Below are 72,089 nucleotides of genomic sequence, written 5' to 3' on the forward strand. Positions count from 1 at the left end.
AATTACTTAAAAAACATATAAAGCGACTGCAAAGAGAGAAAACAGTTACTGTTGAGAAGAAAGTTTATGAAACATTACGAAACGTATTTACACCACAACAAATATACAAGATTATAAATCCGCAGAAAAAAAAAGTGAAATGGGGAATAGAAGACATCGCTTCAGCCATTGCATTGAGAAGTGTGAGCCCGAAAGCTTATAGATATCTTAAAAAAAATAACTATCCTCTACCCGGGTTATCTACGCTTCGTAATTGGGCATCTCGTTTAGATTTGGCCGAAGGTGTTTTAATAGAAATTTTGGCTCTCATGAAACGCAAAGCAGATTCCCTTTTAGATTTTGAAAAAATTGTTGTTGTCTGTTTTGATGAAATATATATATCACACAAAGTTGAGATTGACAGAAAAACTGAGCAAGCAGTTGGTCCTCACAAAACATGTCAAATTGGCATTGCTCGTGGTTTATTTAGTAAATGGAAGTAGCCAATTTATTACAGTTACGATCAAGCTCTCAATTCGTCTATCATTAATGAAGTCATTACAAAATTATACGATGCGGGTTATACTGTAGTCGCAGTAACCACGGATCTAGGCCCATCTAACAGCAAAACATGGAAAGATATGAATGTCGGAATCGATAAAGAATAAAAATGTAATTTTACACATCAAAGTAACGATAATCTTAAAGTATTTGTTTTTGCTGATGGACCTAATTGGCTCAAACTTATTAGAAATCATTACTTTGACAGAGGATTTTTGATAAACGATAAACATATCAGCAAAACATGTATAGAAAGAATGCTGTCAATAAATTGCAAGGATTTAAAAGTTATGTTTAAAGTAACTGAAGCTGATCTTAATGTTGCTAGTCAAGCAAGACAAAAAGTGTCAACGGCTGCAAAACTTTTTTCTCAAACAACAGCTCGAGCTATAGGATGGTGTGGAGACTGTGGAGAGCAAGGTTTTCTTTACAAAGAAGAAGCTTGGAAAGAAACTGCTGAACTTGTTCAACTTGTCAACGATTGGTTTGATTTATTCAATAGCAAAAGTACATATATGAAAGAGATCCTAAGAAGAAACCTTATGGACTTAATTTAGACTATCAAAATAACTTATTGAATGCAATGACTAATTTTATGTATGAAATGAGAGTTGGTGGTCACAAGAATTTGTTACCTTTTCAAAAAGGTGTAATATTAAATAATACCTCTCTTCAAGAGTTCCTACCTTATCTTCAACAAAAATATAGAAGAAATGACTTCAACTTAACTTACATTTTGACAAACAGACTTACGCAAGATTGTTTAGAAAATTTATTTTCTTTTCTTCGGGCAATGGGAGCAGCAAATGATCAACCTTTTGCATTAAACCTTCGATACAGATTACGTTGGTATCTATTAGGCAAGCATGCATTTGACATGCTTTCTAATGCTGTAAATACTGAAGTTGATGGAGATGAAAGCAATTTGATTAATTTTAACGACACAGAAGATTCATTAATAGCAGCAGCTTTTGATGTAGGCCAAAAAGAGTATCCTAATCCAGCGGTTGATGAAGAATTAATTAATACATTTCAGAATGAAAAGTTTATAAATAATGATGTAAATGAGTTTCAGAGCGATATGGGTATGTACAAACAGATGAATTGAAACTAATAATCTGCGATTACTAATGCGTATTAATAATATAATTATACAAATTTAGTGGTTTTTTTTCTAACAATGAATTTTAAAATAGTTTACTTTATTCTGTAACTTAGTATATAATGAAGAGCTTGTATTTAGTATTGTATATAGTCAAAATGTTACTATAAAAAAAGAAAAAAGGTACTTGAAAATATTTCAAATTTTTTTTATTTTTTTGTGTATATTTGTAATTTTGGTACATTTCTTAAATAATAAACTTAGGTATTCAATTCTCATAATAAATAAAGGAAACATCCGTATCTTTTTGTGATCGCAATATGTAAGTATGAAACTTTATTACTGGTTTCGTCATTTAAACAAAAGGAATTAATAAATAAATTAAAAAAATTTATTTATTTTTTTTTACCTTTAACCCATTCCTGAAATTTCTAATAAAAATATATAAATATCACAAAAAATATATATGACCATAAAATTATTTATTTTTTTATATTTAATTTGAATGTTTTTTTCCCATTTTATTTCTACACTTTTTTGTGATTATATAAAACTCGAAATTCAACAAGGTGCACGCGATTTACAAACTTTATAAAATTATTTATTTATTATGAGAAACGTTTGATATATATTTCTTTTGACGTTAATATTTTTATAAGTATTGGAACGTTTTTTTTTCAGGATGTTTTCGATACTCATATATTTTTTAAATTTTAATATTATTGTTTTTCTGGTATTCTTTATTTTTAGATATTCCAGAAAATGAAGAAACCCTTATACAAGAAATTATTGAAACTGAAGGTTTAAAATATATTGCTGGTTACGTTGCTCGTAAATTTAAAATAAAATATCCTTTCTTAGGTGATGAGACAAGAAGATTAGAACTCAATAATGACCATTTTGATTGGATTCAATTCCTTTCTAATGGTTATCTCACTTATCCTAGTGATGACTTAATTAATGTAGCGAACATTATGGAAAAACAGTTTGTTCTTTTTCATGGCGAGTTCGGCTTAAGTAAAGAAACATTTATATTTCAAAAAGTCACTAACTTAGTCAAACAACAAATAAATGATAGAATTATTGTACCTGAAGAAGTAATATTGTGCCTGGTTCGTACACGTACTTACATTAGATTAAGAGAAATTAACAAAAAAATGATCTCTGATATTAATAATAACCATAAGAAAAAGAAAGTCCTAAAATTTATACATTAATATTTTGTAACATTTTTTCTAATAAATTTTATAAAAAAACATTTAGTAAATTTACTTTTATTTATTTATCTATACTTTTTTTCAAAATGCCTAAATGGCTTCATAATGTTCATTATTATTAACTAACAATTTGAATCATTTTTACTTAATAAACTGATAATGATATTTTTCAATTAAATTAATTTATTAATTATCCTTTCATCATTAAAATTAATTCCACGTTTGATATACCGCGAACTTAGGAGCAAAATGTTGATTGGCTAATATACCAATATGGCTGGTCGTTTGTTCCACAACACTGATTCGCTAACCACATTAGCGTGCGCAAGAGCACACCTTGTTTCCTTCCACCATGGTAGAAACGTCATCAAGTGACAGAAATAATGATGAACTTGAAAAAAAAAATATATATATATATATATATATATTGAAGACAAAATGTTAAATAAAAGAAGAAAAGTGTCCAGAGTACAAAATTATGTTGAAACAGTAGTGCCAGGGTTAACAAGTCAAGATTTCAAAGCTCATTTCAGGTATCAATAATATAAATAATGTCTTCTTAAAAATATTTCTCTATCAAAAAGTTTATGGTAAACAGTTTAGTACAGATTTGAATACAGAATGCAATATCTAACTGATAAACAATAACTAATGCATGATTTAGGATGCTTCCTGGAACCTTCGAGTATCTTCTGTCTATTATTGAGCCAATACTACTAAAAGAGAAAACAGAGGGAGCACCTATGATTTCTCCACGCAAACAGTGTTTGTTGGCGTTGTGGCGATTAGCTACTCCAGATTCTTTAAGGTAATAAATAAATTAACAGTTTTGTTGAACATGGTCAGTGATATCAGTCAACACAAACATCAATCTTTCTTTGTTTGACATGTTGGCAATATAAACAAAGATGCTTATGTTGATTTGTGTCATTAAGACTCCTGGGCTCTCGCCGTCATCATGTGAGATCGTGACGTCAGGGACGAGAAATAACACGCTGAAAATTCTTGCGTGCCATTTCCAAATAAAAAGATAACATAATAGTTCAGATCACTTCAGCACACACCAAAAATACTCCCGAGAACTATCCCTTTCCATTGACAGTTAAAAAACAGCCATAAAATGAATGTAATATGAGTGCTTATGCGCCGGCGCACGGTTTCGTATTACATTTATTTTACCGTTGTTTATTAACTATGAAGAGAAAGGGATAGTTCTCGGAGTATTTTTAAAGTGTGCTGAAGTAATTTGAAGTATGTTATTTTATTTGGAAATGGCACGCAAGAATTCTCAGCGTGTCATTTCCACCTTTGACGTCATGATCTCACATGACGGCGGCGAAACCCTAGGAGCCTTAACTAGAAAACAACTGTTATATATTTTTGTTTTAATTTTCAGGTCGATTTCCGATCGATTTAATGTCAGTAGAAGTACTGCATTATATATAACAAGACGTGTTATAAATGCACTTATTGAGCTGGCACCTACTGTAATTAAATTGCCTACAAATAAACGAGTTGGTCAAGTGTGGGCAGGATTTAAAGCTACTAGTTGATTCCCTAAAGTCATTGGTGCTATTGATGGCACGCACATCAATATTCCAGCTCCTAAAGATGATCCAGCAGCATATGTCAATCGCAAAAGTCATCACTCAATTCAACTTCAGGTAATATTTTCTACTTCAATAATTTTAGCGGGAATTCCAATGTTAATGCTCTTTATGCCAATTTTATGTAATCTATATTGGTTTGTATGTCTTTTGTTGCAGGCTATTTGTGACCACACTTGCCAATTTATCCATTGTTATGTTGGACATGTGGGGTCGATACATGATCAACGAGTGTTTCGTCTGTCGGAAGTACAATCCTATCTTGGAGATGTGTCAAAGTTTCCACAAGATTGTCACTTAGTTGGTGATCTAGCCTATAAATTGCATGAAAATTTGCTAATACCGTATCGAGACAATGGCCATATGACACAACGTCAACGAAATTATAACTTTTGTCATGCTTCTGCGAGAATTGCTATTGAAAGAGCTTTCGGATTATTAAAGGGACGTTTTCGAAGACTTTTTACAACACTTGCAATGGATAGAGTAGACTTAATTCCACTGCATATTCTTGCCTGTTGTGTTTTACATAATGTGTGTCTAATGAAAAATGATGATTTTAATATAGAAGTGATTGAGGATGTAGATGTGATAGATTGTGTGATGGCCAATAATGAAAATATGCGTGATGCTGCTTATGCAGGTGCTGCAAAGCGAAATCTAATAGCTCAGAGATTACGACTAAGAAATGTATAATTGGTACATATTCATTTATTTGAAATAAAAAACTACAATTTACTATGCAATTGGTTAATATTTATTGTATACAAACTAAAAACCTTAAAAAATTATAATGTAATCCTTGGTTTAATCATTATCTCTCCATCTTTTATCTTTTAATCTTTTAATCTTCTATATACCCATCTTATATACCTACTTTATATACTATTCAATGTTAATAAATGAAGTTATAGTTACCACTTACATTTTGTTCAATATAACGCAAGAGAGAATATATTAATAATAAAATAAACGTGCGTGTAATATAAAATAATATATAATAGAATATATATTAATATTCCGAATAACAACCAAACTTTTGTATTATGTAATTGCACTTTTCCAAACTGTGCAACTGGTTCTGTAACACTGAGGTATTTACTTTTTCTCTAGAAGTTTATCCAGTTTTGCCAAAATTTTGTTTTCCATTTCCATCCTTTTTTTGTGTCACTTTGCTTTTTCTTCCTCAGCTTTTTGGCGCTTTTCTATTAGCGTTTGTATGATGGCTGGTTGATCAGTGGCTTTACGTTTACCTAAAAGTAAAAATTTTTTATACTTTACTGTAATGTCTAAAGGCTGATTTATAAAGACTGTAACCATTAATTAAACTGTAAGCTTTAAGAAATTGACCAATCACAGTCTAATGTGAGGAGAATAATCGACTGATTAGAAAATTTTTTAGGGCTTACAGATTAAATCAACGGTTACGGCCTATAAATCAACATTAATTCAATATTCAATTTTCAATGAGTAATAGTCTCTTACGAGGAACTTTACCGGATTCACAGGTAGAGACACTACTGCTGCTGCTACCTTGAGAGTCCGGCCTTTCAGGCCTCGATGTTACAGATCCACTTGACGAAATGGTTGTCAACGGTTCCATATATGGTTTTTGGCCAAAAAGACTTTCCATGGCTTAAACAGCCAATATTGCATTAAGAGTAATAAGTGCGTATGTGCGTAATAGTTAGGTAAAGCAAAAGTTAATATTTATTGTAATAAATCAAGTAATACTTACGTCATAATATTTCCAAGTGCGCTTATTGTTACCAGATCTTCCGTTATGATCTTTGACCGTTTTATATGTTCGCTTCATTGTATTAATCCTTGTCATGCATTGTTTACCCGAGACATCATATCCTTTAACATTCATTACTCGCGCAATTTCATACCATGCTTTTTTATGACTCATTTTTCCAGATGACATGGAAGATTCTCGCAGTCTGTATTCTTCCAATAACAGCATAATTGCCGCATAAGACCATCTGAAATCTGCAATGTAAACCAAACATTACAATGTAAAGTAATAACATTTTAAAAAAATGCGATTACAATCCATATTGTCAAATTTTCTTACTTTCTTTATTTTCCGTCAATGACATCTCTTCTATCTCATCCTCTTCCATTTCTTTTTCTTCATTAGTTGACATATCCATGTTATCTACACACAAACAATGCATATAATTAATTTAAAAAAATTACCTTACAATGTAAAAGAGACGCAAAACTAAATTACATACCAAATACTTCCTTTAATGAAGTATTACTTGAGGAGGTGGACTGCACATGTTCAGATGCTTCTAAGAAATAATTTTTTTAAATAAAAATTATTTATTTTGCACCAATTGTTTTATATTGGCATTAAGCAGTTAACATAAACTATATATTGTTACCGATTGTAGAACAATTCTTATCCTCACATGCACTGTTTTGAACACATGCTTGACGTGCAACATTTAATAAAAATGTCGCAAAACTCAAATCTTTAGGTAATCAAGTAACAATAACATTAAAACAAAAAGATTATTTAAAATATATTCAAAGAGAATCTCCCTTATTCTGTAACTTATAATAATAATCGTCATCGTTACTGTTCATTGTGCAACTATTGTGCGATACATTTTCTCTACACAAAAATTGTGACTCATTAAAATATGTTACAGAATAGGTCCACAGGAAATTAATGCAAAAAAGATAAAGAGAAGGCATTTCAAAATTAAGTCATTAATGTGATAAAAGCCAAAACCATATTAAATTAGTTGCATTATTATACATAAATAAATGTAAAATTATTGCAAGCAGAAATCCGTTAAAAAATTGTTTATATATAACTTTATACAATATTATTTACAATTACGTAAAAGAAACTTACCGGTTTTTGCTTTCAAAGCACTGTTCGGTGAGAGTTGCAATGTAAATTTTTCTCCAGTTATAACATCCTGAAGATTTACTTCCACGGAATTGTCGGGATACTCGGGATTATCCATTATAAATGTGTGTATTACTGGCACCTTCTTCTTCCTTATTTTTCTTTGACCGGTAGTTTGGTGGTTAGGTTCGACAAACATGTGCAATACATGGGCGTTCTGAGCGTTCACGAACCTTGCAAATGCTAACACTACCAATACACTACCTCGGAAGGAATAGCGGGTAATTATGCATTTTAAGGGAGGCACCTCCGATGACCTTGACTTTGACATATGTTGTCAAGGTCACCCTCCTGAGTGATCTTCAGAAGGTTTTAGCCGTCGCTCGCTATTCGTTAAAAAATTATTGACAAAAATTTGAAAATATAGCAGCTATTTTGAGTATTAGAAGGCATAAATAACTAATATATACGTGTGTGTGCCCTGTTTTAAAAAAATCACAACTTCTATAAAGTTATAGAAGTTGTGATTTTTTTTAAAACAGGGCACACACACATGTGTGTATGTCCTGTTTTATAGAAGTTGTGATTTTTTTTAAAGCAAGGCACACACATGTGTGTATGTCCTGCTTTATAGAAATTGTGATTTTTTTTAAAGCAGGGCACACACATGTGTGTATGTCCTGCTTTATAGAAGTTGTGATTTTTTTTTAAAGCAGGGCACACACACGTATATATTAGTTATTTATGCCTTCCAATACGTAAAATAGTTGCTACATTTTCCAAATTTTTTTGTTACTAACTTGCTGTGTTAATTATTCTATATAATTACCAACAATTTTATAAAGTATTATAATGTATATTTTATTCATTGATTTTTTTAGTTATGGGATACATAATAGACATTGTTTCAAAAAAAGCGTCTATTCGTTCGTTAAAATCAAATGCTCGTTTGAACATAAATTCCGCTAAATAATGGTTGAAGTGATATTCTCTACGGCCATATTGAGGAATAACTCCACGAATATCTCTCCATACTCGTTCAATGTTCTCTGTATGAACACCCGTACGTGAATCAACAAAATTTTCCGTATGATTCACTGTATAATGTTGGTATATATTCTTATCGATTAGTTGATAAGCTTTCTAACAATCACTATAAATTATTGATCCAGGAGCAATATACTTTTGAATCAATGGCAGTAATATTTCTGCTTTACGGGATTCAACTGGCACAACAAACATTTTTTTTGTATTACGTTGTACACCACCGAAAAGTCATTGTCCTGTGATTAGTCGTCCGCGATGATATTGTTGCGCTCGACCGCGCGTTCGCAGCACAATCACTCACTTTCACACTCGCGGCGCGTGTCACGACACTCTCGCACAAATAAGATGACTCGTTTAGAAAATCAGTAGCTCTTTATTACGACTCTCGGTATAATAGAGGAGCTCGGGACGACACGTCTGAACGAGACGCGTCCCAGAGTAAATCTGAACATCAGGTATGACAGGAAAATCAATAGTTAATTGAGCATCACGCAATCAATATTAGTAAACAAGCATCCGTCACTAAGGACGGTTCGCGACGCGACATTAAATAACGGGCAACTCGCATATACGCGCGACACGAGGACAGCACGGGCGTAACACTACCTTCCCTCTTCCAAGATTGTCGCCCCAGACAATCCGGGAAGGTAGTCAACCTGCGGTAGCTTCTTTTGTGCGCCCCAGGGCGCCGAAACAGTCCTTGCCCTCCTCGAGTTGCTGCTCCAAGTTACCGGGCTCTGCTTCTCTTGGCCCCCGGTAGCCGCACGCCAGTCTTCTCCCGAACCTCTTTTGGGGCGAGCTGGCCAGGCTCCCCCTCGACGGTCCGAAGATGACTTCTGCTCCGCTCCCCCGACGTATCCCTCGCTGTCGGCTTCCCACGACGCCGTCCCAAATCTTCAGACAAGGGGGGGGAAACTTCCCGTGGACCCTGCGCCCCGCAGGGCTCCCCAGGTCTTCGCCCGGCATTCGCCCTATGGCCCACGGGAAAACCACGGGTCAAAATCCGTGGGCAAGCGGCTTCTTCTAAGAAGAAAGTCCCGGTTGGATGACGAACTGCTTCAGATTCCATAGGATACTTTTCTTATTTCTCAGGAACAAAAACTTCCCTTTAACAAAAACAATAACATAACACGCAGCAACATTGATAAAACATTAAACTTCTATAAAAAAAAATAAAGTCTAATTTTTCTCAAAATTGGGGCATTCGGAACGAAAATGCCCCGTCTCTCCGCAGGTCCAACATTCACCCCGGGCACCGCCAGGATTTTTATTAAAATTTTTTTCATTTCTTTTGGAATCATCCCCCTGAAGAGTTTTCAGCGCCTTGGCCCTTTCAACGGCCACATTCAGGGAAGTTATTCCCTCCATCTGAAGCGCTCGCCGAATGAAATTATCGGAAACGGCCGTAACGAATTGCGCGCACGCGATTTTGTCACGAAGCTCATATAGGCACTCGGGGTACGCCAGGCGTGAAAGTTTGTCAATTTCGGATCCGAGTGTCGCCAAATCCTCCCCGAATTTTTGTTTACGGTTCGTAAACGCGACGTAACAATTCTGTGATTGTCGTCCCTCCCCGAAGCGCAACTCAAGTTTCGTTTTAAGTTCCGCGAAATCTAACCGCTCGACATCTTGAACCGTTTCCAAGATCGAGCGTGCCTTTCCCCTCAGGCTCGAAGCCAACGCGATCGTTTTTGTGGCGTCATCCCAATGGTTGGCACGCGCGATCAAACTCAATTGCGAAAAATATTCCTGTAACGGGGTCGTTCCGTCGTACGTGTCGGGTTTCAGTTTATACCCCAGGTCGGCACTCGCGACCGCGACACTATCACTCGCGTGTATTCGCGTTCCCACGCCGCTCGAGTTCACGTCTCTTTCCCCCGCATGCGCGACTCGCGCTACCACGACGCTCGGGATCGCGCCCCTTTCGCTCGCGTACGCGCCTCGCGTCCCCGCGCCGCTCGGGATCGCGTCCCCCTCACTCGCGTGCGCGTCTCGCGCTTCCGCGCCGTTCGAGATCGCGATACTTCCGCGTATGACGTGCGCCCCCGCGCCGCTCGCGACTCGCGTCCCCGAGTCCCCAGATACTCTATTATAAGAGTGACTTAGCTGTGCGCCGGAGTTCATCCCTCGGAGAAGACGGAGCTCCTCTTCCTGCCGGCGGAACGTCTCGGCATACTCCCTCTCTCTCCGCGCCTGTTTCTCGCGCAGGAGCCGGACCTCTCGTATCACCGCCTGGAGGGTCACCACCTCCGACGTCATCTCCACAGCATCCGACTGTGGAGTCGCTACTCGGAGTCGTTTCTTTGCAGCCATGAGGAAATCGTAGCTCGTCGCTCGTCGCTCGACTAGTCCTCGCTCGTCCTAACGATCCGTTCGATCCCGGACAAGCCCCCAAAATGTTGCGCTCGACCGCGCATTCGCAGCACAATCACTCACTTTCACACTCGCGGCGCGTGTCACGACACTCTCGCACAAATAAGATGACTCGTTTAGAAAATCAGTAGCTCTTTATTACGACTCTCGGTATAATAGAGGAGCTCGGGACGACACGTCCGAACGAGACGCGTCCCAGAGTAAATCTGAACATCAGGTATGACAGGAAAATCAATAGTTAATTGAGCATCACGCAATCAATATTAGTAAACAAGCATCCGTCACTAAGGACGGTTCGCGACGCGACATTAAATGACGGGCGACTCGCATATACGCGCGACACGAGGACAGCACGGGCGTAACAATATTTACAACGTCCAAATTTAGCCTCATCGATTTCTACAACGATATTTGGACCGCCAATTTGCTCCTCATTACGCAACAGCCATTGTGCCAAAAGCTATATAAAAATACGTGTCATTTACTATTTCAAAGATCATTATAATAACAGCATTAATGTAGAAAATAAAAAAATATACTTCTCGACAAAAATTTATCCAATCAACTGCCGTGTGGGCTGTAATAGCCAGTTCTTTTTGTAAAAATAACTGTCGTGGAGAATTTAATAGCAGAAAATAACAAATTAAACGACAAATTTTTGGCAAATTTATTGCAGCTCTTTTAAACCACGTATTCGTTAGAGCACTAATTTTAAAATTGCACGTTTTTCTCACTCATTTTCTACCACGGATTTGTTTGTGGTACATACCACTGCAATGAATAACGAGCGATTACTGTTCCGTGTTTAAGTGCACAATTGTGTTGCACCGAGGACATTTTATTCGATCACGAATAACTTTTTTCTCTGCCAGATATCTAATTAACTTTTCGTAATTATGCGTTAAGTGAAGAAACTCATGAAATAACATAGTAAAACGAAAATTAGAATTATTGTATCGTTCTGATAATCACTGACAACTGAAAGAGACGTAGCGAAATATAAACACAGAATCATAAACAGTAATACTATCTGTACTCCTATTATAAGAATTTATACTTCTATGTAAACATAGCTCTACGCGAGATTCCTTTTCAGATATATGTATATATATACACTACTCAGTTACCGAAATAATTTCACGCTGTGAGGTTGATTTTATGTGGACAATAATTTATATAATATGGTATATTTAATATATATAGACCAAATAAATAAAAATCCTTGTCTTGCGGCTCAAGATGTTGTTGGTGATGCGAAAACTTGGCCAAAATTTATAAGAAAAATGTTTTGGGACAAAAATTTCAAGGATCATAATCGGATGATTATAGTGAATTTTGCATATTTAAATGCAATTTCAGAAGATTTTTTACACAACATTTTAACTTTTACCTTGAAAAGAGCATACACAAACGAAAGAAAGCGCAATGTCAAAGATAAGTTTCTTTATTTGGTAATTATGCAGTATATAGGGGAAGCACCTCCGATGACCTTGACCTTGACATATGTTGTCAAGGTCACCCTCCTGAGTGACCTTCAGAAGGTTTTAGCCGTCGCTCGTTTTTTATTAAAAAGTTATAAACAAAAAAAGTTTCGAAAATATAGCAGTTATTTTAAGTACTGAGAGGCATAAACGACTAATATTACGTTTTTCTTTAAAGCAGAGAATAATTTATTTCGCGAGAAAGTCGCTGCTTTACCAAAACACAACATTTAAAGCAGTAAATTGTTGATAAATTGAAATTTTTTTGTTAAAGCAGAGAATACATTATTTTGCAAAAAAATCGCTGCTTTACCAAAACACAACATTTAAAGCAGTAAATCGTACCTATGTAGGTTAGTGACGCGCTTTAAAAGTATTTAAGTGTTTAAAGCGCGTCAACTAACCTATATATGCACCTATATATGCTATACTTTCCAAACTTTTTTTGTTAATAACTTTTTAACGAATAGCGAGCGACGGCTAAAACTTTCTGAAGGTCACTCGTGGTCATGACCTTGACAACATATATCAAGGTCATTGAAATCGGTGAGGTCGCCAAACTTTTTTTGTTAATAACTTTTTAATAAAAAACGAGCGACGGCTAAAACCTTCTGAAGGTCACTCAGGAGGGTGACCTTGACAACATATGTCAAGGTCAAGGTCATCGGAGGTGCTTCCCCTATACTGCATAATTACCCTTTATTTAAATCGCGAAGTAAGTCTTTTAATTTTTGATAACTATATTAAATATATGTATATTTATTAAATGTCTTATAAATTTGTAGGAATTTGGACGAGATCGACGTAGTCATGTTTATAGTTACCACGTTTATTTCAAAGAAATGTTAGATTTAAATTTCGAACCACGTAAAAATTAATAATATGTATATTAAAAAGAGAATAATAAAAGATAATAATGTATTTACATACTGTTATTTCAATTAAATAATTGAAACAAAGAACAGTTTATGCTTTTGATTAAAGCAGGGAATACTTTATATTTATGCTTTCTAACATATACAATTGTATATATACTTTTCAATATACCAACTATTCTCTGCTTTAGATAACTTTTCTTTCAGTATACCAACAATTCACTGTTTTAAATAATTTTCTTTCGTTCATACATGGACCTATTTCTACATAAATATCATTCATTTATGTCTATTAATACTAAAAATAATTGCTATATTTTTGAAACTTTTTTTGTTTATAACTTTTTAATAAAAAACGAGCGACGGCTAAAACCTTCTGAAGGTCACTCAGGAGGGTGACCTTGACAACATATGTCAAGGTCAAAGTCATCGGAGATGCCTCCCCTAAAATGCATAATTACCGATAATGTTATGTCTTCTGATGATAATTCAAGTATAGTTATTAGCTTATTGCATTAAATCTATAACGATAACAAATAAAACGTACGTCTGTGTTCGTTGATTACATTAATATAATGTATTTCTTATTGTACTATTTATACTCTTCGTGCGATTTATTATATAAATATACATATATGATTATTGTACTGAAGATATCACACTGTGAGTCGAAATGAGCTTTCCGTATGCGGTTGTACAATTTCCCAAAGAAGGGACGTACTCGGAAATTCCGACTTTGTGGCTTACAAAAGATTGTACTCAATGTAGATGGCCAACACCTAAGAATGCTACCTTCTTTATAAAAAAAAAAAAACAGTTCACCAGAGGCTGATTGGTTACTTTTTAATGTTAAAGTAGAATGTTACTGTGGTAATACTTAAGTATGTTTAAAATAGTGGCAATTATTTTAAATATAAATTATGCAATATTAATACAGAATTTTATATTTACAGAGACTTTAGAAAAGGTACGGAAAAAAGCAGAAGATAATAATTATGCAACTTCTTGTGATGAAATCAGTGGGCGTGGGAAAAGAAATGTACACGAAAAACAATTTTATGATACATATGATACTTCCGATGACAATACGGATGACGATTGGGGTAATTTAATTTCACCAAATTATATTTCGTTTCTATTGCATTAGAAATTAGAGCTGGTGATTTGCTTTGAAAGTATCAATATTCGAACTTCGAAAGAATTCCAAGCTTCGAAGATAACTTCGAAGTTAACTTCGGATCTTCGAAATTTAATAAAGTGTCTTTGAAAGTTCTCTTTTCAAAAATAATATTTTTATATTTATTTGAATATTGTGTCAACGATTTAGTGTGAAACACACTGTTCACATTCTACTAACTTTTATCACATTTTATAGATTTACCTCCGCAATTATGTAAGACTCCACACGAGAAGTTAAAAATAAATAAAAATCGGGATTCATCCGGAAAAGAATCTTTGTGTGATAAACAATTCTCGCATGAAAAGCAATCCTCATATCCCAAGCAGCATTTTGACGTCCGCCCGACGTTAAGATAAACACACTTAACGTTGGTATCCAACGTTTCCGCTACGTCGTTTCAACCCTCTTTTTCACTAATTTGGGGAATCAAATTTAGGTTGTACCAACGTTGGAATCCGAATTATAGAAGTTAAATTAAGGTTACATTTTTTCCACCAGTTTTAACGTTGGTATGTAAACTTTGATTTTGTACACTCTGCTAGACCTGAGGTTATTTTTTCACAACGTACATTTTAGGTGTAGTTTTCGTGCTCCCATTCAAACCATATGACGGCATTGGTGTAATAAATGTATCATAATACGTACTTTGATAAGTCGCAAATTTTGCGCAAACTATATTTTTCCTATAAAGCCATTTTATTTGTGCCAATTGATAAGTACGTATTATGATACATTTATTACACCAATACATTTATTACACCATACTGACCATACTATTGTAATTTTGCCATAAATACACGAACCCAGCACTAAAATTGTATAACAAAACCCACTTTATTGATAAATGTGGAAATGATAGGTCGAAATTAGACGAATCCTTTCTAAAATATTCCAGTTAACTAAATATTCTAATAAATAACTAAAATTTTCCAAAGTGTAGATTTTAATTTTTTTTCATCAAAATTACTTTTAAGATAAATATGTTGTCAAAACCTTAACAACAGATATTATATAAATGCTTTAAATTGTTAATAAAGTGCGTTAAAAAATATAAATCTAAATATACTGGAAAATGGCGGATTATTTGCCTTCCTCTTTGAGGAATGAAAATGGCGAAGTCAGCGTTCCGCACTATATCAAACTTTACGTAGTAAAAGGTGCGATAAATTCTACTAAAATTTGTCTTCTCGTATAAAATAATTAACTTTTTCAGACTTTTCCAAACTAAGTAGTATACCACTGTAGGCAAAATTGTACCTATATTGACTAAAAGTCTTAACAAGCTGTGAACCGCGCGGCGCGCGTGCGTTGTTTCTCGACGACGCGATGATAACCGCGTGAGATGAGATAGACCGGTTCGGCCGTGGATCGTCAACATTCGTCGCATAGTCCTTGTAGCTCACGCACGACGCCGCGAATTGCCGTCGACGATGCCCGTTTGACGCAGCAGTAATCTGCTCTACATTCATTTAGGCAGAATTTGTTACCATTTTTTGCGATTTCTTAACGTCAGTCAGAAATGACCACAGGCGACGTTTCACAACGTTAGCGTTTTACAACGTTTGATAACAAAACGTTGGTTTACGTTGGGAATTACGTATTGAAGTCGCTCGAAAAGTGTAGTGCAGAGTATAACACGTCAGGCGAACGTTAAATATCTTAACGTCGGGTAATAGGACTTAAACTGTTTCGAATTTGACGTTGGGAAAGTAATAAAAAAAGCACGTCGTAATTTTAACGTTTAAACAACGTCCAAAAAACGTTAGTAATTATAAGTTACATTTGATAACTTTCTTGAACCGCTTACAACGTTGTGATTAGTAGAAAAGTAGTCCTTAGTCGGAAAGTTAACTGAAAAATGCTGCTTGGGATGAAAAAGTCTCACCAATTGCCGCCAAAGAAAACTTTACACCAAACCGTTCACTGTCTTGTAAATCACAAAGACAGATAGTTGATCCACTACAAGAAGTACAGGCTCCACACAAGAAGTAAAAAAAAAAGTGTGCAAGTAGAAACTTGCACATTGCTTCCTCATAGTTTTGAAGTGTGTAAGTAGAAATTTGCACATTGTTTTCTCATAGTTTTTAGGTGTGCAAGTAGAAACCTGCACATTGCTTCCTTATAGTTTTTAAGTGTCCAAGTAGAAACCTCCATATTGCTTCCTTATAGTTTTTAAGTGTGCAAGTAGAAGCCTTCGCTCACTAAGCTCTTCTATAACGAAGCCTGTATTTTATTCGATGTATAATTATTAGTATTTTATTGTTTTGGCTTTCTCATAGAGGAAGCTTTGTGAGCGAAGGCTTTTACTTGCACACTTTTTTTTTGTTTTTAAATAATATTCAAATAATATCAAAATTATTCAAACAATATCAAAATTATATAATTAGTTTTACGGAGTGGGTACTAAAACTGCCCACTCCAACCCTCTCCTTTCTCAGGCCGGCCTTGGGACAACAAATTTTTTTTTGTTTTTCTGAACGTGTTCAGAATGTTCTAAAACGTCGAAAAATTGGATTTTTTAAAAATGTCTGTATGTGTGTATGTGTGTATATATGTGCCAAATTTACCAAAATGTCTATAACTCTGGAACTAATTAACCAAATTTAAGTTTTAAATATATGAAATAGGAGTAGAAAAGACTGAAAAATATAATAAAATTAGAAATAGATCGATATCTCCAAATTTGCGGAAGTTAGAGCAACCACGGACATTTCTAAAAAAATTCAAAATTTTTTTTAAAAAGAACCCCTTTACCGATCATCACTAAATTCAATACCAACCTTCTTTGAATGATACTCTATTGATTAAAAAAAAAACAGCCCGATATCTCAATATTTGCGAAAGTTAGAGCAACCACGGACATCAAATCTGTACATACACACATACATACATACGGACATTTTTTTTAATGCGATATTTTGACCTTTTACAACAATATGAACATATTGGGATAAAAAACTCCAAAACCGATCTCTTCTTTGGTTTCTTCTAGCCCTATTTCATATATAATTAATTTAAATTTGGATGACTAGATCCAACTTTATACGCAAACAAAAATCCGTAAACGATTTCACGAAAACAAAGCTTCCTCTATGAGGAAGCAATAGATAAAAGTCGGGATTCATCCGGAAAAGAATCTATGTGTGATAAACAATTCTCGCATAAAAAGCAATCCTCATATGAAAAAGTCTCACAAATTGTTGCTAAAGAAAACTTTACACCAAACCGTTCATTGTCTTGTAAATTACAAAGACAGATAGTTGGTCCACTACAAGATCCACTTCAGCTTGATGATTCTAATGAATCGGAAGTTGAACCTGAACAAATTAATATACAAAGTAAGAGTCCAAAATTATTTTTTTTAGACTATTATGAATCTTGTTTTACCTTTATTATGTCATTATACAAGTTGTAAGTATTTAATGTTTTAACTTACTCTGGGCTTTTTCAGCAAGAAACAGTTAATATAGTGTAATATACATAGTGAGTCTTTTTATCTTTGTTATCTGTCATTATTAAACAAAGGTGAAATGATTCTCTGTTACACTGTGTCATCTGTGTCTTTTGCTGGAAAATGCCTTGTGCGTCTTGATCAAGAGCAATATGGTGATAGCAAATTTATATTTTGTATTAATTTATTTTGTTTCAGACAAGCTGATTCCAATTGTGTAGAGACGTTAAAGTATGTAAAATGCATCGACAAAAGACTGAAAGCTCTAGAAAGAGGCAATATTAATGTGGAAGATGAGCCTATATTCGATGACATACTTCCGATCAATTCCATACAGGACCTTAAAAAATTTGAGGAAAGCATGGAAACTGCTGAAACAAGATCGAAAATTTTGTAAGTTATTTTTAAATATAAATAATAAAAATAAAAAAAAATATATATATGTATATATATATATATATACCTATTAAATATTTATATATTTTATAGGTTGTGTCTAGCATTCAATGCAACTGTGTGTTTGCGTGTCTTGAGGTATGTATTTTGAAAAATTAATCATTTCCCCTTTACCTTGCCGTTCCGCGCGCAGTCTACTAGCCGCTTGAGGCACAGGCGCGTTTAATTTATAAACAGTAGCATTCTATGTCATATATAAGATATTATTGTTAAAATGTTTTTTTAAGTGTATCCTTAGTAGGTCTAATATACATGTATTAAATATTTATATATTTTATAGGTTGTGTCTGGCATTCAATCCAACTGTGTGTTTGCGTGTCTTGAGGTATGTATTTTGAAAAATGCATTTTATTATAACAATTTTATTAATCATTTTCCCTTATTTACCTCGCCGTCCCGCGCGCAGTCTATAAACCGCTTGAAGCTCAGGCGTGTTTAATTTATAAACAGTAGCTTTCTATGTCATCCATAAGATGTTATTGTTGACATGTATTTTTAAATATCTCCAGTAGGTCTAATCCATTGATAATTGAAATAATTTTTTAACTAATTGAACAAACATAGAATTAAGTAATTATTGAAATGAAGAAAATTCAGGTTGATTTACAAGCGAAAGCGGGAACATTGATCTGCATATTGCACGTAGCAAGCCGCATAAGACGCGGTAAAGAATGGATTAGGCCTACTAAAAAAAAAAAAAAACGTGTCAACAATAGTTTTTCATGGGTGATTATGTGCTTCATGATTTTTGTGTTCAAGCGGTTACGCAGAAAATTGCAATTGAAAGTGGGGATGCTGGCGTAACATAAGCTAGCACTCCAACTCATTAAAATTACATATAATTTTAAATGCCTCAAAATTAGTCTATAATAAATTAAAAAATATACGCAAATGAAAATCTATACAAAGTGAAGCAATAACTATTAACACCTTAAATATATTCAAATCTATAAGGTCAAGAGAAAAATTGTTAGTGTAACCAAAATTGTACGGTACGAAGGAGGCAATCTATAGCGATAATAATTTTTGTCTAGGTTGATTCGGTAATATGATAGAGGAGCTGAAAACAAGTTCAGAACTCATGACACAAGATCATTGAACAAGATTTAAAATGAAGAAAAAACGATTAAAAAATACATTTATATATTGAATAAAATTTACGTTTAAAGAAAATGTTCGAAACGATGGCCATCATTATTGATGCAACATTGGATTCTTTTGATCACTGATTAGCTTGCTCTTTTTTTTAATAACGTCGGGAATTATTGATGCACAAGCTGTAATAATCCGTTGTTGCATGTCTTGATTGCGAAAAATAAACTCAATGAAAAATTTACCAATCACTGGATTAGACATAGGGGTCGTATAATGTGGCCAGCTTGTTTGCCAGACTTGACACCATTGAATTTCTTTTTATGGAGAACCCTGAAGGACATGGTCTACAAAAAAAAACCAACTACACTTCAAGACATACAACAACGGATTATTACAGCCTGTGCATCAATAACTTCCGACGTTATTAAAAGAAAGAGCAAGCCAATCAGTGATCGAAAGAATCCAGTGTTGCATGTATAATAATGGTGGCCATCACTTAAAACATCTTCGTTAAACATAAATTTCATTCAATACAAAAATATATTTTTTAATCGTTTTTTCTTTACTTTATTTTGTTCAATGATCTTGTGTCATGCGTTCTGAACTTGTTTTTAGCTCTATCATATTATGGAAAAAAATGTACCAAATCAATTTAAAAAAATGAAGATGACCTTGATATTTCCGAAGCGTCTTTTCCTGGATAAAAATTATTGTCGCTATAGATAGTCCACTTTGTACTGTATAATTTTAGTTACATTTATTTTTCTCTGGGCCTTATAAAATAAAATATATTTAAGTGGTAATAGTTATTGCCACCCTGTATACTACTGATATAAGAGTAAAGTATCAGTTAAAATAGAGATAGCAAATTGGTTTTAGTCTTAAAATGTTCCTCAATTTATGTGCTCCCGAAATATGTATATGCATAATGAGATTTTCGTGTTTATCTCCTTCGGCCGACTCAAACGTGAGCCCCCCGTACGTACAAGAGTAAAGTACCAGTCAAAATAGAGATAGCAAATTGGTTTTAGTCTTAAAATGTTCCTTAATTTATGTGCTCCCAAAATATGCACAATGAGATTTTCATGTTTATCCCCTTTGGCCGACCCAAGCGTGAACGTCCCGTACATACAAGAGTAAAGTACCAGTCAAAATAGAGATAGTGAATTGGTTTTAGTCTTAAAATGTTCCTCAATTTATGTATTTTCAAAATATGCACAATGAGATTTTTATGTTTATCCCCTTTAGCCGACCCAAACGTGAACGTCCCATACATACAAGAGTAAAGTACCAGTTAAAATAGAGATAGCAAATTGGGTTTAGTCTTAAAATGTTCCTCAATTTATGTATTTTCAAAATATGCACAATGAGATTTTTATGTTTATCCCCTTTGGCCGACCCAAACGTGAACGTCCCGTACGTACAAGAGCAAAGTACCAGTTAAAATAGAGATAGCAAATTGGTTTTAGTCTTAAAATGTTTCTTAATTTATGTGCTCCCAAAATATGTACAATGAGATTTTCATGTTTATCCCCTTTGGCAGACTCAAATGTGAACATCCCATACGTACAAGAGTAAAGTACCAGTTAAAATACAAATAGCAAATTGGTTTTAGTCTTAAAATATTTCTTAATTTATGTGCTTTCAAATTATGCACAATGAGATTCCCGTGAGATCTATTAACATTTATAACAATCTCTACTTTTATAAAATAACTATTATATGTTTACAATAATCTTGTAAAAATCCAATCAAAAATACTTTAAGAGTACATAAATGTACAAAAATAAATAGAGAAACATTTTCAGCTTATAATAATCAATATGCTGGAAACGAATCGTTATGTTAGTAAGCACTTTACACTTGTAAGTATAGTGGTGCTCACTTTTAGAAAGGTTTTTTGGCCGAAGAGAATAAACACCAAAATCTTATTCTGTATATTTTAAATAAATTGAAGAACATTTTAAGACTAAAACCAATTGCCTATTTGTATTTTAACTGGTACTTACTTTCTAAGTTGGGTGGTGTCTACTTTCAGGAAGGTTTGTCAGCCGAAAAGAATTTAAGACTAAAATTAATTCGCTATCTGTATTTTAATTGGTACTTTATTCTCGTACGCATGGGGTGCTCACATTTGGGTCGGTATAGAAGATACGGAAAAATGTTTCAGACAAAAGTTGTATGTTTTAAAGGAAGACACATAATTCTGATGTGAACCATGTCGTAGATGTAGTTTTCAAGATTTGATATAAAAATATTATGACAACATTTAAAATATCAGGAATTAAAAATTATTATGACAAAATCAAGAAATTTTTAATGAAAGAAAGCTTTATTGTAGTGTTTTGAAATCTTCACGAGATGTACAACTTTTATCTCAAGGTTATTATTATACTTGTATTAAAATTATTCAAATTTTTATTTAAAATGATGTGAGGAGTTTAATTAAGGTTATACCATTTCTATTTATTTTAGATTGCTTTTTTATTTTCTACAGAGGTAAGTCTCTCTCTCTCTCTTTCTCTTTCTCTCTCTCTTTCTCTCTTTCTGCCTTCTTTTTATTTTTTTTCTTTCCCATTTTTGGCTGCTCTGCGCCTAAACATTGGCTGCTTTGCGCCTTTAAACTTCGGCTGCTTTGCGCCTTTAAACTTCGGCTGCTTTGCGCCTTTAAAACTCGGCTGCTTTTGCGCCTTTAAAAGTCGGCTGCCCTACGCCCATAAAAATTGGCTGCTCTGCGCCTTTAAAAATCGGTTGCTTTGCGCTTTTAAAAGTCGGCTGCTTTACGCCCATAAAAATCGGCTGTTCTGCGCCCATAAAAATCGGCTGCTCTGCGCCCTTAAAAATCGGCTGCTTTGTGCCTTTAAAAGTCGGCTGCTCTGCGCCAATAAAAATTGGCTGCTCTGCGCCTTTAAAAATCTGCTGCTTTGCACTTTTAAAAGTCGGCTGCTTTGCGCCCATAAAAATCGGCTGCTCTGCCCTTTAAAAATCGGCTGCTTTGCGCCTTTAAAAGTCGGCTGCTCTGCGCCCATAAAAATTGGCTGCTCTGTAAAAATGCTACATAATCTCGTGCAGAGCAGCAGGATTTAAACAATCGCGCTATTATAAAGCGATCCACACAGAATTTAAAAAAACTCTATAAGCCGTATATATTTTGCGATACAAGACATAATCGCAATCTAGCTTGAATAATTTAAAATTAATGATACTAGCACTTAGTTTTTCCGAGGTAACCATGCGTGTACTTGGCGCCTTTTTTTACCTTTTTGAAAAAGGTAATTTTGTACTGATATCATGCATTTTGTAGTGTTACGCATCTTATAAAAAGTATATTTCTTATAAACAGAATGTACAGATTGTAAAGCTAAAGATGTTACAAAGACTATTATTTCTAATTTCACCACCACTCTCATGGTCTTTTATAATTAAAATACAATCATTGATATGTAAATTTTAATAAATAAGAGATAAAATGCAAGTGAATTTGGTTTAGAATCATGAAAATACATTGCTGAACATTGTTTTTATGTAAAATGTGTATTTATATTTAATAATGGTTGCTTAATTTTTATTATCAACTTTTTGTAAAAATAATATATAAATATTTCTTGCACCTGTAGGCCATCGTTCTTGTTTCTTAATCATTTTTTTTCCATCATCAATTTTAGTCCAAGATGTACCTTCTCTACACATACTTGTATAATCGCCATTCTCAATACATGAACCATCATGAAATATAGCATTCATTACTTTATACTGCTGTTTAGCTATTGATACTTTAGCTGTTGGTATGCCATTTAAATAAAATTTCTGTGGTATTTTTATTACTTTATTATCTTGTAATGAAAACAAAACTAAATGAATAATAACTATTTCTTTTGTCAACGTTAATTCATTTTTAAACATTATATCATTTCCTGCACAATGTTCGCATGATTTGTCATATGATTGACACCAATGTGAAAATGTAGTCTTTAATAAATCATTAAGATCACATTTTTTCTTTAAATTTTTAATAGAAATTGGAACAACTATATTGTTATCAGTAATAATAACTTTCGTATTACCACATGATTTGCACCGACTAGTGCAAGTAACTTGATGCTCTACCAGATTTCTTACATAATCATATTTTGTACAAATAGCAGTAAGAAATTCGACGGCATCTCGTTTAATCGAAGAAAAGTATTCTTCTAAACTTTTCCGTATTGCATCAGTGTTCAAATTTTCCATATTACTTTCATATCGCTGTGCTAATTTACTTAAATCATCTTGTTTCTTAATATTAAGCAATTTTTTTCTAATAATACTTAAATGCAATAAGCATTGTAATACTGCATTTGCACAGTGCGAATCTTCATCTCTATTTTTAAAAGCACGTATCTCCCAAGCAGTATTTTGTCGAACTTCTTGATGTGACTCTTGAACGGAAGCAATTGTTTTCGACAATGTCCACGGAACATCTTTTACTTTTCGAAAACGTTGTTTCGAAATAGTAATCATTTTTGCTTGTGGTATAAATTGTCGTCTTAGCTGATTACATTCGGTAATAACTCTATCACTAACTGTTACAGATGACGGATCCAAATTAATTAAATACAATCCATTCAGAGATTTTACTCGGGATAACGCAACATATGATTGACCATGACAAAATACAGAATTACCTATATCTATAACGGCGTTTCGCAAGCTTAATCCTTGGCTTTTATGAATGGTGATGCCATAACTCAAAGATAATGGAAATTGTTTTCTAACAACATACGCTTTATCCATATCCATTACTTGAAACTTGACACTTACTCTTTCAATAAAATACTCTAAACCAGACGGTAAAAGAAGTTTTATCTTTTCTACATAATCAGTATCCTGCACAACAGAAATAACCGTAGCAATTGTACCATTTACAAGGCCCAAAGTGACATCAATATTGCGTCTTATCATGACTTTAGCTCCAATTTTAATTGTAATTAGTCTTGAAAGTCCAGCTGTTCTAGTATTATCTTTATCATTATCTTTATCATTATCCGTCAATTTTTTTACTACTTTCTATTTTATATGTCTATCACATTCATACGTATCTTCAGCAATTAATAATATTTCTTTTGAATCAATACGACTTAACATTGCATTGTTAAGAACATCGCACATATGACAAGTAGGCAGTAAACAAACGGTATCAGGTGGCAAATTATCAATCAAATTACATAATTCGTATAATCTTGTTTCGAAAGACTCGCTTGTAAAAGATATTTTTTTTTCGAGAATCTCAATATCAGATTTTGTCAATAAACCAATACGAACTCTCGAGAGTAATTCACGATAAGATTCATTTCTTTGCTGGCGCATATTGATCGTTAATTCATCATATTTAAAATTTTTCTACAAATTTGTAGACGCTATAGAGCCAATATATTTTTCTATTTCTTTTTTTGATAATGGAACAAAAACAAAATTTTCACGTACAGGAGGTAATTGAAGCAGATCTCCAAATAAAAGAATATGCTTTTGACCAAACCAACCATCTTCAGTGGTATTGAATATTTCAGATAGTCGTAAATGTATATACGCTAAACTTAAATTAGATACCATTGACAATTCATCAATTATAATAAGAATTACATCTTTCAGATCTGCCCGTAAAACTTTCAAAACGTGATCAGATAATTGTGTATACTTGGGAGTATCACCATGTGTAACGGGTAACTGCAACGCTCTGTAAGTGGTCAAACCATCGATATTGAACGCTGCTATACCAGTAGGTGCTGCTACAACGGTATCCTTGTTGAGATTTTGTTTTATCCAGCATTTAATTGTTTTAATTAAGAAACTTTTGCCAGTACCTCCTTCTCCACTAACGAATTTTAGTAATTGTTTATTATCCGGCGATGTTACGATGTTGATCACATCGTTCAATACTCTTCTTTGATCTGCGTTCAGATTTGAAATCATTTCAGATACATCGATTTCCTGAACTAATTTTTCACCAAGATCCTTAAAATCTTGCATCGCTTTACCAGCCTCAATATTTTGAACACCTATTGGATTATCGGGATCATCTTGAGACTCGTGCTGTTTTTCTAAATCATCTAAACGTTGCTGAACCAATTGCTTCGCAGTTTCAAATGCTTTTTGCAATTTCTCTAATTTTTCACGATAATACAATGATTTCTCAAGATCTAATTTTTCCTTGTGAAATGATTCTGCATAAGTATCACATCTATTTTTAAGATCTTCCAGTTTCCGCCATGGTTTAAACATAAGCAGTAATGAAAAGAAATAATTTTCCGGCCGCGTATTGACATCATATTTATAGTGATTAATAATATAATTACGCTGTCGTCGTTTCAGATAATAACCATTATTCATCTTGTAGAATTCAATATTTTTACTTCGTGGTTTGATTTTCGTAATATCATATTGCTGTGCAAATTCATATAAACACAAGGATTCAAGTTCTTTCGGTCTCCGTGGATAATGATCATCTATTATAGATGGACAAAATATTTCTGTGGAATCTCCATCAAGAGCTTCAATTTCCTTACTGGTTTTAACTTTTCTATGTCGTATCATATTAACATCTAACCATCTAATACTCGTATTTCGATCAGTCCCATATAAAGGATTACCTAGCAGTGTCCCCAGTAAAACAGGAACGTGGAATCCACGTTTCTTTCATGTGGACTAACCACGTAAAAATCACGTAGACAATCAAGTGGATTATCCGCTTAAAAACGGTAGTCGGATCCACGTGGATGAGATCATCGATTCGACGTGGAATTTACGTGAAAGTTTCACGTGGGTATTATGAGGATGTAAGGTGGAAATTTGTGGAATTTTGGAGCCTATATCCTCGTAATATCCACGTGAATTCTAGTTTCATAATATAGAAATTTAATACTGTAAGTGATTATTTGGCTAGTAATTAATTACTTATTTGGAGTATTAAAATCATTAAAAACAGTACTTTTAATACTCGAAATAAGTAATTAATCACTAGCCAAATAATCACTTACAGTATTAAATGTCTATATATAATTAATTAATAGGCGTTTTAAGCGCCCAAGTCCTAAGAAAATGACCAGTCACAGTCAAATTCTCCTCACATTCGACTGTAATTGGTCAAATTTTGGGCTTATAAGGCTTAAAATACCTATTCTTAAATACCTAATCTATTGTAGACCGGGACAATGGATTTCTTCTACTCTATATATACAAAATTTTAAGAAATTGAAAATAATAAATAGCTGTAAAATAAAAAATGAAAGAATGCAGGTTAAAAAGGTAGATTGCATGTCACGTTAATTTTATTTAGTAATCATTAAAGCCGAAGAAAAGTGTTCGAAACATATTACAAAAAAGGTATGTAATTGTACAAAGAAAAGCGTATGAACGTTTAGCAAAATATATGAATAGAATGTAAAACCGCAAAAATATTTTCTTTTCTATGCATTTGCATTATTTTCACAGTCCTTGTCTCGCTGCTCAATCTTCTTTAATTTTAATTCTTCGTTTTCATGACGCTTTTTTGCATCCTTCAACCAACTGGCAATATAACTGGCTGCAAGCTGCAATTTCTGTATTATATAAGAAATTGACACCTCTATCGGTCATTTCTTTTTTATGCCTCTTCACAGCAGCTGCAAAATATAAAAAATACATCATTTACATTCTAACTGATGATTCCTTGATGCAAATATGTTGGGCTTAATGTGTGAAAACTACATTTATGCTAAATATAAAAATTTATCATATTTGTATGATATTCCCAACATAAAAATAAATATACAAAATCCATTATACTACAAACAAAAACTGTGCGTAAAATATATTGCTAGCGTACAGTACACTATTATACTTTAGACTATTATCTTTATCAAAATAGAGCAACAATAAAAGAAGCGTATATTATAAAACTCACCAATAACAAGTTTATAAGATATAGTACCTAAAAATTTCTTTTTTTCCATTTTTTCTCCTTCTCTGTTAATTCCCTTTAAATTAAAATTCATTGCGACTTTGTTATTTATTAGCTTGCGCATAATGCAATACACAGAACTCTTCAAATCTTCCCTGCCATGCTCTACTAACAGTGAAATCTGTAACACAAAAATATGAATCAAGAAAGCAACTACTATGATGAATATTTCCAAAACATAATGAGAGAAAGGTTAAATATTTTCTTACTATTCTCAATTTGTTCTCTTCATCCGATATATAGTCTTCCCATTTCCAGAATTCCTCTATAGAAGTCAATAGAAGGGTTGGAATGTTAGTAGTAGAGTTCTCAAGTGTTTCGATAGGATTACACGTTGCAGTATAAATTTTTGTAACGGTTACATGAAGCTTATCAATTTGATTTTGCAATTCATTTATTGCAGTCATTATAGTTTTTGAGTCAACTGTACCTATTTTGTAAACAAAACGAACTATTGTCATAATAGAATAAAAAGGAAAATAAAACATGTTCTGTTGATAGCAAAAAATTATACAACTGTACTATATGATTGCCACAATATAAAGAATTGTTTTTACAGCTTCCTTGTTTAAGACTCGGTAAAAAGGAATTTTCATAACTGAATTATAGTAATAACATATATATGTTTAATACATTAGAAATTAGACTAATGAATTTTAAATAAAAAATTATAAATCAATACATATATTTTGTCATTAAGAAAAATATCTTTCGGAGTTATTCCATTTTAAAGGCTGTTTTTCAAATATTCATATATTGTGGCAATCATGGATGAATGTAAAGAAATGCAAACTTTAAAGAATATAAACACACTACACTGTATTCCAAGCAATAAAGAAAAAAAATTAAACCTGCAGCAAACGTACAGAGACTAGATTAATTAAAATATCGTTATTGCGAACCGATGAAACAAACATTAATGAATTCTATGAAAATAATATAGAAATCATTTGCATTTGTTTACGTGAAACGTAATTTACCATTCATCTTGATAGGTACGATTTCTTATAGAGATTTACTGATGGTTCGCGTGTAACTATAAAAGCAGCACAACCACAAAAAAATACTTTACAACTGTAATATATGCACTCTTCGCAAAGTATTAATACCTAACAATTCTATGTATAAGAGCAACTGAAAGTAATATTACCGTGCGACTGTTGCGTTGGTTTACAGGAATTGGTGCTGTTACTCTTTTCATTTCTACACACTACTTTATCTTGCGTGTTCGTTTGTGAATCTTGAATATTATTCTTCTCATTTCTACACACTACTTTATCTTGCTTGTTTGTTTGTAAATCTTGAATATTACTCTTCTCCTTCTCCTTTGTATGAACCAGATGTACAAAATCAGTTACGTCATTGACACCATCGCCATTGTCATTAATAGAAGTGTCTGCTACTTGGGACCCATGCAAATTGGAGGATATAGGCACATCTAGATAAAATGTAAAAGACATTTTATATGGTAAAAATAATTTATGGCAGCATGAAAGAATATTAACATAAATAAACCGCAAAAAAAAAGAATTACGATACCAAAATTTTTGTTATGATCATATCTAGTCATGACATTTTTATTGTTGTATCTGTCACTATTTCTATATGTTTCTGATGTTTCTGTATCTGAATTACTGCAGTCTTCTGGTATACATGAAAGTAAAACGGAAAATTTTTGAATGATACAATACTATCAAGTACTAATACTGCAATCTTTTAAGAAGATGCAAATCTAAATTCATAATAACCATTATGCTGATACATTCAATAATTAATAAGTGCCTTACTTTGTGTTTCCTGGGTACAATTATCGTCAAGATCTGTGTCACTTTCATCTGTGTTACTGTCATTATTAACAGGTAATGATGCCTCATTATTCTTTTTTCTTCCTGAAATACCAAAGAAAAGCAAAACAAAAAAATAAAAAAGACAAAAAATTAGAATTTGGCATACTAGATGCTATATTAGGTGTAAACGAATCATAGTTGCACATAAAATAATATAAACGCAACAAACTTGCTGTAAAATTGGAAACAGCAAGAAACCCATATAGAACAGTATAATTATAGATGTCATCTTACTAAAATTATTTTATTACAATCACTGGCCGATATGGGTTTGAATGCTGCCAATCTATATTATTAATGTGCAATGTTTGTTTAACTTTGAGCAAATGTAAGCTTTTTCTTTGAGTGTTATAAGAGACAAAGAAATCATTACAACAAAACATTTATGCAAATCAGCGCAACAGAAAATTTATGAAAAAAGTGAAAAAATTATTGCTTTAAAAATAACATTGCAATGCAACGTCTCTACATAAGTAAATTCATAAATATGTACAAATCACTTTTCCATTAAAATACAATATTTGGAATTCAAGTATATGCATAGACAGTAACATATAATTAACAAGAAAATAGATTATAATATATGTATAATATATATATATATATATATAATAAAAATAAAATAAAAACCAACCACTTATTTTCAAGCCCGGCACAGGTGGTGCTTTGAACTCAGATTCAGATTCCGAATCATCAGTACGTATATTATTGTGCCTTTTGTGTCGATTGTATGATTTTTCTTTCGAAGGAGGACTATATCTTGCAGTAACAAATCGTTGGCGCTTTGTAGATTTGTCTCTATCAGAGTGTGATAGATCAGAGACATCTAAGGCTTTTTCCACCTCCTCTTTAGCTTGTCTTACAGATTCTATACATGCAATTAAACAAAAAAGCAGAGAAGTGCGATACTTTAATCATATAAATGAATTTGTTGTTTTACAGATAAATATTACTTAGTAAAAGAAACATTTACTAAAATATTTATGATAAAAGAAGCTATACACAATTCATTTCAGAGCACTAAAAATTTTTATATCAGTCATCACAAATTTCTGTCAACCCAGAATAAAAAATGGAAAGTATAAAGAGAGATAGCTTTTACAAGTTTGGTGTTAAAACTTTACAAAATACAAAATGTATTATTATATACAAAATTATATATATCTATTCTTATCTCATACTTTTGTGCAAAAAGCAATCCTGTACACTTTACATTTTTTGTAGTGCAATTATGTGTGATTGATATCTTTTCTTACAATATTTGATATTATATATGAAATAAAAATCAAAGAAAAGCAGTGTGTTATAAAAAAAATGTTATGTTGCTCATTTTATACTATTTCTGTCATCATAAATATGTATAGTCTATATACCAAGCGTAGTGAAAAATTGCTTCTTATATCAACTGAAAATTTTTTCGAAAACCTGAAAGACCAAGATGAAAATGCAAACTTTTCAACAAAACAAGACAAGAAAAAACGGAACTTAATAGATTGTTAGTACAAATTATGGCACACATAACATTGAAACATACATAAAATAAGATACATACTACAAAACTTCAGAATTTTTACATTTTTTTATGTAATCCAAGTATTTGCTGGCTTCTTCTTTTTTTCTAGATAATCACTTAACTTAGATTCATCATCAGGCCATTTGCATGCACCTGCAAATGTAGCTTGTTTGCCACTCATTTTACTCATTTTAATACTGATATTCTCTAACCATGCAGTACAGGCTGGCACGGCATAATATTCAATTGACTCAAAGTCATCTGCATCATCCGCAGGCAACTCGAGTACAGCATACTGCAATAAGATACATATTATTACATAGGCGTAAGAATATCTGGACCGATCATATTTCCGTGGAATTAAAGCTTAAGGAGAAATGAGGATTTTGATCAATCAAGATAGCATTAACCCTAGAGAGTCTTTATGAATTTTTTCATACGTGAAATGTTGAACGTAAACGGCCAAAGGAGGTTATACGTCATCCCAAACGATTTTCTTTTTCGGTTTTCAGCTACTGCACGGATCTAACGCACTCGCTGAATGACGGAGGTCAACTGCCGAATGACTAAACTGAATTATGGCTAGGGTCTCGGTATGAAAACTTAACCTTCCTAAGGCAGGAGCGCAATTTGAATTTCGCGTGGGGTGACGTATCACCCCAGAAAGACTCTCTAACCCCTTTCTTTCCTTAACCCCTCAATAAAAGTTTCTCTTTCCTCGTCCAAAGAAATATTTTATTATATGTTCTGTCCAGATATTTCTATATGTCCATAAATATTTTCTCTCTCTCTCTCTCTATCTCTGTTTTTCTTTCTCTCTCTCTCTCTCTCACTCGCTCGCTCACTCACTCACTTTCTATCTCACACACACGCACATTTTGTCTTCTTATCTACTCACCGGCTTGTCCGCAGGTGCTTTCACAATATTTTTTGCACTCATGTTCATTATTATCACAATATTTAACCTTAAATTACAACACCACTACTGAGCGATGATTCTACTGATGAAAAAATGGAAACAATTGAAACACGCGACCAGCGACTGTTGCTCGAACCCGCGCGGTCTGCACGTCCGTAACACGTGATCCCGAGCAGTTTCGAACGCACACGATGTATTCCGAGCGCACACGAAAAAAAAAACTCAAGTCAAATTATAAGTCACGGCGGGCAGTTTCTGAAACAGTTTCCAATTTTGAGCATATTCAATCAAATCTTCCAAAAATTGTTTTTAGCGTAATAATTTATCATAAATCCTTGCATGAATTACGTTTATTATATATGCGCGAGATATATTCTTACAAAAAAGCCTTCATTTTTTAGATGAACGATTTGTTTCTACTATACTTTTTTCTATTTCTCTCAATATATGTTATCAAAATTGAAACCAATCTAATATCCCAAAAAATTTTGATTTTAGAAACAGAGAGAAAGAGAGAGAGGTGGATTTATTAAAAAATTTATTGTTGAGACATGCGCAAAATTGAGATGTTTTGAAAACTGTAAATTATACGTGTAAAAATGAAACTTAAAATTAAAATAGACAAATGCCAGAAAAATAAGACCAGAAGAATAAATTGCAATTTCTTCATGAATCTAATTGTGCGAGAATATTTTTCTTATCACATACGATTTTACAGTAACAAAAAATTACAATTACCTTGTTTTATCGAGTATTTCTATCTTTGGGAGCGTACCCCAGAATTTCTCGTAAGACACTAATTGTTCATCTTTCAATTCGAACACTATATTTGTATCAATAATGGCAGATTCGTACAATTCGTCTTCGTCAGGATGGCCAGCATCGACAACTGCAATGATATTGTTATAATACACTATTGATGTAGTACACACGTAGCGATTTACAAAAATATCGTCGCACGCTGCGAAAATAGAAAGGAAAATAACGTACTGTATAACTTTTCGTTGTCGACCACACCAAGATAACTCCAAAATTTTTCAACTTGATTCCTCGAGCAAGTCAGTTTATCGTCATTTATAGTGATTACTTCGATCGCTTGACAGCCCAGATCCTTTTCTTGAATACTCGATGCGATTTCAACGGCACGAGTTTTCTCGATAATGTTGCTATATTTCCCTATGTAGTTAAAAACCTGTAATTCGTCGAGAGTCAGTTTTGTTTGCGATTAATGAAGAAAATAGAACAGTAAAGAATGAATGTAAATGTTTTACATCGGCTATATAATGTATTATATATGTTCTCTATATATTCTACTTTTATTATTATCATTACCTCTGATTTTGTCACCAATATATAACTATCACCATTATTGATACTCTCGACGACAGGTTCGACCAATCTAGCTTGAACGTGCCATCTTCCTTTAACCAATATCAACATTGTCTTTATATGGTTGCAATTTATTCGTGGACACGCTTATTTCCGACACATTTCTCAGAGCCACCGTACTAAAATCTTCAGAGTATATAGAAGCCAATCCGGCGAGAGCCTCGACGGCGAAAGATGAGTTTTTGGCTACTGGAATATCGATCAAAGATTTAAATTTTAATTTTATATGTAATTTGAAATCCGAATAAAATCAACGTCATGATTGATATAGATATAGAATGTGGCAGAAGAATTTGTGTGAATATACTCACGTTTTTTTATATTTAAGTTCTTTGTCGTACTCGTGGCTATATTCGTGCGAATTTCGGTGTATTCATTTCGATCTCAAATCGGTGGGTGCCGCGAGAACCTTAAGAGGGTTTCTCGAGGTGGCTCGTCGACGTGTTGCGTTCGTATATTCCGCTTTTGTACCAATGCAATCTGTCAAGAAAATGATTTAAATTATAGAGTTATATTTGCGTACACATACCAATATTTTAAGTAATACTCTTCTTCCTGCTTTCTCTCATTTTTTTTGTCTCTTTTATCTTTGCATGAGTATAGCAAAATAGAGTAAAAGCTAAAATTTACAATTCGGATTGCAATGTGATTATATCGAAGTCACTTAATTTCATCTAAGTCAAGACACTCAGTCTCGCACTTTTTCCAGCGACACACCGCTAAAGAAAGATTGACGAGCTCGTCAATCCCGCATGTCACAGACGAGGGAGCTTACGCTCGGGCACGTGGTTTGACCTCCGCAACGCGGTATCAACAACTGGCGAGGTTATCTCGGCGAGAGAGAGAGAGAGAGAGAGAGAGAGGGGGGGGAAATACTTAAAGCGTCGCGTTAATTGTTCGCGAGGCCTGGCAGCCGAGCGTGCCGCATCGAAACACTGTCCGTGAGGTACCTCTTCTTCTTGGGAGATCCGCTGCGTAAAGTCACTCTCTGTCCACTCTCCTTCACAACCGGTGCACGCACGCGGGAGCACACAACGCGACGCGACGCAACCACAGTATATATGTGACGCAACATAGCGCTGATAGCAGCTGATAGCGCGCTCCCCGCGAGCGCCTATGTTAATAAAATATGTCTATGGGTTCGTTCCGTTTCACGCATATGCGCGCATTTATCTATAGCATACGTAACGTTTACTATAAATAATGCGCGCATCATGCGTGAAACGGAACGGACTCTAAGTTTTTAATATGTTCTGTAGTTCTCATGTTTTATCGGCATCTATACATAACCTTCGTATATTTTGATATCTTTCAATACGGTGCAAGATTTGTGTAAAAAAGCTGGACCCCAATTGATGTGGAGATACGGTGATAGAAGTATATAACCTATAAGTATATCCCCAGATAACAATTCGTGCGGGGTCATATTACCTTCACGGCGTGATTAGCACACCGTGCATGCACGAACGCATCATGCTCGCTTCACGAAGTGATTTTGGCATACGTGCGCGTATAGAAGGTCGCACTATGCCATCACGTGTGATTACACGTGTGATGGTACAGTGATTACGCACACGTGATGGGATAGTGATTACACACACGTGATGGCATATTGAACACACACATGATGACATAGTGCGATCTTTTACGATTAATATATAATTGATGAATTATAATATTGATCGTAAAAGATCGCACTACATATAAAAATAATATTTAAATATCAGATAAAATGGCAAAAACGTTACAAATACGTATAAATTCGGGTACGTATGCCAAAATCACTTCGTGAAGCGAGCATGATGCGTTCGTGCATGCACGGTGTGATAATCACGCCTAAGCGACCCCGCATGCTTTCATTGTTCGCCCGCCAACGGGCGATCCGAATGTTCTCGCGGTAACATTTCTGCCTTCACGGGCCATCCACGCCTTCCTGGCTTATTCTCATCGAGCCTTGCCTATCCGTCTGGCGGTGTGAATTTTAAAAATCTCGCGTGTCCGCGCGCGACCGGCCGGTCGATTATGGCTGCGATCCATTTGATATGTTACAAATGCTTCGAAGCGTTCTTTGTCTTCTTCTTTCTTCACTGAAAAAAAAGAGAAGAGAATTCCAAGCATTTATAGCATTAAATGGACTGCAGCCTATATCTCAACAGGACGCTTCCGCTCGCGCGGTCTCACGCCTGTTCGCGCCTTGCCATTCGCCCCTCGTCGCCGTCGTAAGGAGGAGGATCGAGCTAATCGATCAACGCCAGTTGCGCGAGGTTAGTAGGATTATTTATATAAATATATATATATATATATATATATATATATATATATATTAAATATTAAATATTAAATATATATATTTAAATATTTTTAAACATCGGAAAAATGGGTTCATCGGCTCATGGTAGTCCTTAATGTGTGCGGTCATGTTGGTGTGTGCCTGTGTGTGTGTATGTGTGTGTGTGTCTGCGTGCGCGTGTGTGTGTGTGCGTGCGTGCGTGCGTGCGTGCGTGCGCGCGTGCGTGCGTGCGTGCGTGCGTGCGTGCGTGCGTGCGTGCGTGCGTGCGTGCGTGCGTGCGTGCGTGCGTGCGTGCGTGCGTGCGTGCGTGCGTGCGTGCGTGCGTGCGTGCGTGCGTGCGTGCGTGCGTGCGTGCGTGCATGCGTGCGTGTGTGTGTGTGTGTGTGTGGGTGGGTGGGTGTGTGTGGGTGTGTGTGTGTGACTGACTGACTGAGTGAGTGTGCGTGTATATATGTGTGTGTTTGCGCGCGCGCACGTGATATTATTTACACCTACTCACACACCCCCCCCCCACACACACACACACACACACACACACCAACATGACCGCACACATTAAGGACTACCATGAGCTGATGAACCCATTTTTCCGATGTTTGACGCTCTGTAACTCGAAAACTGTCCATTTTTGGACTTAGTGCTCATAGTCACTTTTCATCAGGACGTCATAAACTACATCATACTAAATTTTTTTAGCCAATTTGACCGGGATCTATTTATCCGTGGTTTGGTGCGGAATCCTTTAAACTTGTCGGTTTTAATTGCTGTCGTATCGAGATATGATTTCATTGAGTTTCAACTTTATAAAATGTATGAGAGAGCGTATATCTTGAGAGCGTATATATGTATGTATAATATATGTGAGAGCAATGATGCTCATATGAGCCGCACGCATGCGGCACTCACGTGTGTGCAAATTTTAAAATAAGAATGTTTATAAATAAATATATATTTGGTCTTCTTTAATTTAACGTTTTTTTATAACTGTAATAGTACATATATTAGATTTATATTAAAAAGTAGGGTACAAGGTGAGAGCAATTGATGCTCATATGACCCGCATGCATGCGGCACTCACGCGTGCGAGTCATATGAGCATCATTTGAGGACGCATCTGTCTAGCACCGTGAGTGCACGCCGTGTAAATTATTTGCACGACGTGCACGCGTCGTGAGCTCACTTTGCGGGCATTTTGTTATCTGGGTCTATTCCGAAACTGAAAAAAATTAAATCTTTCCATTGCAATGTATAAAAAGGTTTGCTTGAAATTCTGCTCATTATATGTTATATATCTGCAGCATCTTTATATGCTTTTTATTGATAATATTTGCTGCAATAATATTTAATATTATATTTTTTGCAATTTGTAGAATTTAGAATGGAAAAAGTTGAAGAGAAAAATTGATCAGAATAAAGAATGGAAAAAGTTGAAGAGAAAATGTGATCTGAATCTCAATAGCTTAGTACAGGAAGAATATGTTGATCATATCGTTAAGAAGAGTACTTATAATGATTTCAATAAACAGAATTGTAACACAAAACAGCAATCTATACATGAGGACAATACTAATAAAGGTATCAGTTTTTGTAATGATCTGATGAGCAACTATAAACATTCTAATGGTATACCCATTGTAGTTATTATAATCATTTTTGTTCCTTCAATGTAAGTTATAATGATATTATGCTATTTATTATTTGTTAATATAGATTTTATGCCCGAGGATCATAATCATCCAAGTAATTATATTCGTCAGTTTGCTACACAAGAAGACCTACAAGAAGCAGCACAGACTCCTTAGATAGAAACCATTGATACAATGATACAATAGAAGAATGTTTTGCAGTTCATGATCAAAGAAGAATAAATGAAATAGATGATGCTTCGATTATTAACGATATCAATGATTGCGAGTTTCAAAACGACTATATATATGATGAGACTTATAACGAATGGCAAGAATTACAAAATCATAATAAGTCTTGTTCAAGTAATATCACACTTTCTACTGATAATACATTATGCGAGAAAAATAAAAATGGTAAACAATTTGTAAGCGATTGTAAACTTGCAAATTCTGATTTCAAATTAATTCAAGACCTTACTATGTGGGCTTTGAAAAGAAATATAGCGCTTAATGCACTGTCTGACCTTCTGACAATATTAAGGAATCATAATCATAAATTCCTTCCTTGGTGTGCACAGACACTCTTGAACACTCCTAGAAGCTCGGTATCATGAATCAGAGAATTAGAAGGCGGTGGACAATTTTGGTATTATGGTATTCTCTCTGGCCTCAAAACTGTACTGTGCGAAGAAATATTGGAATCATTATCTGATATAATTGAAATTGATGTTTTTTTTATGGTTTCTCGCCTTATAAAAGTATACGACATATTTTGTGGCCAATTGCTGGATGTATAGCTGGTAGAAATAAAGTTTTTATTATAGCTATATGGTGCGGAGAAACTAAATGTCCACCAGATCTTGATGCCTACTTGGAAGATTTTATCAATGAAAGTTTGGAGTTAATAAATGGTTTTAGTGTTAAAAATAGACGTTACAAACTTAAAATTAGAAACGTAATTGCCGATGCACCTGCTAGAACATGGTTGAAACAAGTCAACCAACATGGCAGTAAATTTGCTTGCGAAAGGTGAGTGTATATATGTATGTATATATCACTGAATGAGCATTTTTTCAATTTAAAGCCACGCGAATATTTTATAGTAGTAGAATATATAGTGCACTGTCATTTCAAATTGAGTGTAATAATATACATCAAATCTTTTAAGTTTGATTTTGTACTGTAAAAATGAGATAAAAAATCGGAACTGCAGAGATTTCAAGGCTTAATTATGCCCATATTTTTAAGTTATATTTTTTGAATATAAAATGTAGATATGAGAAAATAATTTTTACTGATTTTTTTAAAACAAAGAGTGACCGCAAAAATGCCCATAAATGTTTCCCAATTTTTTTACACTCGAATTTGCAGTCATGTTTAGCATCAAATGAAAGATTTTGTTAAGCTGATTACAAATATATGTCGGTGCCAAAGTGTATCTCCTTCCCGTTTCCGAGAAAATATAGACCCCAAAGGTCAGCAGACGGCACCATTAATCCTCGGAGTGCGGACGGTGTGATAATCGTGCGCACGGTGGAGCTCATAATTCTAAAATATTTGAATTCAGCGACCCTAAAAATATATAATAATAAAGAGATAGAGAAAAAATTGTTTCTTAAAAAATATGTGACTCAAACGATTTTTCTCGGGAACGGGATGGAGGTACACTTTGGTACCGACATATTTGTAATCAGCTTAACAAGATGTTTCATTTGATGCTAAACATGACCACAAATTCAAGTGTGGAAAAATTGGGGAACATCCTGGGGTCACCCTTTGTGATTAAAATTAAGTTTTCAATATTTTAATTAATGTTCGTTATTTGTCATACAGGTGTACTGTTAAAGGTCTGGTTCAACAATCGAATGACATATCCTCCTCATGAGGAAGCACTTTTGCGGACAGATGAATCTGTTCGTCAGCAAACTCATAAAGAATATCACAAAGAAGTAACTCCACTAATTACGAGATTTCATCTAGAACCTTTAACTCAATTTCCATTGGAACCTTTTCATTTGTTATATATAGAAATCTTTAAACGAATTGTTTCAATGCTGTACTGTGCTAAGGCTAGTAAATACAAACTGCGTGGCGATGTTGTTTGTCTAATAGACAATCTTTCTAATTTTCTACGGCCTTTCTTTCCCTCTGACTTTGCTAGAAGGCCACGTAGATTAAGTGATTGGAAATACTATAAAGGTACGGAATTTAGAAGGCTTTTGTTATATGATGGCTTCTTAATTTTCCGGGAACTTGACTCTGAAGTTTATCAGAATTTTTTGTTATTTGCCTGCGCTATTCGAATTTTGGTCGACCCTGTTTTGGTAAAAGAATATGCTGTTGATGCAGATAGATTGCTTAGAACGTTTATAGAGCACAGTTCAAACATTTATGGACAGGCTTTTGTGGTATACAATGTACATCATTTAAAACACTTAGTTTCGGATTGTTTGTTACATGGGCATATTGAAGCATTTAGTGCATTTAAATTTGAGAGTTTCTTGGGAAACATGAAGCATATGCTGCATGCACCAGGGAAGACACTTTCCCAAATAGTTTGCCGTGTGATGGAAAAGGCAGTTATGCCTCGCCTTTCTTACTCTGCAAGAAATAAATTATTATTTGAACAACCTCATGAAACGGGACCGATTCTAAACTTTCAAGGAAAGCAGTATAAGAAACTTCGAACACCAGATACATTTTTTTATTTACAATCTAGTGATGCGTATTGTCTTACGAAAACTAATGAAGTGATTAAAATTAAAAATATTATAAAATGTACTGAAGGAACCTATTTAATTGGCAGAAGGTTTAAAGAAAAATCAAATTTTTTTTCTTATCCATTTTCTTCCTGCAATATTGATATATATATATATATATATATCGTTAGCATTCTTGGATCACTAAAGAAGTGGTGTTTAAACGATATCAAAAGAAAGGTTGTATTGTTGCCTCTTCCTGAAAAGGATGCGAATGATAACTGGATCGCTTTAAATAAAAGCGTCTGTTTTCCAATGCCTCATTCTGAACAATTGTAACTGATTAATTATTATTATAATATATATTTTTTGTATTTTTACAACATAATAAAATTCTTCTATTTTAAAATGTCTCACTATAATTTTCATTAATTATCCATTAAAACGTTCCATTTAGGTATATTAATTGCGATATGACAACATAATGTCTCCTGAGATTGATAAATTATCTGTCAGTAGAACAGTGGAAATATCCACGCAAAATCTACATTGATACTACGCGGATGAGATACTTTGATTTTATTGATGGAAAGGAAACGTTGAAAATACGCGGATAAGGTACTTCGATTTTGGCGATGAAAAAGGAACGTAGAATCCACGCGGATAAGGTACTTCGATTTTGGCGATGGAAAAGAAACGTTGAATCCACGTGGATAATGTACTTCGATTTTGGTGATGGAAAAGAAACGTTGAATCCACGTGGATAAGGTACTTCGATATTGGCGATGGAAAAGAAACGTTGAATCCACGTAAATAAGGTTCTTCGATTTTGACGATGGAAAAGAAACGTTGAATATACGTAGATAACTCGCGGATGAATCTCCATCCACGTATTACGTAGATTCGACGCAGATGCGACGTACCTGTTTTACTGTATCAACAGCTTCAAGAGCTCCACATTCTCTATTACTCATGGCTCGAAAAGCAATCTTCCAAAGACGGCTCGCCAATGAATCGTTTTTCTTATTTTTACTATCAAAGATAACATCAGATATTTCACTTTTTCCTGGTTTATTTATATACTTAGTAATATACCAAGTAAGCAGCGATGCTTTTTCACCGATGAATTGTATATCCATATTTCCTTCCCATGCAGTAAGAATGATAGGATTATAATCATTTATACAGGTTTCAGTATCTGTTCGAGGAAGGTCATAAAGCCTACTTCTATTTTTTAATCGTTTCCTACCTGCTATTGAACTTATGACATCTCTCATAATCAACAGGTCTGTAACTGGACGAGGAAATCCAAAACGACAGACACGAATCGTTTTACGTCCTGCTTTTTTAGAACGAAAACAATAATTGTTATGTTTGTGTAGTTGATACATATTGACTCGCCTGTATAACAATGGTGAAATATTTGGATCTGGCATTTTACAACTTATATGTTGCAAAATAAATTTAGAAACCTTTTCAACAGAAGATTTACCGATAATTAGCGCGTCTTTAATCCAAATTAATAAATGAAAATGTTGTATACCTCTACCTTGGTATTCTCGTCGCCAGAAGTAATGTGTTACTTCTCCGATCGGGTGATCTTTGGAACAAATAAAATCAAGCAGCGCTTTGAATTTATTATCAAGAAACCTCGACGTCGACACGGGATCTTTAGCAACGAGTACGCTAATGGCCCTGGTAACCATATCCGATAGAAAACGATTAAAAACGGCTATATCTGTATCGTTTTTAATCGTATCTTATCGGTTCTATCGTTGCATATTTAGAAGACAGATAAAACATTAATCGAATCGAATCGGTTTCTATCGTTTTAGGTCCGAATAAGAAAATAACTATACAAATTTTATAGTTATGAATCGTTTTCTATATGTACAATTATTGCCCATCTGAATCAATCGTATATACACGATATAATATGTATCGTTATTTATGGTAATAATTTTACCGTATGCATTAATACGGATATATAAGAATAAAATGATACCATCATATCGATATTTATATGACTTAATCGAACCGATACATCTATCGTTTCTTATCAGGATTTTCTGACATACAACTTATCATCTTCTTTATGGCAGCAAATCGGTTCGTTTTCTATCGTATATTAATGATATAAATTGAATTGTTTGAAAACCTTCTACTTTGTATATGTTTGTATAAAGTTAAAACGATAGACATCTCGTCGATATTTATACGATTTAACCGAACCGATACATCTATCGTTTCTTATCAGGCTTTCCCGACATACAACTTATCATTTTCTGTACGGCAGCAAATCGGTTCGTTTTCTATCGTATATTAATGATATAAATTGAATCGTTTGAAAACCTTCTACTTTGCATATGTTTTTATAAGGTTAAAACGATAGACATCTCGTCGATATTTATACGACTTAACCGAACCGACACATCTATCGTTTCTTATCAGGATTTTCCGACATACAACTTATCATCTTCGAAAACAAAGTTCGTCGAAGTATTTTTATGATATTTGTTATATTAAGATTAAAATAATAAAATATTTTATTTGTATTTTAGTGCAATTTTAAATAAGACGTTTCTAATGTAAATGTTGTTTTTATTTCTCTAATAACCGTGAAAATTTTGGCCCTTGGCTTCCTGGTGCTGTTGTCGCAAAGGTGGAAGCTTAATTACTTAAAAAAAATGCAGTTCTTCCTTTATCATAGAAAGATCTCTGATACGGTTTATTCTTCTTTTACACGGTTATAATCCGGTGCATGCAGAGTAGCAAACATCTAAAGATGTTCTGACTGATATATAGCTGAGAAATTTCAAATTTTTCCAATTTTTTTCTGACAGGGCATCGTAAATAAACGGTTCACTATTAACCATATTAAAAAGACAATTATAGCTACTTTAATACCATTAAAAATTATAGAAACCGATGCACCAATAATAAGAAATTTAGGATGCAAGCCCATGTGTATTGTATCGAGAATTTCTTATAGAGTATCGTGAATAAACGAAACTTCAATTATGTTAAAAACTGATTGAGACCGATATAAAGGTAATAAGAAATTTCCGATAGAATCCCAAGTATTTTGCAACGTGAGTTTCTGATAAAATACCGTAAATAAATGATTCACTAATTATATTAAAAACGAAAGAAACTGATATATAGCTGATAAGATATTTACAATAGGATTCCAAGTATTTTGTAACGTGAGTTTCTGATAGAGTACCGTAAATAAACGATTTACTAACCATATTAAAAACGATAGAAACTGATGTGCAGCTGAGAAGACATTTACGATAAGATTCCAAGTATTTTGTAACGTGAGTTTCTGATAGAATACCGTAAATAAATTCACTAACCATATTAAAAACGATAAAAACTGATGTATAGCTGATAAGACATTTACGATAGGATCCCAAGTATTTTGTAACGTGAGTTTCTGATAGAGTACCGTAAATAAACGATTCACTAACCGTATTAAAAACGATAAGAAATTTTTTTATTGTTTTCTATCGGAGATGGTTACCAGGGGGGCGTCGAATCGTTAGGCCATCCATTTACTTCACGAATATATGCACCTAAATCTTCCCACATCCATTCACCAGGACTAACTGTAAAGAACCATGCCGCAGGTCCGTATTCTTGCGTCATAGCAATTAAATCACTTCTTGGTCTACGCCAGTATTGTTCCGTATTTCTTAAAGTGGAAAATATCGAACTCAAATCAGATTCCATATCACCTTTCTGCAATGCTTCTAAATATTTTTTAGCCGTATAACGTTCTCGTGAATCTGTTGTATACAATTTATGATAAATACCACGACTTAAGGGGATGCTAAAGCCGTCCAAATTACCGACAATTCATTTCAAAGCTCTCATTTTGAAACGGCTTTACAGATCGCAAAATCCTTTTACAGGAGTAAAGTAGAGGTACTAATGAAAGGTGGGATTGTCAAATAATTAGTAATAATTGAAAATAATTTTAAAATTCTGTTACCTCATAACCTTATTTTTTAATATAAACAGTTGTATACGTAATATGTACGAAATTAAACTTTCCCACCCTTCAGAAGACGTGCACAAACAATAACGTACCTTTGAAATTGAGATTGAAAGCCTGGAATAAAAATGAGAGCTTTGAAACGATTGTGTATATTTTTCACAAAAATATTCACGCAGAGCAGCAATTATGTCACAGCAGTAATTCACGGATCTTGCGAGAGATGGCGCGATGGCGCACGCAGCTGTGGGCAGTATCGGGGTTGGCTACATTGTCTGGTTCCTACACAGCAATCGAACCAGGACAGATATATGATACAGATATCTCGTTAGGCATTTTTACATTTTTTGCAATTATTACTAATTATTTTACAATCCCCCCTTTATTAGTACCTAAACTTTACTCCTGTAAAAGAATTTTGCGATCTATGAAGCTGTTTCAAAGAACAAACTTTGAAAGATATGTGGTACAGATATCGCGTTAGACATTTTTACATTTTTTTCAATTATTACTAATTATTTTACAATCCCACCCTTCATTAGTACCTAAACTTTACTCCTGTAAAAGGATTTTGCGATCTATGAAGCCGTTTCAGAGAACGAGCTTTGAAAGATATGTGGTACAGATATCGCGTTAAACATTTTTACATTTTTTTCAATTATTATTAATTATTTTACAATCCCACCCTTTATTAGTACCTAAACTTTACTCCTGTAAAAGGATTTTGCGATCTATGAAGCCGTTTCAAAGAACGAGCTTTGAAAGATATGTGGTACAGATATCGCGTTAGACATTTTTACATTTTTTTTAATTATTACTAATTATTTTACAATCCCACCCTTCATTAGTACCTAAACTTTACTCCTTTAAAAAGATTTTGCGATCTATGAAGCCGTTTCAAAGAACGAGCTTTGACAGATATGGGGCCCGATTTTCTATCTACAAACGTATGCATAAACTCTGCTCTAACAGAAAAGCTGCAAGCTTATTGGCTGAAAACTGTGCGACAGAGCAAATCAGTTTGCAGCCCTTCTGTTAGAGCAGTGTTTGCGCATATGTTTATCGTTAGAGAATCGGGCCCATGTGGTACAGATATCTCGTTAGGCAATTTTACATTTTTTTCAATTATTACAAATTATTTTACAACCCCACCCTTCATTAGTACCTAAACTTTACTCCTGTAAAAGGATTTTGCAATCTATGAAGCCGTTTCAAAGAACGAGCTTTGACAGATATGTCGCACAGATGCTTCGTTAGACAAGGACAGATATCTCTCGTATTATTATTCCTTTCTCTATGTATGTAATTTGCATGCACCCATTTATTCCTCTCTCTCTCTCTCTCTCTCTCTCTCTCTCTCTCTCTCTCTCTCTCTCTCTCTCTCTCCCTCTTTCCCTCTCTCATTGCTGTCCCTCTCTCTCTTAGTACACTGGGTAGCGTACACTTAGTATGGTAAAATCAGGATTTTTTGGAATTCTAGGGTATATTTGAAGAAAAAAAACGGTAATGTTATTTAGGACAAAAAACTCTGTTTAATATTTCGTTGATAAAATGTTGAGAAATATAAACGAAAATACATATATAAATGAAATATATGTTATTTTTTTTATTGTTACTGTCGAAAGTAAATAATATTACATATAAAACCGTAATGCAATTGAACATACATATTCATACACACGCACACGCATACGCAATCGCACGAGCACGATACGCATACGCACATAAATATATTATTTTTATTTTTTTTTTCTGTGGGCCCCAGGCCCCGTCCACGATGACGATATCACGGACATGGGACTTCTCCAGGATCATGCTCCTATTACTTTGTACTAGAACAATAAGAATATATCTGCATAAATTTTTATTTTGTGCCTTTATATCATATGTATTTTTCAAGCAAAGTGCATTTGCAGAATTTATGCGATGGAAGATGTATACACACACACACACACATACTACGTTTACACGAGAGTTACTTCTGTAGTAACTTACGATATATTACTCGTTTACGCGGAGTAAATTATCGTAAGTTTTACTACAAAATCCCGTTTACGCGAAGGATTTATCATAAATTACTACAGTAGAAGTAACGCTCGCGTAAACGTAGTAACAGACTCACACACACCATGTGTTTATATGGGGCGTTCCACGCCAAATCGGACACCATTTGGGTTTTGCATCTTCGATTTTTTTGAAAATTTTTTATGTTATAGTATTGGTTGAAAGAGGCCTCCATGATTTTTTTCAAATTTTTTAGTCGAACCGTTTTCAAAATATCGATTTTTATAAAAATTACGTTACTTTTTTTTTAAACGCCCATATCTTTACGAAACATGGGCCAAATGGAACTTTTTTTTTTCAAAAAAATTTTTTTTAATTTTTTTAACTGTATTTTTATAAGATTTTCAAATTTTTGACACAAATTTTTGATTTACAAAAAACACGTATTGATCAATTTTCTCCAAAATTTTTTGTAAAAAACTCATCGATTTCACAACTTTTAAGCCTAAATTTATAATGAGATAATTACGGATCTATTTTTTTTTTTTAATTCCCATTTTTTATTTATCCGTGCTAAAAAATATCTGAAAAGAAAAAATAATTTACACAGGAACTACTATTAATAATAAACTATTAATAATTATCTAACAAGGGAACCTCGCGAAGTGGAAAATTCTGATTTTAATATGACTTTTCACACATGTAGAGGGAGTGAAAAGATGAATTTAGATATTTTTTGTAGCAGCCCAAAAACGGTTTTAAGGGGTGAAACCACCTCTCATATGTAGAGTGGTTTTCTGCTTTTCTCGATATATTTCGAAAAGTATTCGAGATATCAAAAAATATTTCGGTAATTCTTCAGTTTAGCTACAGCAGCACAAAATATTTCAAATAAAAGTTTTATGGTAAAATCTCCTCTATTCAACAACATTAATATAATATTTTTTAAAAATAATTTTTTAAACAAAATTTTTTTTTCAAAATTCTATTAATGTGGTTAAATAGAGATGTTCTTACCATAAAACTTTTATTTGAAACATTTTTTGATATTTCGAATACTTTTCGAAATATATCGAGAAAAGCAGAAAACCGCTCTACATATGAGAGGTGGTTTCACCCCTTAAAACCGTTTTTGGGCCGCTACAAAAAATATCTAAATTCATCTTTTCACTCCCCCTACATGTGTGAAAAATTATATTAAAATCAGAATTTTCTACTTCGCGAGGTTCCCTTGTAAGACACAGTGATTACTTACTAAATAGTTTACAAATTGATTTCAGAAAAAAATACAGTGAAATTAAAGCGTTTATTATTTATGTTTGATAAATTTTTTTTTATTAAATAGCGTTTATTTTTTTACACGTTTAAATATTTTAAAAATTCGAGATTCAACAGATGATGAAAATTGTTTAAATCTCAAAGTGCCTTCTCCGTCTGGAATTACACAATGATATTTCTGCGTTCCTGTTATTGTCTTAGCTCTAATATATCGCTTGTCTAATGATTCTTTGCTCTGAATATAATCTTTGTTAGAGAAGAATTGCGCATAGATATTTGGCAAAGAATTTAATTTTATCGCCCAGTTATATAGTTCTTGAGGAGTTGAGATTTGTTCGTCATATGGAAGTTGAAGACTTGCTCGTGCCGCTATTCTCTTAACAGTTCCTTCTACTCCATCACCAAGGACCTTTGCCATGAGCTGTTGCAAAATAATGCCATTCAGCCAAAGTCTTCTTCATGAAAATTAAGATTTACAAAATTTGTATAATTTTTAAATTGTTGAGGTGCTCTGTCGGAAAATTTGCCAAATATCTATGCGCAATTCTTCTCTAACGAAGATTACATTCAGAGCAAAGAATCATTAAACAAGCGATATATTAGAGCTAAGACAATAACAGGAACGCAGAAATATCATTGTGTAATTCCAGACGGAGAAGACACTTTGAGATTTAAACAATTTTCATCATCTGTTGAATCTCGAATTTTTAAAATATTTAAACGTGTAAAAAAATAAACGCTATTTAATAAAAAAAAATTTATCAAGCATAAATAATAAACGCTTTAATTTCACTGTATTTTTTTCTGAAATCAATTTGTAAACTATTTAGTAAGTAATCACTATGTCTTAGATAATTATTAATAGTAGTTCTTGTGTAAATTATTTTTTCTTTTCAGATATTTTTCGGCACAGATAAATAAAAGATGGAAATTAAAAAATCGAAAAAAAATAGATCCCGTTATTATCTCATTATAAATTTAGGCTTAAAAGTTGTGAAATCAATGAGTTTTTTACAAAAAATTTTGGAGAAAATTGATCAGTACGTTTTTTTTGTAAATCAAAAATTTTTGTCAAAAAGAACCCCGCACAAAAACCTATGGAAATGGGTTCTCGGCGAATTTGTCTGAAACTTTGGGAAAATGTTGTTCATGTCATTTTGATCAAAAGTTCTCATGGCAACAACTCTCTCTAAAACAGAATTTTTGCTCCTGGAGACCTCAAAGATGGATATTTTATCACGCGATCACAGATGATTTTATCCATTATATTACCCATATGTGTACCTATCCCTATAGCTTCTTCTCCTCCCTATATTATAATGAAAGAAACGTATCCGACTGAAAAAGGCCCGTTTAGCGAGATAGGAAGCCGATGCCAGTCTCACGCGAAAAGCGAACGTCGAATTTATAACACAATGGCTGTGTTCGGGAAGCGCGCTATTAGCGCTATTGCATCATTCTATCTTTATCGCTCATTAGGTGTAAAACAAGGATAAAATAAGCAAATAGCACTAATAGCGTCTTCCCGAACGCACCTAATAAACTAATATTTAGCATTTCTATCGAATTTCTATCAAAAAACGAGACAGGTCATTTTTTTGTTTTCTAAGAGAATTCAATCACTCTCTCTAACCGAATTTTACTAATATCTAAACGTCAGAAACGCACGTGGTTCGAGTTGGCACAGGTCCGACAGATTTCTTTCTATAGACGGCATAGTTGCCAAAATATATTTTATGAAAAGAAAATTAATCTACAAAAATCAAATATTATTATGAGCATTGCACAAAAAAATATACACGAAGAATGTATTTTGAGAATCAGAAAGATTAAAAAAACGCGACAAAGTTTTTTCCCTCCGGATGAAATTCCAACGTGCGCTTCTAAGGTCAACGCGCATCCTTTGCTAAACAAATGAATTCATACACGTTTTGCAGCCAGATTTTTATTGACGTGATACAGACGGGTGTACATCTGAGCCTCAATAAAGCGCAAGTTTAATCGTAAATCAGTTACGCGAAAGATCTTAGATCTTATATTTGTCAATAAAGTTATAAAATCCGCAAATAATGCGAAAATTTGCGCATAGTCCCTCGTGATCGAATATAAATGGATCGCGTCGCTTCGCTAATGATCGGATGAACACTTTCTAAAAAACGCAACAAAATATTTGCTCCACGAAATAAGCTCGCACAAATCGCATCTGACAAAACTAAAATTTAACAATTATATGTAAAATCATAAAGCTATAAATTAGTTTTTGTTTTTAACAAGAGAAATTGAGACACGTAGCGATAAAATTGAATGAATTTCCAACACGATAAAGATAAGTTTAATAATTTTCTTCTACGGTTTTCGTTTCCTTTTTAAAAAATAAAGATGTTAAAAAAAATCAAAATAAAGTAATATGTAACAAAAGTTTCTCTTGGTGTAAATTTGTAAAAGGAGGAAGCAAGTTTGAAAGAATAATATGATGAATCAACATTCTCTGAATACATATAGAAACCATTCAATTTTTTCCCGACGCGTTGTGGAAAATATGACGGCTTCGTATAATCGTTAATTACCGCGAGACATATGCTAACGAACCGTCGTAAGCAAATTCCTCGAAACGTTCGCTACAAGAGAAAACGAAAACAATTTTGGGACAAGAACGGAAGCGTTCGTTTGATCGTCATCGTCTTTGTTTCTAAGCCGAAAAGATGTACGTACTCCACTAAGATAAATCATAATTATTCTTGATATCAGCATTCACGGCATCCTAAAGTCCCGATGGATAAAAACTAAATACTTAGTAACATCCGAGTTTGATTTAGTCGGGCAACGTGAACACAGTTACACGTTTGCCCGTCTCTGTGAAAAAAAAACCGCGACGATCACCTTTTTTCTTTCTTTTCAAGTACTATGTATACTTGTAAACTATAAATGTATAAAAACGATTAGGTACTCGCCGCGATGGAAAGAAAGTAACACAATACAATTTCTTTATGATCCTCGAAATCAAATCTGTTTGGATTTCTAAGCACAAGGAAAAACATCTTTTTTGCTTATGTATTATTCGACAAAGCAATGATACTCTTCATGGAGTGCAGCAACGGCTGTCGCATACTAACAATGGAAACGAAGACGAGGGCGAAAACGGATAAAAGATTGAAAAGCGCACTCGGAAGGGAAATGAAAGCACCGCGAGCTTCCTCTTCTCGACGGTCCTTCGACTTTATTCGCGATACTTTACGCAAATATCCAGTATTCTGTATACAATCATAATTAGCTAATCATCCGTCGACGAAACATATCGCTCGCGTTAAAACAGCCGCTTCGGCGTAAACTGCACACGTTATGCAGTTATAGATAATTAACAAACTGAATAAAAATCTTAATTAATAATATCATTATGTTATAATAATTAAGATTTTTATTCAGTTTGTTATCTGTACTGTTCATCAGCTGCGTTACCCTCTACTCTGATGCTAAGACTGAGTGTATATTTTCCTATATATAAAGACAGAATAAAATTAGTTATATAAATCAATACTATATAAATTTAATATTTATTGCATTTGTTATAGAAGTTATTGTTTTACCCCATCAAGAATGGATCGATAGATCCTTTGAAATAGTTTTACATCATTCATTTACATTACAAGAAAAAAATTATTTGAGGTGCAAGAGATGCAGTAAATTGCCAAGCCGCGTCAATATATACTATGTATACTAATTCACATTCTCAATTGTGCTACTGTTATTATTTGTCATCAGACAATTATAAACATACACATAATAATTAGATAGATATTATATATATATATATACGCACATGTGTGCATAAGAATATATGTAATTTATAAAAAGCGGGTGCTTATCAGCCTTGATACGTTACTGCCTTCTGCTACGCGGACGGCCAGAAAGCATTTTCAGGTTCAGGCTGTATTGCTAAAGAATCCAAGACGCGGCAACGCCGCGCGGCGTTGCCGCGTCTATAGCTCATGTCTCTCTACCGTGCGTCCGTGTGAGCAATTCAGTGGTGTGTGTACGTGTACGGACATACACCACTTCATAGAATCTGAAATTAGTTGGTAACACTGAAACCGGAGTTTCGCGTTGTCACCACGCGAGGTGTCCAATATATCAGTTCGACCTTTGCTTTTAGTTGACAGAGTTGACATTACCGACGTCGAGGAAGTTCGGCCTTAGCTTTAGCATCCCCTTAATGGACGAATATTCGCATCATTTAACAAGAAAAATAAAAATTGTGGACTTAATCTAAATTGTGAATGTTTGGATGTCAAACAACATTTAATAAATTCATGGCTGTGAAGTTTAACCTGTCTAGTTTCGCGTTGTCCATCAACACCAAAAGGGAATAAATCTGGAAAACACAATAGATCTAAAGATTTCTCACGATTGTCCAAGGGCAAATCTTGAACTTTTAACATTTGATATAAGGCAGTAGCACTTTGACATGATTTTTTTTCATATAAAGGATAAATAGTGTATTGCTCGTAATAACTATCTTGACTTTCGTCGAGAATCTGGGTTAACATCGCTTCACGCTGATTATTTGAAGTAGCGTCTACGTTATTATTTTTTGTTTCTTCCATTGGAACTGTTGAACTCAATTCTTGTTCGTCATTTGATAAAATAGCGTCTACGTTATTTTTTGTTTCTTTCATTGGAACTTTTGGACTCAATTCTTGTTCGTTATCCGAAACAGATTCACTATCATTTTCCGTCTCTTGTGCTTCAAATTCATTATTATCCAGTTTCTCTAAACATAATCCATCGTGAGTTTCTGAGAGTGCTATATTATTGTAAAAAGGATTGTTACGTTTGAGAGTTTGAGCCATGTTAAAGCTTTGTGTACCTTTTTACGATCTACGTATTCCTCCCAAACAATTTTGGATTTTGTTGGAACACCTCTAACACGTACGAAGTATATTTCATGGTTTTTATTAATTGGATCAGTATCGGAACATAATTTGTTCCATGTCTCTTGTAAAGGTAATGGTAAATGAAACGTTCTACCTTTTACTTTTTGTACCATATTTCTATGAAGCAGTTTTTTGTTAATAACAGTTCCCATTTTAACAACAGTTTGAAAAGCTTTAACTCTTCGTATAAAAATTTTTTCAAACGTGTTAAGAGATGATATTTCTTCGGGTGTATCACGTACAAATCGATCATTTAAAACGCAATACGCAAGCATTAATCCGTTATGGAATTTTCCTGCACAATAACGACATATGTATTGTGGGGTAATGTTATGTTTTTTTAAATGCGCCCTTAAATCTCTCCAAATTGGAATATCTAATTGCGTTTTAAGCTTATTAATTTCAGAGACACTTCTCTTATAATAAAGTCTTTCACATGATGCACAAACATATCGAGGTGTGTCCATGCAGCGTTTGGTAAAAGCCTTAAATGCGTTGCTATAGCGAGAAATGATATCGTCATCACTCAAAATAGTACAACTCTGTTGATGTTTGTACATATTTGCTTTTTCTTGTTCCAAAGTTATAATTTCATTTAATGTGTCCAAATCAGCGGAAGTTAAAGCCTTCTGCAGATTTAACATTTTTCGATAGAAACTTGTTATTTGATAAATTAAACGTTTAATATGTCTCACCTTTGGAAAATGAGGTGATAATATTTGAACACAAAGAAACATCGCTTTGCAAAGTTTCGTATCAATGTAACAAGCATGTGCGTAACCCTTTTTATTTAAATTTTTTATCGTACATGTATGAATCTTTTCTAACAATTGTGGTATTTTGTTTAAAGTACATGTACTTATCGTTTGAAGGAATTTTTCATAACGATCGATTAAAAACGGATCATTAATTGTACACAAGGTATTACATTCCCATGATTTTTTTGCTTGTGCCTGCTGCAAAGGTAATACATTCATAGTTTGACCTTTTACGTTCATTACTAAAGGTTGTGACGGAGTAATGTTACAACCTAAAAAAAAAAAGTGGTAGTATTATACCTCGAAAAAACCTAAGTAACAAGTGGTAGATCTTTATATCTCGAAAAATCTCGAAAAAATCTAAGCAGTAGTATCTTTATTTCCGAAAAATTATAACCCAAGTGATACACGTCACAAAATTATATTACCTTATCAAAAAGAAGAGTCGCGCTTCAAGTGATCTATTACAATTACAAAAAAGAAATGATATCTCTTTAAATTAGAGCGCCAATTACCGAGAGAACATGTATATGGCCTCAAAAAATAATTGTTGCACTACTTTGAAAAATCTTTACATTGTGTCAATTAGAAAAGAATGTATAATAACAATTTTATAAGATTAAAAAATTTTATTTAAATTTAACAAGGGAATACAAGATATTTAAATACAAAGTTATTTACATGTGTGATTTTTAATGGCCACAAAGAATTACAGAGGTAACAGCACAAAATAAAAATATTTTATTAAAATACATAAATTTTTCTTGTAAAAAAACTTGGCGCTGCTAGACCTCAAAATTTTAAATAAATAAGGACAACAATAAATAAAAATAATTCAGAGAAGAATGCGATGGGAGTAATATTAAATGATTATCAGCGTGGTTGTGGGAGTGAGTGATATGGGTGTGCGTGACTACGCGGACGGCGAATAATGCGGTTTATAATTAAGTATAAAATAAGTTTATTTATTTATTTAAAATTTCGAGGTCTAGCAGCGCCAAGTTTTTTTACAAGAAAAATTTATGTATTTTAATAAAATATTTTTATTTTGTACTGTTACCTCTGTAATTCTTTGTGGCCATTAAAAAATACACATGTAAATAACTTTGTATTTAAATATCTTGTATTCCCTTGTTAAATTTAAATAAAATTTTTTAATCTTATAAAATTGTTATTATACATTCTTTTCTAATTGACACAATGTAAAGATTTTTCAAAGTAGTGCGACAATTATTTTTTGAGGCAATATACATGTTCTCTCTGTAATTGGCGCTCTAATTTAAGAGATATCATTTCTTTTTTGTAATTGTAATAGATCACTTGAAGCGCGACTCTTCTTTTTGATAAGGTAACATAATTTTGTGACGTGTATCACTTGGGTTATAATTTTTCGGAAATAAAGATACTACTGCTTAGATTTTTTCGAGATTTTTCGAGATATAAAGATCTACCACTTGTTACTTAGGTTTTTTCGAGGTATTATACTACCACTTTCTTTTTTTTTTAGGTAACAACATATACACTACTATACGTGTACTTGGCACCTTTTTTTACCTTTTTTCAAAAAAGGTAATTTTGTGCGGATATCACGCCTTTTTGTAGTATATTACGCATTGTATAAACAGTATGTACAGGATAAAGCTATTTGGAGATATAATACTACCACTTTGTTTTTTTCGAGGTAACAACATAACAGGGTAACAACATAATACATATACACTATTATGCATGTACTTGGCGCTCTTTTTTACCTTTTTTTTAAAAAGGTAATTTTGTACGGATATCACGCCTTTTTGTAGTGTTACGCATCTTAATCTTATAAACAATATATCTTATAATCTTATAAACCGTATATAATACAAGGTATGAAGCTAAAAGTGTTACGGACTATTATTTCTAAGGAAAACAACAATTTAATATTTTGCTTAGTTTTTTTAAAATTATAATCTGTAACCCTTTTAGTTGTACACCTTGTATATATTTTTTAATTTCAACATAAAACATAATCGCAATAAAGCATGATTAATGTTAATAAGTCGTTAACTGTAAAATTCTTTATTTATTTTTATTTGCGTGTCTTACTGAATGTTGTTCGCAACTGTATATGTACCGATATCTTTAGGTATCGATATTTTTGATAATTATTTTTACGTCAGACATAATTTTAATTCATTCAATTTTTATTATGTCTAGACATAATTTTTGTCCAATTTTTATTATGTCTAGACATAATTTTAATTCAGCGATTTTTATTATGTCATGACATAATTTTAATTCTGCCGCTAGGGAAATTTTAAGTCGATTCTTATGAATCAAGCTTGAATTCAATGTTTAGGTGTCCCAGGTTGCCGATGACGAGGTCCACATAGTGCGCTCTATAGTTTTCGGTGTCCAGGTGTATTAATACCTTGAATTCGATGGCCACGTGTTCCAAGTTGCCGATAACAAGGTCTACATAGTGCGCTTCGTAGTTTTCGGTGTCTACATGTATTAATACCTCAAATTCGATATCTACGTGTCCTACATTGGGTGCGTTCAGCCGATACTTTGCTAGCCTAGCAATTGTGAGCAGTCGCTCGTTTTTGCTCGTTTTTTCTCTTTTGACCTACTGGATTAAAAAGAGAGGAAACGAGCAAAAACGAGCGACTGCTCACGATTGCTAGGCTAGCGGAGTATCGGCTGAACGCACTCATTCAAATTTAAAGTTATTAATACACCTAGACACCAAAAACTATGAAGCGCACTATGTGGACCTTGTCATCAGTAACCTGGGACACCTAGACATCGCATTCAACGTACGATTACACCTGGACACCGAAAACTATGAAGCGCATTATCTGGATCCCGTCATCGGCAACCTGGGACACGTGGACATTGAATTCAAGATATTAATAATAATAAACTATATTAACGGATAATAAACCCTTTAGCGTACAAAGAGAAAAGAAAAACAAGAACAATAAGATAAAATAAAAATTTTACAACATAATATGGAGAAATTCAGGTTACAAGAGTAATGAGAAAGTTTTTGTTTAAAAGTTGATACAGAGCCACCAAAAAAGTCAACCCTATTGGAGAAACTACTTGCAGATATTATTAGCCTATTTACACACAAATTTGCGCTATACAAAGTACGGTGATACTCGAGGTGGAAGATGGAGTACTGTCTTAATTCTCTAGTCGGGATGTTGAAATAGATACGTTCCAACAAAACCGGACAATCAATAGAGTGATTAAGAAGCTTAAAAATAAATGTAAGATCAAAGGTTAGTCTCCTATTTTCTAACGATAGCAGATTTAATCTATCTAATATAGTGCAGTATTCATGGCAAGTAATTGACATGGGATTACCTAGCCGATAAGCAGCCATACGCAGGAATTTGTGCTGCACACGTTCAATCAATAGCTGATGACATTAAAAATACGGAGACCAAACTATGGAACAGTACTCCAACTTGGGGCGAACTAACGTACAGTATAATAATTTTAAAGTGGTTATGTTCTTAAAAAATCTACCCCATCGGAGGATGAATCCAAGCGTTCTATACGCAGATGAAACTATTGATTGTATATGTGTATTAAATGATAAGTCCTCACTGAACAAGACCCCGAGATCTCGAGTTTCGCGCACTGCTGAGAGAGGTAAACCGTCAAGAGTATAGTTATATAAATATGAGTTACGTCTACGAGAAAAGTGAATAACAAAACATTTAGAGACGTTAAGCCAAAGACAGTAATACACGTAGACACCGAAAACTACGGAGCGCAGTATGTGGACCTCGTCATCGGCAACCTGGGATACATAGACATCAAATTCAAGCTTGATTCATAAGAATCGACTTAAAAATTCCCTAGCGGCACTTTCTGCCAAGCGTAGAGAATCTTCTTTTCCGTTGACTCAATATTTATTATATATATACCTAATTTACCTAAATAGAAATCTTCCTCTTGACCGATAAATCTATCGACCTAATTTCGAAATACGCGCGCGATATCGAAACTGGCGATACCTGCGCCGCCAGTGTCGAAAAAGTGAAAGTGACGTTCTCTGTTTGTTACATGTATGTTATAAAGAGCGGTCGACGTAGACGACGACGACGACGTATCTTAAAAATAAATTTTCGCATTTGGACTTTGCGTCGCAATATCTCCGCTCGTAGGGCACGTAGCGGAATATTATGAGAGAAACCCCCCGCCCCCCCTAATTGGACCCCAAGCTATCGATCAAGCCTACTTAGAACTTGATTCGTTCACTCGTTATCGAGATCTCAACATCTCGGGTACTCGCAACCCGTCGCGTCGCGTAAAAGAGTCACGGTCGGTCTCGCTCCGCGTGTATTGGCGCGAGACACTACCGTGTCTCTTGATATGTGTCGATAAAATAATTTTCAGACGAAGCCGTATGTCGCGATATGCCACATAATGCACGTATTTTATCGTCAATTGTAGAGCATTTTTCGGCAAGAGTCAAACACGCTTCTGATTTATTTTTAAGTGAAGCTAATATTTTATAAATCTTGCGGACAAAACTGTCTCGAATATTCATACACCAACGTACGATTCTTTCGGCTTCTAATCGTCTTTCAATATGATTTTTAATATCAAGTATCGTTTCAATATCTTCAATTGCCACAGGATGAAATTTTATTATATAATTTTGTGACCAAAACTTTGCATACTTCTTAGTAATATTTTTGGCAATATCACGATTTTTGTTTGCAAGTACGCATTTAGACTTCTTTCTCTCATAATATCGCTTATTATAAAGCCATTTACGATCAGAATATTTTCTTTGTCTATCTCTTTCTTGCTGAGAATGTATAAGATAATGTATACGATAATATTTTCTTTGTCTATCTCGTTTTTGCTGAGAATGTATAAGATAACGTTTTCGCTTATTAAGGCGATTATTTGCTAAGTTGTCTTTATACTGACATCGTCTTTTAGCACGATTGTCTTCTGAATTCTGATATCGACTCCGTTTTTTAGCACAATCATTTTCTGAATCTTGTTCCTCTCGACAACGTTTCTTAGCGCGATTAATTTTAGTATTATTAACACAATTGTTTTCTGAATTTTGATATCGACGCCGTTTTTTAGCACGATCATTTTCTAACGAGTCCTGTTCCTCTCGACAACATTTCTCAGCGCAATTATTTCCAGTATTACTAAAGTTTTCACAGGAATCTTTCTGAGATAAATGTCTATTTATACGTAGAGCAGTCGCTTTAGCTTCTCTATCTCTTATTACTGCTAATGGAAGCACTGTCTGAGCATCACTTTGTGGATCTTGAGGAAAATGTTCAATTGTATTCGATTCGAAAATCTTCAACAAATGTGAACGCATTACTCTATGATCATATCTAACTTCGTCAGGTTTAATATTAAACAATAATGAAATCGCAAAAGCTATAGCAAAAACTCCGCAATCATTACAGTTCGGTTGATATTGTACAGTAGGAAATTCGACAGGATTATTCTCAAAGTCGTACGTTGGAAATAATTGTCTCAAGAATATCTCGTGATGTTCGTGCAATTCTTGTTTATTTTGTGAATCATAGATATATATTTTTTTCGTATCGAGTAGGTAAGGTAGGCCGGTTCCACTCCGGGGATCTGAGAGGTGGTGAGGGGCGGGGGGGGACCGCGGACGGGGGGGGACCGCGGGGGAGGGGAGAACCGCGTGTTTCGGCGCCGCGGGGGAGGGGGAGGGGGGACCCGCATGTTTCAGCGTCGCGGGGAAGGGGGAGGGGGGAACCGCGTTTTTCAGGCGTCGCGGGGGAGGGGAAGGGGGAACCGCGTTTTCGCCGCGTCATGTTTTCCGGCGCCGCGGGGCGACCGCGTTTCCACCGCGCCGCGGGGCGAGGGGGGATCCGCGTTTTCGCCGCGCCGCGGAGCGTTCGCGTTTTCGGGCGCCGCGGGGCGAGGGGACCCGCGTTCGCGTTTCGCCGCGCCGCGGAGTCCGCGTGACGTCACATGACACGCTCGCGTTATCTCTCCTTCGCGCGCGGTTTCTCGCTCCCGGCCCCCGTTATCTTTCCCCCGTTCGCGTTCTCTTTCCCTCGCGTGTTCTCGCTCGCGGTTTCTCTCGCTCGCCCCCGACCCCCGTTTGCGCGAATACCTGCACGTGTGCGATGAAGTCACCGCAAGACATATTTTCGAAAACGATATCGCACCATTAACTTTTAATGGTTTAATCTGTAATACTGCTATTGAACAGCTATTAAACAGCTAAAAACAGCTATCAGTATAACTGCGATCTGTATAACCGCTATTGAACCGCTATCAAACTTCTTTTAAACAGCTAAAAACAGCCATCAAACAGCTATTGAACAGCTATCAAACAACTAAAACAGCTATCAAACAGCTCTTGAACAGCTATCAAACAACTAAAACAGCTATCAAACATCTATTGAACCGCTATGAAACAGCTAAAAACAGCTATCAAACAACTAAAACAGCTATTGAACCGCTATGAAACAGCTATCAAACAGCTCTTGAACAGCTATCAAACAACTAAAACAGCTATTGAACCGCTATGAAACAGCTAAAAAACAGCTATCAAACAGCTCTTGAACAGCTATGAAACAGTTTTCTGTACAATTAAAACAGTTATCTGTATAACTGCGATCTGTATAACCGCTATTGAACCGCTATCAAACATTTTTAAAACAACTAAAACATCTTTAAAACAATTATTATGCACTTAAAACATCTATATTATACTACAAAGTATGTGGGAAAAGAAAATAAAACGTTTATATATACATATATAGTTTATTTAAAAAAATCATATTTTTTTCTGGTGTCGCGACCACCAGTTAAATATTTTTAATACATTTTGTAATGCGCAATTCTTAACATGTTTTCCGCATCTTACAGTATTAGTAACATCTAGATTATTTAAAGATTCGATATCTTCGTAATCTGCATCCAAAGTCTCAATTTTTAGATGTCTTCTCGCTTTATTCTCAAGCAGATCCACCAGCCATTCTCGTTTCTGGCATCCCTTGACGTACACAAGAGTCGACGTCTCGTCACCCTCTCCAACCACGGCTGATGTAATTAGGTGTTTCACCATGCTGTACGGCACGTTTCCATCCTCCCATCGTAGTCCATGGTGATTTGCAATCAACCAGGAAGCGCATGACTTATCGGATTTCGCGAGGAGACTCCATGGCATGGGACATGTAAAAATATAATGGGCCAAAACGGCCTCGTTTCTCAGCACCGCCACCTCCTTTACGACAAATTTCATCCCGACGGTGAATCCTTGCAGATCAACAAACGTTGGTACGATCATAATGAAACGACGAAGCAATCTGTATCTTATCGCGCTACATATGTATCTCTTATATTGCAATATCTGCTGATATCGCAATTTACATGATTTTGCGCACTACGTTCGACAACGGACAGTATTCGATTACACGATCATGCAAGATGAGACAATAGGCTGTAGTATTTGCAGGTACATTCTCTTTACAATCAAATTCTATTCGCACATCCACGGTGGCGCTCTTGACAGATTCGTTTTGTCGCGAGCAATCAATGACGACAAAAGGTCCTTCCGTTAGGAATGTATACACGCTGCAAAGCGTATCGAAGCTGTCGTATCCGTAATAAGCTTTACGAAAACGCGCGTACATATCGAAAAGGACGGCGTATCGATTTTTGCCAAAATCTAGATTCAAGTCATCGTACGGATAAAATTCCGAGTTTAGATAAAGTTTCACATTGGTCAAGTTACAGTCATCGAATACGCTAACATCTTGCGACATGATATTCTTGCGGCCGGTCTGCAGCGCAAAGATAACGTACCGCGGCTTCTCCAGCTGAGTCGCCGTTTTGACGGCCCACGAATGCTTGGTCGTGCTCTGCAACATTGGGTACTCGTACAGATCCCACGAACGGAAACTAACACTAAGATATCGTCCGCTTTCCAAAGCCCGTAGCATGGATAGCTTATTGACCTCGTTTAATGTGACATGAGGCATTCTCCACTGTACTTTAAACAATTCAATTTCCGGCTCCGTCGCCGGATTTCCTACAATGCAATTGTTATCGCTACGCGCTCGTATCAAAATTAATTCGTGACGAGCGTTAACAACGACGCGTTTGTAATCCTCGCAAAAGCCTAGCAACATCTTGAGCGGTACGCAAAAGTTAAAGTATCCTTCAGGTATGCTCGATGTAACGTCCCATCCAGCATTCCGCAAGATTTGAGAATCGTTATACGATAGCGATACGTAGTTCTTGATGGTACTGGTTATTCCAACGTTTCTGTTGCGATCAATCTCCACACCGTTGAGCTCGTATCGAATTTCATCAAACATGAACGCCGCACAATTATTTGCAAGCGTTGCCTGAGACTCGTCATTCCTTCTCTTTATCGTCAATCTTCCTTCAACGTAGAGAAAGCTTTCACACGGCAACGTGTATAAATCCTGCTGTTGTATGGGTATTCTTATCTCATCGTTATGTCCAAACGTTGTGTTGGCGTACGGATTGTATGTGTGTGTCTCAATCTTGACGACGCTGTCGTCAAAAATTGGGTCACCTCCAATGTTTAAGATATTAGCCATTTCGTACGACGAAACCCAATGATTTCAAAAATTCAACGTTCGACGCAGTGAGTTTCTTCTTTGGCGATCGAATTGTCTTCTTGTTTCTCGTCTGTTGCACCTGCTCAGCTTCGTTCAGTACGAGCATCTCACGTTACCGCTGTCGTCTTCGTGCATGCAGTCTAACGGTGATCTCTTCTCCGCGAAAATCAATCAATCGACCGTCCTGATCCACGACGCGAAGCGTCAAGTCCGAAATGCTCCGTACGATGATCGGAAGGTAAATGATTCGTGCCGGCGTTTCCGATATCTTATATCCTGGAGGCACACTCGGTGAAAACTCGTGTATCGTGTGCACGTACTTGTCGTTGCTGTACGCACCCGCGGTCACGTTGCACTCTATGCGAATGATGTTTACGTTGATGATATTTATAGGAACATTCGATTCGTACCATTGTCGCGGCTCCAGCACGCGATTCGCTGAAAATCCCAGCAGCGATCCAATGTTGTTCGGTTTTGTGAAATTTATCCGATAAGCACATTTGATCTCGCTCTTCATCGTATTGTTATTAGCCCGAATAATAATCAATGGGTGCGGTTCATCTTCGCTTGTCGAGACATTATTGGATGGGTCCCATAAAAGAGCGCGTTTCAGATACATGTCTATATCACGTAGTTCGTACGATCCTTCGGGAATGGTAATCTCCTTGTCGTCGTCGTCATAGTAGAATTTATTGTTCGACGAATTTACATTCGGTATCGTGTGATATGTTTCAAAATCTGTTAGACCGAGCTCGTAATCGCCATCGCTCAAATCCACGGCGGGAAAGTAGCTTACCGCGAGGATGCTGCTCTTGCCGGTGAGCGTAAATGTCAGTGACATGTTTGAATGAATACTGAGATTAAACAGCGTAACGCCGGTTTTTAAATTGATTGTCAACCGACTGTAGAAAACGCAGACACAGTTGTCCGCAATTGCTCTGATCGTATCGCTGATAAGGCGTGCGATTGTACTCTATTACATTGTTCTCTAGATACTGCGCCAATTCTCTCGGTGGTCGAAGATTGCCAAAACTATCGAAATATATGGCACGATCTCCCTTCTTCGCATACGCCACCCAGTGAGTACCCGGTCCATCAGTATTATCCAAATTCACGATACCGCTCTCGTTTCGACGTATGCCGCCGATCGGTAACGAGTCGCGCATGAAAACACCTCTAAAATATGGAATGCGCATACGTTTTGCCAATTGTTGCAGTTGCACATTGGTAGTTACACCCTTGGGAATTTTTAGCGTTTCTTCGACGTTTTTTTTTTTCTCGAGACCCCCTGTCCGCGTTTGTATGGAGCGAGATAAAGTCCGTGACCTTCCATGGCGCGATTGTGACGTTGCATCTCTTCCAGCTGACGTCGCGCGGCTTTGTTGTCATTCACGGCCTTTGCGACTCCTGCCGCTCCGCCGACCAACGAGCCGAGAACCCCTAATAACGGCAGGATCGGCAGGATACCACCGCGTTTCGCTACCGGAAGTATTCGCTTGTTTTTCTTCTTTTTTTTCGTTTTCAAACCCATACCGAGTTTCGTCTTAGCCTTCATGGCTGCCCAGACGGCTGTAGCTGCAGCTCTCTCTCCGAGAGTCGAATCGTTCGCGATAACACGTTTTCGCGCTTCCGCGGCGAGTATATTGTCTGCCACGTGTCGTTCTGCGAGATCGCTGCTACGCGAGTAGGCTATGTCATGCTCGCGACACGCCGCGTCCAATGGATTGATACCCCGATCACCTCTTGCCAATCGTGTTTCTAAGCGAGTTCCCGGTCCGCAAAATTGATAGCCGGGGATATGTAATTCGATCGGAAGCGCGTTTATCGCGCGATTCAACAGACCTCGACCTATTTTCGGCGGCATTTGCCGCAGTTTTTTATCAGCGGCGGCGGACCGTCGATGTGCGTTTGCTGACACGGCAAATTATAATGTATTAAACAGCGTCGATATTGCTGAACCTCCGAATCTGTCTTGATATGTTCGGGCAGCTTATCCCACAAATAATCTATGTAATTATAAAACTGTCGCAGTAGAATGACCTTTGGTATATACTTCAACTGCTCGGCGGTTAAATCGTAAATATCGCTGTTATCCGACACGAGCAAAAACATTTTAACGACTGAGCATATCAGCTCTACGCGTCTCTATAAATAGGCCAGCTTTCTCGATATTATTATTCATTTGTTGTGGAGAGGAGATAAAATGCGGTTCGTACGACAATCGCGGACGATCAAAGTGACAAACTTTGACGATAGGATGCCATTAACAAAAGAGGTACGCAAACATGGAGGCATGCTACCAATTTCTATACGCGGTATCATCTGCGGTCCGTCGAATTGCGGCAAGACAAACGTCTTGATAAGCTTGCTGGAAAGTTCGCACGGTGTACGTTTCGAGAACGTGTACGTGTACTCGAAATCGTTGCAACAACCGAAATATCGATATTTGGAGAATATATTAACACCGATAGAAGAGATTGGTTACTTTACGTTCTCGAATAACAGTGACGTCATTCCACCGAGCGAGGCGCTCCCGAATTCTATTTTTATCTTTGATGACGTGGCGTGCGACAAGCAGGATACGATAAGAGAATACTTTGCAATGGGCCGGCACGCGGACGTTGATTCCTTCTATCTTTGTCAGACGTATGCGAAGATACCGAAGCATCTTATACGCGACAACGCGAATTTATTGATTCTGTTTAAACAGGATGGTACCAATCTGAAACACATATACAGCGATCACGTAAACACAGATATGTCTTACGAAGATTTCTGTAAATTGTGTCATACGTGTTGGCAACAAAAGTACGGATTCGTGGTGATAGACAAGGACAGCGCGATTTCGAATGGTCGATACAGAAAAGGATTTAACGACTTTGCGATACCAAAACGTGGTTAGTTGTTGTCGACGCGTCGATTGAGCAACGTTAGCGCAACATGGACAACGGCGAGGAGATTAGAGAGCGCGAGAGGATAGCAAATCAAATTGCGAAAACGAGCAATTCGATTCGCAAAAAGTATCACGCCTTGAAAACAGGCAAAATGGAGGAAGATATCGCGTTGGAGAGACACTTTAAGCCTATCATCGAGCCTCTAAGGCAGATTGTCGAAAACACCGTAGCTGACAAAGAATCTGACGTGTCAAAGATTGAGAATGAAACGGCGTGGGAAGACGAAGAGCCGAAGCTCAAACGACAACGACCAAACGCCTCGTTTAACGACTCTGTAATGGCTTCAACTCCGGTTACGTTGAAACGATCGATAAATGTGCCATCTAATTTGAGCGAAATAACTAAAATTTTACAACCGCGTAAATCGAAACGATCGAAAGTTGCTCCACCGAATGAACCGCCGATAACCTCTTCTGTACAACCCACAGTGCTCGAATCACTCGCAAACGAAGATGTTTTTGAAACCACTGATGACTCACTCGTGACGTCCGTTCGACAGCAGTTGCAAACATCTGAGGGTCGAGAAACATTGAGAGATCACTTGGGTCCATTGAGCCAAAAGTACATCGGGGCTGTTCTGAGCGGCGATCAAGAAAGCGGTATAGACATCGTGTACGGCGTTTATTTCAGTAACGATGGAATGATGCTCGGTAATAAGCGTTTTGACGTGGACAACGCGGACAACATAATTATCGACGACATACGATACGCAGGCACACGCGGTCTTTACGAGTTGATCTTTAAGAAAATTCCCAATGACGAGATCTACACGGAGGATGACATGCAAAAATACAAGAGCATTCTGTTGATGACGAATGCTCATAAACGCAATCACAATGCTCACGCTCAAATAAAGGGCAATGGGGGATACAAGTACAGAAATATAATCGCACCGTTGATTTCAGGTAAAAAAGCTGGAAAAGGTATACCGCGTGCCATGACAGGTAACAAGTACAGAAATATAATTGCATCGCTGATTTCGGGTAAAAAAGGTATACCGCGCGCCATGACATTAAACGACAACAAGATCGACTATGTTCATTGGGACGATCCCAACGAGCTTGTAGATCGTCTCCGATTGCTCGAAGCTTCGCGCCTAGCGGGTCACAACGGTCACGATAACGAGATCCTGTCGATTATCGAGGAACTTCGCGAAGCTGGACTTATTATAAATTAAGTGGCGCGACAGCGAGTCATTCAATCAACATCGAAATGCCGATCAACAAGTTTGGTATATCGCTCGGAAGAGGCGGTGCGGAACCGTACTATCAATGGAGAGGATTAATCAGAAATTACGTGCGAGATAACGCTCTTTGCATGGTCGCCACCGACTTTGACGCGAAATCGCGCAAGATTCGACGGATAGCGCCACCCGTAGATGATGGCGATGCAGCCAACAAACGCTACGTGCAGCAGAGCGTGCAAATTTTAAAAGATCGACAGGATGAAATGGAGAGAAAGATTGCAGTATTCCAGAATAACATGCAAATTACCCTAAACGAACTTCAAAAGATGATTCAAGATGTAATTGTGAATCATCGCGAATAGATAAGAACGTACATCTGATCTCTGCGTCAGTTGCGCGTCATCGTCATGGCTGGTAAGAAGCAATCAGTTGAAAAACGGCGGCTGGTGGAAGAATTACACGCTCCTGCGAGAAGAAATTTTTCGCGAAGACGCGTCATAGTGCGCGGATACGATGACCTGTGGCAGGCGGATGTGGTCGAGATGCGTCCCTACACGCGATTCAACAGAGGCCACCACTACATACTCACCATTATCGACGTGCTGAGCAAGCACGCATGGGCCGTACCGCTCAAGGCCAAGAGCGGAACCGAGGTTACTACGGCGATTGAAAAAATAATTCGAGACGGCGGAAGATGTCCGAAAAATCTACAGACTGACAAGGGGAAAGAATTTTACAACGCAAACGTGCAGAAACTCTTGAAGAAACATAATATCAATCACTATTCGACCTATTCCGTAATGAAGGCATCGGTCGTCGAACGATTTAATCGCACGTTCAAGAATGACATGTGGAAAATGTTTACGCGCAATGAAAATTACAAATGGATCGACTCGCTGTCAGGTCTCGTATCGGATTACAACGCGCAAAAGCATCGAACTATCGGCATGCGGCCTATCGATGTTACCCCCGCGATCGCCGACAAGCTCCTAACAACGGTGTACAGTCACGTAAAGATCGCTGCTCCCGCGCGATTCAAAGTGGGCGACTCGGTACGTGTGAGTAAATTCAAGACAATCTTCGAAAAAGGATACACGCCAAATTGGACCACGGAAGTATTTAGAATCGTCAAAGTGCAGAAAACTAATCCCGTGACGTATCTGTTGGAAGATTCCTGCGGAAAATCCGTCGCCGGTGGCTTCTACGAATACGAGTTACATCGCGTTGCTAATCCCGACGTGTATCTCGTTGAAAAAGTTTTGCGCAAAAGAGGGGATGAGGTTTATGTAAAGTGGTTAGGATTTGATAATTCACACAATTCATGGATACACAAGAATAATGTATTGTAAAATTTATTACAGTATAAAAATATACATATATACATATGAGTCATTTATTTTCCTAAATATCTAAATGTATTTACAATATATTTACAGAGGTATTAACAATATATTTACAATGGTATTTACAATTGTATTTTATAATGTCCCCATGGCAGCGTTTCGGTAGAACCGGGTATAATGTATCGCTTATCATCGTACGGACTTAGAGCTATTTTTGTTTCAGACACAGTGTATACCTCGTGTTTTTTGGCTCTTATGCAGGTTTGCTGTCGCGTCATTTCAATTTCGTCGCGCAGACACCGCGTGTAATCGTCGAACGTTATCGACCTGGCTACGACGTTACTCTTAACACCTTTAACCTTTTTCGTATCTTTCTTACCGTCCACTCGCAAGGCGTACATCTTTGCTCTAAGCCCGACGAATTCGGTCATTATCGCACCGTTATTTTCGTCTTTCATTAAGCCCGGAACTTTTTTATTGACGAGTGGGATACCATACGCATTATCGATCGCGTAATCGCTAGTGTCAAATCTATAATGAATGTGACGCTTCATGATATCATACACATCGTCGCACTCAATGTCATAAATGAGACTGTCCGTATCAGTGTACATGACTTTACACTTGTCGCGATACAATGGTAACATGTACTCGTGATGAAATTCGTACAAACATGTCTTGGATATATCGAGGATGCACATACCCACGTAGATTGGTTTGTCGAACTTCACCTCGAGTTTTCGCATTTCTATTGCTACTAAATTCTCCGAAAAGACGCTTCGGCTATGAAAATTTGGTTTTGCAATCATTGCCTCCGCGCCGTATCTACCCTCCCAATGAGTCACGAGGCGCACGTCAACGTGATTGCGCACATTCTCCATGGTTTTGCCAAACACTGCATTGTTCATCAATTTGTATAAATTTTTTTCGAAATCATTCTTGGCCAATGTCCTAAATTTCGTATTAAGTTCTATATAATCGCGAAGCCATGGAGATTGCGCGAATTTCAGTATACGGTGAATTTTTGATATACGGAGACCGTGACGAGTACACTGCTGCAGGTTGCGATAATGTATTACATAACGTTTCTTATCGTATAATGTTGCGAGGAGCTTGTCCTGCCGCTTGCCGGGTGGTTTATCGCGCGTCGGACAGAACGGTAGGTCAGTGTGCGCGTCGTGAAGATGTTGCGGATACTCCAAGTCGACTTCGAGTATGTAGCCTATCGAGGAATCCAACGCGACATCCATAACATTAAAATCGGTTACGTTGTCGACCCATTTAAAATCTGCGTATGGCAATGGTTGACACATTGCCCAGCCGTATAAGTTATTTACATCAAAATACATGAGGTACGACGACGGTTTTGATGGATCGTACGATTGCATGTACTTGTTGTTGGCCCGCGCGTATCTGTTTGAACATTGACTCAAACCGCCGCGTATACCGCGTTCGATAAACATGACCATGTCAATGTCGGTGAGCAATTCGAAATTGATACGCGTATGCTTCAACATAGCATCCCACGTAAAACCCGGTAGAGTATAAAAATACGCCGGATCGAGTCCATAACTCGCGACGCAACTATCGCGAAAATTTTCAAAGATGTCGGCCAACAGCAAGACATCGGTCTTGAGATATAAATCGCTGTAATCACCGAGCGTTCGAATGGAGAACCGCTGCCAGACGTTGACGGCGTGCGCGTAATCGCTCTCGGATACGGTGTCACCTGTCAATGAACTGTAAAACGAGTCGCGCGGTGGTAAACACAAGTCCTCCAACTTTTCGACGCAGTCAATGTACTCGTACGGAAATACGCCTTTTCGTGTCAGCAAATCAAAATTTTCTGCGGATAATTTACAAAATTCGCGTTGCAATATTTGCAGTTTATCCTTGCTGAGATAAGATGCCAATTTGTCGAGACTAGAGGTGAGAAACTTGTACGAATCGATAAATCGCAATTTGACGCACGTTTTCTTATCTTTATCTTCGGTGCTTTGAACGTTTTTTGTAAACGAAATATATTTTTCTTTTGTGATCGGGAGTAAATCTACATGTCCTTCGTATGCTGTTGCTATTTCAGTTATAATAAAATGTGCATCGTATCCCGATAAATTATGAAACACTATGGGAATGCAATGCGAATCTTTATAATTTAAGTTACAATTCGAATGCGCGGGACCTCTGTATCGACCGGTCAGGTGACAATGGTCGCGTACTCGCACGTCGTCTGGCTCGAACGGTTCTTTGCACACGTGACAGTGCGTTGCGCTGTTAAACTTTTCCCACTCGTCTTGCGTGAAATCTGCCATGGGTACATTAGTGGACAAAATGGTCTTTACGTCATGAGCTAAACGTCTTAGCTCCTCGGCGAACCACGCGACGCAATCCTTATCGCGACGAAACCGATACATAGATAACGACTCGTCGTACGAGCAACGCACGTAGTACCCTATGCTAAACACGCGATGATGTTGATATGTGTACCTGGACGTTTCCGGATCCGCTTCCATCTTCTCCAGGGTACACTCCAGGTCGGCGTATACGACAAACGGAACTCGTTCCTTCCTGTTGTGATTTTTAAAGGCCAACCACTTGTCGTTATCGCTCGGTAACTTGATCGCGCAGTCATTCATCTCCTGACAGTCGACGGTGTGGGCAGCCAATTTCTCGTTGGAGCTGAAGTAGTGCAAACATCTGCAAAAAATAAACGCAAATATTATAAATATTTTTTATACACAAAATATTCTATATATTATTAAAGAAAACTATAGTTCGGTACTTACCGATCGCAAAAGTATTTCCTGTGCTCTTTTTTACTGATTTGCGAGCTCACGAGGCGGGACAGGTTCTTGATCCATGCAAAATGTCCCACGTTGTCGTTATGCACGTACAGCAGATTTACGTGTCTGTCCATCTTTCGGTCAGTAACACGTATTGGTAGGATTGCAAGTTCCTTGTTTTTTTTCTCGATGCTGTACACGTTGATTGATATATTGTTGTGATTTTCAAACCGTTTAATTTGATTCAACGTCATTGGAAACTCAATGTCCGTAAGATTTAGCACCGACGTGTAATGAGGGTACGACGATTCCCGTTCTGCATGTCTCTTGGCTGGATACAGAGCAGCCATCACTGACCATGCAAAACATGCATTGTCTCTTGATTGCACGTTTATCACCGCATTCTTCTTTTTAATTTCTTGCGGTATTTCCACAAAACACCCCGCGTGCAATGGATTATATTTATTTACGTTAACAGTCAAATTGTGTATACGCGACAACGCCCATCCGCTATCACGTTCCTGGAATTCCTCCAGCTTTGCTAAAGTAGGCTCGATGACGTGTCTCTTGTACCACTCATGCAGATCGGACGTACGAAATAGTTCACAGTTTCTCGTTGCGATACTTTTATTCGCGCGTTTGTCACCCGCAACAAATTCACCATTAAACACTGTGTTAATTTTTACATTGTCATGTCGTTGCATGACGTTCTGCACACGATCGAGTACAATTTCTCCCGCATCTTTGAGAAATTGACGAGGGTCGATGTGTTTGGAATTTATCACCGCACCAGTCAATATACGGCTTTCAAAAGCCGTATCTATCTCGCGCCATCTGAGTCCTGTTATCGCACTCGCACTGTATCCCGCACCCACATGCACGAAACGTTGACGTACCGAGTCTTTCAGACCTTCGAGTCTTGCGATACATGCGACCAATGACTGTTTGAGACCGATCGATAATCGCGGTCGTTTAATTCGGCTTTGTTCTTCTAATGATTCGATAAACTCGTCACATCGTTGTTCCCACGCGGCAAAGTCTTCCCTCGAATTTAACAGGGTGGATTGCTCCAACAACTCTTGCTCCATGTTATTGCACGATTTTTTTGCTAACGCCATTTGTTGCACTCGCGACTTCCAGTTCTCGACTATTGAGCGTATTCTCTAGATTCGTCATTTTATATTCTACTAATGATGCATCGTTTGCTTATCGTATCTAATTTCATCTCAGCAGCCGTACATCGGCGCTATTTGCAAAATTTGCAGTTTTGCACGTGTTCGATGAAATCATCGCGAGACATGTCGCGACATGTTCTTCAAAACAATAACGCTCCATTGAATTATGCGAAATTGCAAATTTTGCAGTTTTGCACGTGTTCGATGAAATCATCGCGAGACACGTATGCTCTTGAAAAGAAATCATATTTGATGCCCGATGAGGTGATCTCATCACGAATGTTCTTGACAAAGATATCACATTTAACGTATATGTGGATTGTGGTGGCGGTCACCATGCAGCAGCCGTGCATTGGCGCTATTTTTGCAAGATTTGCAGTTTTGGGTATGTATAAATGGTCTACGAGGATTCTAGAGCGCAGTCGAGAGTTCGATACGGTTCGAGTACGTCGCAAACAGTCTCCAGATACGATGAACACTCACGGTGCGAACTACTACGTTCCGATTCAGGACGAAACGTGTGAGAAACAGCACAATGAGTATGTACCGCTAATTTTCATATATACTTGTGCAAAAAAACTTTTATAAACATATAATTGTATTTTTTTCAGTTTTGATAAACCCCGCTACACGCCACGTATTTTGGGAAGAAGATTTGCCTTGACATCAACAGCGTATAAATTTTTGGATGTTGGAATCAACGCGGGACCTATGTCCTCTGTGGATATACTTATTGGCGATAACCGAGGCAATCGGATAATTCTGCCACATGCAACGTGGGTGACATTCATCGAAAAACATGCAGATATACAGCGACTCGTGCAGTCATCGGCACCATCATCGCTAACGTTTCGCGATCTGGAGCTTGTTAAAATACGTGACGCAGATATTGTAAAATTGACGTCATGCGGCACCAGCTTGTACATGAAACCGTCAACAGTACTCTTTCTGTTCGAACTAGAACATTGCGTCGAGAACGTGTATTTTCAACTATGTCAAAATGTTCACGGCGTAAGTGAAAAATTCAAACAGTTTGTAACAACTTTACGTCAAAATTGTATCACCGATAAATGTAACGCAGTTACAATCTTGCGTAAAATTTATGATGAAAATTCGATTATTGATTGCGAACTGTTGGCCTACGCTTTAGATACTATTGTGTATAATGCGCTACATGACAAATAAATGTATATAATATGGTTAAAAAGTTTTTCCTTTTCATTTACCATTCATCCCATTTCCTGTCATAAAGCTGTCTTCGTTTATCGTTTACTTAAATGTAATATTAAAAATTAAATATTGCGAAGATCTGAACGATTAAATATCGTTGGCGAAGAAAAGATACGCGATCGCGAGCGAGAACGCGCGAGGGAAAGAGACCGCGCGAACGAGAAGACTCGCGCAAACGGGGGGGGGAACACCGCGCGAGCGAGAAGACGAATGGGGGGACGGGAAAGAAACATCTTCGAGGGGGAGATAACGCGAGCGTGCCGTGTAACGTCACGCGGACTCCGCGGC

At 35.9% G+C, this 72,089-nt stretch overlaps 7 protein-coding genes and 2 pseudogenes across 19 annotated transcripts in view; 5 read left to right on the forward strand and 4 right to left on the reverse strand.

Moving 5' to 3' along the window:
- Positions 1 to 4,926: 4,926 nt before the first annotated feature.
- Positions 4,927 to 7,758, reverse strand: LOC143904660 (uncharacterized). Of its 2 annotated transcripts, XM_077419469.1 has the most exons (6): positions 7,339 to 7,758; positions 6,707 to 6,949; positions 6,544 to 6,627; positions 6,205 to 6,458; positions 5,952 to 6,101; positions 4,927 to 5,719 (listed from the first exon to the last, which is right to left on the reverse strand). In XM_077419469.1, exons 3-5 carry the CDS (start codon positions 6,620 to 6,622, stop codon positions 6,057 to 6,059), a joined length of 378 nt encoding a protein of 125 aa, XP_077275595.1. In that variant the 5' UTR covers positions 6,623 to 6,627; positions 6,707 to 6,949; positions 7,339 to 7,758; the 3' UTR covers positions 4,927 to 5,719; positions 5,952 to 6,056. The 2 variants fall into 2 exon arrangements, with proteins under 2 accessions (XP_077275595.1, XP_077275594.1); XM_077419468.1 differs by lacking the exons at positions 5,952 to 6,101; positions 6,205 to 6,458; positions 6,544 to 6,627; positions 6,707 to 6,949 and having other exon boundaries at positions 7,339 to 7,743.
- A 5,676-nt stretch (positions 7,759 to 13,434) lies between these two features.
- On the forward strand, positions 13,435 to 18,139 carry LOC143904640 (uncharacterized; annotated as a pseudogene).
- An 8,440-nt stretch (positions 18,140 to 26,579) lies between these two features.
- Positions 26,580 to 31,779, reverse strand: LOC143904617 (uncharacterized; annotated as a pseudogene). The gene is made up of 9 exons (XR_013258984.1): positions 31,527 to 31,779; positions 30,668 to 30,923; positions 29,750 to 29,983; positions 29,056 to 29,157; positions 28,808 to 28,909; positions 28,419 to 28,706; positions 27,478 to 27,698; positions 27,212 to 27,389; positions 26,580 to 26,930 (listed from the first exon to the last, which is right to left on the reverse strand). The product of XR_013258984.1 is annotated as an uncharacterized LOC143904617 (transcript).
- A 1,473-nt stretch (positions 31,780 to 33,252) lies between these two features.
- On the forward strand, positions 33,253 to 37,048 carry LOC143904619 (uncharacterized). Of its 10 annotated transcripts, XM_077419434.1 has the most exons (6): positions 33,253 to 33,418; positions 33,819 to 34,075; positions 34,196 to 34,333; positions 36,431 to 36,482; positions 36,597 to 36,801; positions 36,937 to 37,048. In XM_077419434.1, the coding sequence occupies exons 4-6, from the start codon at positions 36,471 to 36,473 to the stop codon at positions 37,026 to 37,028; spliced, it is 309 nt and encodes a 102-aa protein (XP_077275560.1). In that variant the 5' UTR covers positions 33,253 to 33,418; positions 33,819 to 34,075; positions 34,196 to 34,333; positions 36,431 to 36,470; the 3' UTR covers positions 37,029 to 37,048. The 10 variants fall into 10 exon arrangements, 2 of the variants coding, with proteins under 2 accessions (XP_077275560.1, XP_077275559.1); XR_013258991.1 differs by lacking the exons at positions 34,196 to 34,333; positions 36,431 to 36,482 and adding an exon at positions 35,093 to 35,200; XR_013258992.1 differs by lacking the exons at positions 33,253 to 33,418; positions 34,196 to 34,333; positions 36,431 to 36,482 and adding an exon at positions 35,078 to 35,200 and having other exon boundaries at positions 33,866 to 33,882.
- Positions 37,049 to 37,466: 418 nt separating this feature from the next.
- On the forward strand, positions 37,467 to 39,948 carry LOC143904618 (uncharacterized). The gene is made up of 2 exons (XM_077419432.1): positions 37,467 to 37,883; positions 38,688 to 39,948. The coding sequence occupies exons 1-2, from the start codon at positions 37,859 to 37,861 to the stop codon at positions 39,890 to 39,892; spliced, it is 1,230 nt and encodes a 409-aa protein (XP_077275558.1). The 5' UTR covers positions 37,467 to 37,858; the 3' UTR covers positions 39,893 to 39,948.
- Positions 39,949 to 64,069: 24,121 nt separating this feature from the next.
- LOC143904632 (uncharacterized) lies at positions 64,070 to 65,273 on the forward strand. The gene is made up of 2 exons (XM_077419448.1): positions 64,070 to 64,443; positions 64,513 to 65,273. Exons 1-2 carry the CDS (start codon positions 64,071 to 64,073, stop codon positions 65,259 to 65,261), a joined length of 1,122 nt encoding a protein of 373 aa, XP_077275574.1. The 5' UTR covers position 64,070; the 3' UTR covers positions 65,262 to 65,273.
- Positions 65,274 to 66,606: 1,333 nt separating this feature from the next.
- Positions 66,607 to 69,261, reverse strand: LOC143904628 (uncharacterized). The gene has a single exon (XM_077419443.1). It carries the CDS (start codon positions 69,247 to 69,249, stop codon positions 66,736 to 66,738), a length of 2,514 nt encoding a protein of 837 aa, XP_077275569.1. The 5' UTR covers positions 69,250 to 69,261; the 3' UTR covers positions 66,607 to 66,735.
- Positions 67,833 to 72,089, forward strand: part of LOC143904631 (uncharacterized) — a 4,337-nt gene continuing 80 nt past the window's right edge. Inside the window, exons 1-3 of one of the 2 annotated variants that reach the window (XM_077419446.1) lie at positions 67,833 to 67,965; positions 70,951 to 71,110; positions 71,183 to 72,089. The exon at positions 71,183 to 72,089 is cut by the window's right edge and continues 80 nt beyond it. In XM_077419446.1, coding sequence (XP_077275572.1) covers positions 70,959 to 71,110; positions 71,183 to 71,756 — 726 coding nt within the window. In that variant the 5' untranslated portion in view covers positions 67,833 to 67,965; positions 70,951 to 70,958 and the 3' untranslated portion in view covers positions 71,757 to 72,089. Of the gene's footprint in view, positions 67,966 to 70,521; positions 71,111 to 71,182 lie in introns of those variants that run through there. The other variant, XM_077419445.1, reaches the window with a different exon arrangement.
- Positions 69,387 to 70,522, reverse strand: LOC143904630 (uncharacterized). Its single transcript, XM_077419444.1, has one exon. It carries the CDS (start codon positions 70,512 to 70,514, stop codon positions 69,396 to 69,398), a length of 1,119 nt encoding a protein of 372 aa, XP_077275570.1. The 5' UTR covers positions 70,515 to 70,522; the 3' UTR covers positions 69,387 to 69,395.

Source organism: Temnothorax americanus, unplaced genomic scaffold (assembly GCF_048541705.1).
Source record: "Temnothorax americanus isolate GAGA-0224 unplaced genomic scaffold, ASM4854170v1 Scaffold55, whole genome shotgun sequence".
Classification (NCBI taxonomy): Eukaryota; Metazoa; Arthropoda; class Insecta; order Hymenoptera; family Formicidae; genus Temnothorax; species Temnothorax americanus.

What these genes read in the sequence shown, in the direction of transcription:
- LOC143904660 (XM_077419468.1), bottom strand. Translation starts at nt 7,666, where the DNA reads ATGTCAAAGTCAAGGTCATCGGAGGTGCCTCCCTTAAAATGCATAATT. An exon ending in TGCTTTGAAAGCAAAAACCG is followed by an intron (nt 5,720 to 7,338) that starts GTAAGTTTCTTT and finishes TTTTACTTTTAG; the next exon opens with GTAAACGTAAAGCCACTGAT.
- LOC143904619 (XM_077419433.1), top strand. Translation starts at nt 34,292, where the DNA reads ATGTGGAGATACGGTGATAGAA. An exon ending in GTGGAGATACGGTGATAGAA is followed by an intron (nt 34,314 to 35,051) that starts GTATATAACCTA and finishes GAGAATTCCAAG; the next exon opens with CATTTATAGCATTAAATGGA. An exon ending in TGAGGACAATACTAATAAAG is followed by an intron (nt 36,802 to 36,936) that starts GTATCAGTTTTT and finishes TTGTTAATATAG; the next exon opens with ATTTTATGCCCGAGGATCAT.
- LOC143904618 (XM_077419432.1), top strand. Translation starts at nt 37,859, where the DNA reads ATGGCAGTAAATTTGCTTGCGAAAG. An exon ending in AGTAAATTTGCTTGCGAAAG is followed by an intron (nt 37,884 to 38,687) that starts GTGAGTGTATAT and finishes TTTGTCATACAG; the next exon opens with GTGTACTGTTAAAGGTCTGG.
- LOC143904632 (XM_077419448.1), top strand. Translation starts at nt 64,071, where the DNA reads ATGGACAACGGCGAGGAGATTAGAGAGCGCGAGAGGATAGCAAATCAA. An exon ending in AACTAAAATTTTACAACCGC is followed by an intron (nt 64,444 to 64,512) that starts GTAAATCGAAAC and finishes TACAACCCACAG; the next exon opens with TGCTCGAATCACTCGCAAAC.
- LOC143904628 (XM_077419443.1), bottom strand. Translation starts at nt 69,249, where the DNA reads ATGAATGACTGCGCGATCAAGTTACCGAGCGATAACGACAAGTGGTTG.
- LOC143904630 (XM_077419444.1), bottom strand. Translation starts at nt 70,514, where the DNA reads ATGGCGTTAGCAAAAAAATCGTGCAATAACATGGAGCAAGAGTTGTTG.